General features: G+C 34.3%; 10 protein-coding genes across 16 annotated transcripts in view; 7 read left to right on the forward strand and 3 right to left on the reverse strand.

Moving 5' to 3' along the window:
- Positions 1–455, forward strand: part of LOC140980726 (polyadenylate-binding protein RBP45) — a 4,995-nt gene extending 4,540 nt beyond the window's left edge. The window contains exon 7 of the mRNA XM_073446756.1: positions 215–455. The gene's annotated coding sequence lies outside the window, so the exon portion shown is untranslated. The remainder of the gene's footprint in view (positions 1–214) is intronic.
- A 1,815-nt stretch (positions 456–2,270) lies between these two features.
- Positions 2,271–4,945, forward strand: LOC140980725 (iron-sulfur cluster assembly SufBD family protein ABCI8, chloroplastic-like). The gene is made up of 2 exons (XM_073446755.1): positions 2,271–3,788; positions 4,498–4,945. Exons 1-2 carry the CDS (start codon positions 2,364–2,366, stop codon positions 4,714–4,716), a joined length of 1,644 nt encoding a protein of 547 aa, XP_073302856.1. The 5' UTR covers positions 2,271–2,363; the 3' UTR covers positions 4,717–4,945.
- A 1,689-nt stretch (positions 4,946–6,634) lies between these two features.
- On the forward strand, positions 6,635–6,970 carry LOC140980777 (uncharacterized). Its single transcript, XM_073446817.1, has one exon. The coding sequence runs from the start codon at positions 6,635–6,637 to the stop codon at positions 6,968–6,970; it is 336 nt and encodes a 111-aa protein (XP_073302918.1).
- A 4,630-nt stretch (positions 6,971–11,600) lies between these two features.
- Positions 11,601–19,061, forward strand: LOC140980627 (heat shock 70 kDa protein 16). 5 transcript variants are annotated; one of them, XM_073446572.1, is made up of 10 exons: positions 11,606–11,869; positions 12,208–13,383; positions 13,834–14,043; positions 15,150–15,251; positions 15,344–15,454; positions 16,591–16,791; positions 17,238–17,384; positions 17,476–17,616; positions 17,721–17,894; positions 18,400–19,061. In XM_073446572.1, exons 2-9 carry the CDS (start codon positions 12,214–12,216, stop codon positions 17,853–17,855), a joined length of 2,217 nt encoding a protein of 738 aa, XP_073302673.1. In that variant the 5' UTR covers positions 11,606–11,869; positions 12,208–12,213; the 3' UTR covers positions 17,856–17,894; positions 18,400–19,061. The 5 variants fall into 5 exon arrangements, with proteins under 5 accessions (XP_073302676.1, XP_073302673.1, XP_073302672.1 ...); XM_073446571.1 differs by having other exon boundaries at positions 15,156–15,251; positions 17,721–17,851; XM_073446570.1 differs by having other exon boundaries at positions 11,609–11,869; positions 17,721–17,851.
- A 1,254-nt stretch (positions 19,062–20,315) lies between these two features.
- LOC140980990 (uncharacterized GPI-anchored protein At1g61900-like) lies at positions 20,316–25,199 on the reverse strand. Of its 2 annotated transcripts, XM_073447166.1 has the most exons (8): positions 24,746–25,199; positions 23,384–23,563; positions 22,695–23,300; positions 22,266–22,511; positions 22,127–22,138; positions 21,615–21,758; positions 21,444–21,491; positions 20,316–20,766 (listed from the first exon to the last, which is right to left on the reverse strand). In XM_073447166.1, the coding sequence occupies exons 1-8, from the start codon at positions 24,807–24,809 to the stop codon at positions 20,696–20,698; spliced, it is 1,371 nt and encodes a 456-aa protein (XP_073303267.1). In that variant the 5' UTR covers positions 24,810–25,199; the 3' UTR covers positions 20,316–20,695. The 2 variants fall into 2 exon arrangements, 1 of the variants encoding a protein (XP_073303267.1); XR_012176020.1 differs by lacking the exons at positions 20,316–20,766; positions 22,127–22,138 and having other exon boundaries at positions 21,438–21,491; positions 21,615–21,756; positions 22,252–22,511; positions 24,746–25,198.
- Positions 25,200–25,914: 715 nt separating this feature from the next.
- On the reverse strand, positions 25,915–31,634 carry LOC140980706 (tRNA wybutosine-synthesizing protein 2/3/4). The gene is made up of 9 exons (XM_073446723.1): positions 30,738–31,634; positions 29,817–30,201; positions 28,255–29,400; positions 28,011–28,140; positions 27,369–27,604; positions 27,103–27,238; positions 26,678–26,754; positions 26,423–26,529; positions 25,915–26,286 (listed from the first exon to the last, which is right to left on the reverse strand). Exons 1-9 carry the CDS (start codon positions 31,528–31,530, stop codon positions 26,180–26,182), a joined length of 3,117 nt encoding a protein of 1,038 aa, XP_073302824.1. The 5' UTR covers positions 31,531–31,634; the 3' UTR covers positions 25,915–26,179.
- Positions 31,635–32,313: 679 nt separating this feature from the next.
- Positions 32,314–33,767, forward strand: LOC140981022 (ATP synthase gamma chain, chloroplastic-like). The gene has a single exon (XM_073447233.1). It carries the CDS (start codon positions 32,516–32,518, stop codon positions 33,650–33,652), a length of 1,137 nt encoding a protein of 378 aa, XP_073303334.1. The 5' UTR covers positions 32,314–32,515; the 3' UTR covers positions 33,653–33,767.
- A 3,748-nt stretch (positions 33,768–37,515) lies between these two features.
- Positions 37,516–38,780, forward strand: LOC140981463 (protein S40-6-like). The gene has a single exon (XM_073447874.1). The coding sequence runs from the start codon at positions 38,054–38,056 to the stop codon at positions 38,702–38,704; it is 651 nt and encodes a 216-aa protein (XP_073303975.1). The 5' UTR covers positions 37,516–38,053; the 3' UTR covers positions 38,705–38,780.
- Positions 38,781–46,797: 8,017 nt separating this feature from the next.
- On the forward strand, positions 46,798–51,233 carry LOC140980503 (uncharacterized). Of its 2 annotated transcripts, XM_073446353.1 has the most exons (4): positions 46,798–48,736; positions 48,841–49,183; positions 49,271–49,387; positions 50,665–51,233. In XM_073446353.1, exon 1 carries the CDS (start codon positions 47,230–47,232, stop codon positions 48,679–48,681), a length of 1,452 nt encoding a protein of 483 aa, XP_073302454.1. In that variant the 5' UTR covers positions 46,798–47,229; the 3' UTR covers positions 48,682–48,736; positions 48,841–49,183; positions 49,271–49,387; positions 50,665–51,233. The 2 variants fall into 2 exon arrangements, with proteins under 2 accessions (XP_073302454.1, XP_073302453.1); XM_073446352.1 differs by having other exon boundaries at positions 46,798–49,183.
- Positions 51,234–52,379: 1,146 nt separating this feature from the next.
- Positions 52,380–54,550, reverse strand: LOC140980504 (uncharacterized). The gene is made up of 2 exons (XM_073446355.1): positions 53,154–54,550; positions 52,380–52,867 (listed from the first exon to the last, which is right to left on the reverse strand). The coding sequence occupies exons 1-2, from the start codon at positions 54,540–54,542 to the stop codon at positions 52,544–52,546; spliced, it is 1,713 nt and encodes a 570-aa protein (XP_073302456.1). The 5' UTR covers positions 54,543–54,550; the 3' UTR covers positions 52,380–52,543.
- Positions 54,551–59,948: the final 5,398 nt, after the last annotated feature.

Below are 59,948 nucleotides of genomic sequence, written 5' to 3' on the forward strand. Positions count from 1 at the left end.
ACCAAAATGAGATCCATTGTTCTTTGCAAGCCAAAGTTGAGTGAGTATTATTGCATAAACAACACATTTATTTTGTAAGAAGGCAATTTGATTCCTACGTATGGCCTTTGTAAGAAGGCAATTTGATTCCTATGTATGACCTCTGTTGTTGTTTAGCGTATGCAAGTGTTATCTTGTAACATGTATTAAAAATCTAGTTTTTCAACATCTCCAGGTTTTGAAGGGGAATTGACAGCTCCTTAAAGAGGTTGCTGATATGAAGATGGAGCTGTTTACTCTCAGTGAAATGCCGCTGTTGCATGCTCTTTAAACTATTGTTAGGTGCATAGCCGTTTTGGTTCCTCCTGTATTTCTGTTTTGAACTAAATTTATGTCGCCTTGAGCTCTTGCGTTGTCACTCACTAGAAACTGATGAAAGAGATTATAGAGATTTGTCTCTTATTTCGATGTTCTTATCTGTTTGGTCTTTTGTCCTTGTGATTGTTCTAAGCAATTCTGAATTCGATCACTATCTTATTGTAGTAGTTGAAACGGTATATTAGTAGCCTCTATTCTCATTAGGGGTGAGGCATTCGGTCAGAATCGATCAAATCAAATCGAATTTTTCAAAACCGAATAAACGGATATATTTTTCGACCAAACCGATCGGAATTAAAATCAATTATTTCCGTCACTCACCGGATTAGCCTTAGTTTTTTGAAAACTAAAAAATGCAAAATAACAAGAGAGATGCTTACGCTGGGCATCATTCTCCAAAGCCCTGTAATCCAATTCCAACTTAAACTTAAATTTTCATTTTTCTAAACAATTGCGATTCCATGAATTTAGTTTATTATATTAATTTAAGATGTACAAAATCACAATTTGCGAGCAATTGTAAAATATGATAAATTTTTTTTAAGAAAATAAATGTCAATTGTAACTTTTAACTGTTAACAAAAATAGAAGCAAAAAAAAATCATCTCAAAATTTCTTCTAATTTTTGGTTAAAAATCACAGAAGTTGAAGAAGAAACTGATATTCACAAACACCTTAAAACACTTTCAACCAACTAGAAACCAACAAATACATATTAGAAGTTCTCTCAAACACTCTCTTAGTATATTCTGGATGACTCGATTGTTCTTTTTCTGACTTGAAAGTGTTATTTTCGTCCTAAAAACAACAATTTAAAAAATATGTTCTGTAGTGAAAACAATACAATCGTATTTTTTTCAATACAATACTAGCTTAATTGTCATTATAACCATAGTAATGCGGGGTGATACTGAAAGTTTACATTTTTTTTTTTTTGTAACATACTAAAAGTTTACTTTAATGCTGAAATTTATAAATTATTTTTTATGATTATGTTATTTTTAATCATATAGTATTAAAACTCTAGGTTTGAATGGTTAACATCTAATCTAATCTAAACACAAAAAATATGTATGACAAACACTGAAATTCACTCTGGACTCGGATGAAAATAGGCGAGTAAATAGGTAGGGTTCAGGCAAGATTACATATTCTTTGTCTTAATTTTTTATTTTTATTTTTATTTTTATTTATCATATTTGTTTTCATTTTCGTCAAATATTCAACTTTATCGTCATCTCTTTATATATCCATAAAAAGATTAAGGCCATCTCCAACCACAAAATCTATTTTGGTGTAAATTTTACACTAAAATAGTGCGATTTCTGCACCAAATACAACATCCATCTCCAACTCATTTACTTCAAATCTTACACCAAAAAAATATTCTCGGAATATTCCATTTACTTTATATATATTAATTATTATATTTTATTTAATATATTCTAAATATATTTTTCTTTCGATTATTGTATTTGTATTTGTATTTGAATTATGTGTTTCAAATTTCATTTGTATTTCAAATATATTTTTCATTTTAGTTATGAATTGTATTGTTATAGAAATTTTTTGTATTTTTATTAAATTATATTAATTAAAAATCATTAAATCAAATTAGTTTTTAAATATTAATAATTAACATAAATAAATATTTTAAAAATCAACAATTATATTTTTAAAAATTTTTAGGATTAAATATCTAATTATTAAAATAAATATTATACTATTATTTTATAATATTTACAATTTTTAATACAAATATTTATAATAAATACACATTTAAAAAAATTAAAAAAAAAAATTAAAAAAAAAAAAATGACCCCTGTGTCAAATTGGCGCAACCATTTTGGCGCAGCGTTGGAGTTGCCCTTAACACACACGCACTAACACGGAACGATATATATAACAAGGCACGTGGTAATCACTCGAATTATTTTAGTTATCCTTTCGAACTTGGTGGCCTTGAACAATTTCGATTTGCAGTCTTCACCGCCACAACCCGCCGAATGGCTGCTCTTCTCTCCAACGGAATTTCACCCTTCTCTCCACAACCCATATCAGAACTGTCCAAAGGGTCTCTATTTCACTCCAGCCTCAGATCTCCCTTTATCAGAAACCCCAATTCAAGAGGTGTTCACAAGATTAGGGCCGACGTCAGCTATGATTCCCATACCACCGTCCATTCCCCGAGTAAGGATACATCGACTGCAGATGACGATGACCCACTTCACAAATTCTTGAAAAGAGACTATAAATGGGGTTTCACGCAGGAGATTGATTCATTTTCCATCCCCAAGGGGCTCTCTGAGGAAACTGTTAGGTTAATTTCTTCAAGAAAGGGTGAGCCCGATTGGATGTTGAAGTTTAGATTGAAATCTTATGAGAGATTTTGCAATATGAAAGAGCCTAAATGGTCTGATAATCAGTACCCTAGAATTGATTTTCAAGATATCTGTTATTATTCTGAGCCAATAAAGAAGCCAACTTTGGATAGTCTTGATGAGGCTGACCCGGAGCTTATCAGATACTTTGATAAGCTCGGGATTCCTTTGAATGAAAGGAATCGATTGGCTAACGTAGCGGTGGATGCGGTTCTTGACAGTGTTTCTATTGCCACTACACATAGGAAGACTTTAGAGAAGGCTGGCGTGATCTTCTGCTCTATTTCTGAAGCTGTCAAAGAGTATCCAGATTTGGTTAGAAAGTATTTGGGGAGAATTGTCCCTGCAGATGATAACTTTTATGCAGCTTTGAATTCAGCAGTGTTTAGTGATGGTTCGTTTGTTTACATACCTAAGAACACAAAGTGTCCTATGCAAATCTCGACATATTTTAGGATAAATGCCTTGGAAACTGGGCAGTTTGAGAGGACCTTGATAGTTGCAGATGAAGGAAGTTCAGTGGAGTACTTAGAGGGGTGCACTGCTCCTTCATATGATACTAATCAGTTACATGCAGCAGTGGTGGAGTTGTATTGCCATGCCGGTGCCGCGATTAAGTATTCCACGGTTCAGAATTGGTATGCGGGCGATGCTCAGGGGAGAGGAGGGATCTATAATTTTGTGACCAAGAGAGGTTTGTGTGCTGGAGCTCGATCCAGGATATCCTGGACTCAAGTTGAGACGGGGTCTGCTATTACTTGGAAGTACCCAAGTGTTGTCTTAGAGGGTGATGAATCTGTTGGTGAATTTTATTCTGTGGCATTGACCAATAACTATCAGCAGGCTGATACGGGGACAAAGATGATACATAAGGGGAAGAATACTAAGAGTAGAATCATTTCGAAAGGAATTTCTGCTGGGCATTCAAGGAATTGTTATAGAGGTCTAGTCCAAGTATTGTCCAATGCAGATAACGCTCGGAATTCCTCTCAATGCGACTCTATGCTTATCGGAAGTAATGCAGCTGCCAATACTTATCCATACATTCAGGTATTTATTTGAAATTCTCTGCATTTTGTTTGCTCTAGATGTCGCGTTCTTTTCTTTTGTATGGCTTTGTTGGTTTGATATGTGATTGTTCAAGCTGATCTACTTGGTTTTGTATTAAAGATTGGCACGTATTGATTGGACCCTTGCACCTCAGTTGGTTTTGTTTCATGATCTGAGCTCCATTTTGATGTTGGAACGATGTGGTCGAAATTGAAATTCAAAATTATAAGTTCCTACTGAATATGTTTATTCTTTTCCTTTACATTCTCACCTGGTATATCTTTGCTGTTTTAATTTGGATAGTTTGGGAATTTTGTGGAAATAAATAAATTTTATCTGACGCTCATATTGAGTGTGGTAAGGTGATAGTAGTAATCTCAACATCTCATATCTTGTCTCTGTTTGTTGAGGGTGCAATAGTCCTGGTGACAACGGGCAAGATACAGCTCTAAGCTTCCTGGATTTTAGTTGTCTTAGGTTTTCGGGTCTAGGGAAGGAGATTGAATTTGCTCGTATATTCTTGGTTTTTGAAGATATTGTAGGTATGGTGCTCGTTCATGTGTGTCCCAAAAGTTTGATAGTATAATTAGCTATTACGCCTGAAATGTAAAAGCTGGAACCATCACAAAACAAATCCAGAAGTTGTTGTGACATAAAATCTTTTTAGATTTCTAAGGTTGTCTATCAACTCAACTTGTTCTCTTAACAGGCGAAAAACCCTTCAGCTCGTGTGGAACATGAAGCCACCACCTCGAAGATTGGTGATGACCAGTTATTTTACTTCCAACAAAGAGGTATTGATTATGAGAGAGCGATGGCTTCCATGATCTCTGGGTTCTGCCGGGACGTCTTCAATGAACTTCCAGATGAATTTGGCGCCGAGGTTAACCAGCTCATGAGCTTGAAACTGGAAGGATCGGTTGGTTAAGCTGCAACAACTATAAAGAGACGACACTCATATGTTTCTTAAACTACTAGATATTTGTTTGATAATTAATTTTTATCTGTAAAAATGTGTCTGAGTCGAGTCCATTTGCAAAGAGCCTGCTTGTTCTTTGTACGTGATGTGGATGCATAATATATCACTTGTTTGTATCTGGTAAGAAAGAAGATGCCTCGAACGAGTTTTGGTGAATAAAATCGCTATTTCCTGTTAATGGCTTTTGTTTTCAGGGTTGCTGTTGCTCCTGTCAGACTCCTGAATCTTTCGGAGTCCACCCCAGCAAGAATGGGAAAACATGAAAACTGTAGAGCATCATGTAATAAAACCTAGGGTGTTCATCGTTTGTTCAGTTTTGACACATAAAATGTAGAGTTAACAAGTAATAATCAACCAAAACTACAAAAGTATACATAGGTTTTTTTGTTTTTTCCATTGTTTGACCACATTTATAAAAGACAACAAACCGTTACGCACTATGAAGACTAATGGGCACACGTTTGATTGATGTTTATTTATTTGCTAAAACATATCTCACAATATACATATAGAGCCATATTAGGAGTCAAGACTCCAAAAGCAAAGAGTGGCGAATGACTTGTGAACTCAATATCAGCTTCAAGTGTGTCTTTCAAAGTCTTTAATCTTATTGGAGTACAATGTCTTCCAGCAGAGCAGGTACACGACAGGCTACGAAAATTACAATAGGGCCCAAAATATTATTATCAAATTACAAAATATATTGTTTAAAGAGTTGCACATCGAGCAGAATGTGAGTTTTAATTATGCGTCGGTGTCTAGTCTAATATTTTTGGGGGGTCCTTTGTTTATCTTCCACAATGTTTTCAAAAAAGTTCAGCCGGTGTATTTATTTGACTGTGTGAAGAAAGAAAGAAAGAAAGAAAGAAAGAAAGAAAATGGTGGTGTGCCCCTTGGCCAGCACAATTCTGCTCAATAAATTCAATCGGATCTCACAATTTTCAACCACATGCACTGTTTCTTCACCAAACTGAAACACACACTTTAATAGAGATACTTATCTTTTGAATATAATATAATATCAAATTGATATGAAGAGAGCAGATCACCTTTTAATTATTTTTCTTAAAAAAATTCAATTTATGATGTCATGAAAATATAAATTATATTTAAGTGTTTAAATGATTATATCATTTTTATTTAATTTAGGTTAGGGTTTTGAGTTTTATGTTACTTTTATATGTGTAGTTCTCAATATTCTTTATTATATTATTAAGTAAAATATAATTTTTTTGTATAATATTTTATTTTCAAACTTTTTAGAAGAGTGTTAATCGTGAATTTTGGTATAATGATTGTATATAAATTGCTATTGTTATTAATAGTCTTAATCAGAACTTAATAGATAAAATAATATATGATTTTTTAGATTTTTTTTTGTATTAGTGACATTTTAATTAAGCCAAAATAAAGAAGTCAATTTAATTTCCTCATTTAAGAGTGATCTCAAATGATATAAATATTTTTATATAATAATATTTATAACAATATTTAAAGTTTAATTATATTCAATATATTAAATCAATAATTTTAATAGTTATTCAAATTAATACTAATATATATACATTTTAATTATTAATTACGTAGAATAAATGCATCAATTATAATATTCATGTATTTATATTAAATCAATAATTTTAATAGTTATTCAAATACTAATATATATACATTTTAATTATTAATTACATAGAATAAATGCATCAATTATAATATTCGTGTATTTTAATAAATTCATATAATATAATATAAAAGACTAAACTAAAACTACAGAGAAATAGAAATAAATATAACTATACAGCTACTCCCTATAAATCCTGCAGTCTTAAGACACCCTTTTCCCTGAGCGTTTCTCCATCTCCAAGTTAAAATGGCTGTTTCGAAGAGGCCATACTCTTACTCAAGGATTGAACACGAAGATCCCCAAGAAACACAGCACAGGCTGGCGCAGTTCTTGATTTACAAGACTTTGCAGAAAGCAGACAATACGAGGAGATCATCATCATGGCTCAGAATTAGAATAGTTCGATTAAAAATCAAGATTGGCAGGAGGCTGAAGAAGATGAAAAGGGGTTTCGTTTCCGCGGTTTCCTCTGCTAAATCTGATATCTGCAAGCAAGTTAACTGTGTGTTGAAATCTTGGAAGCAATTGCTGCGTGCCAAACGGGGCACGACAGTTGGTTCGATGATCCCTTCAGTGCTTTGAGTTTCTAACATATGCACTTTCTCGTCTTTTTAAGTACTTTTCTTTCTCGTTCTTGTTCTGTAAGTGAGACGAAAGGGAGGTGTTTGGCAGTTCAGTTCATTATACCGTGATTAAGCAGGTAGTCTGTTGGATCCCATTTTTACGCAGTGAAAAGGTTTGTTCCTGGTTATTATGCTTCTCATTTGTTCATCGTTTGATTAGGTATTTTGTGAGATAGTTTCACGAATCTTTATTTTTGAGACGAGTCAATCCTACCAATATTTAAAATAAAAAGTAATACTCTTAGCATAAAAAGTAATAATTTTTCATGGATGACCCAAATAAAAGTTTCGTCCCACAAAATAAAATACGACGTGAGACCGTCTTACTTAAGTTTTTGTCTCATCATTTTTAACATGCTGAATAAAAACATATTTAATTCCTCATTTATTACATAATTTAATTTGCTAATATGTTAAATAATCTAAATAAGTCGAAATATCTTTTGTTTTGATTGCATCCCATGATTTTGTATTATAGGAAAGGAAAGTCGTTTTGTTAACTTTGAAAGTGCTACGACATTCAACTTGATTTTTGAAGAATGTGCTAAATTGTGTTTTCAAGAGCCATTAAATAATAATTAGCAGCATTAGTTATCAAAATAAAAAATTTATACATTAAAAATAAACTACCGATAAAAAAATCGTAAATACATTAACGATTTACGATTCGAAGTTCGAACATGGTCGAAAAAATTGGGGGGCCAAAAAGCGTACTTGTTTGGCAATCTGAAATTATCAATTTATTTTAGAAACTATATACGAAATGGCATATATGGTAGACATGATTTGTAAAATTTTGGATTCAAAATTGATTGAATTTTGTGTATGTGTGTAATTTAGTAGCTACCTTAATTATATATCGATTATTAAAAAAATATGAATATAAAATCTCAAATCTCATCTTGTTATATTTTATATTAATAAAACCGTTAGGTTAATTGTGTGTGAGTGAGAGTGGTATTGGGATGGGTAACCTCGTGGGAAGTTTTTTTTACGTCAAACTGCTAACGTTGCGCCGTTTGATCTGACTGGCTAAGTGGACCATAAAATAGTGACATCAAATCTTAACAGATAATATTGTCTATATTGGGGTCATGACTGACGGTATAGAAATTGTATAAAAGACGGTAGAGAAATTTTATAAAATAAATTTATAAAAGAAATTGTATGCAGTATGATTATATCAATATTTTAAACAAATCATTTGAAGACATGTTAAGCATTTCAGAGCAAGGAAATAAATGCTAAGGGTATTTTAGAAAAAAAAGTGGAGTGTAAATAACATTTTTAAATGTTTGCAATTATCGTATCATTTCATTTAGTTTTGGTTACGATTTTTTATTTATGTTACTTTTATATATTTAATTGTCCATACTATTTAAAATATTAAATAAACTATAAAAATTTATATATTATTATGTTTTTCAATATTTTTGTGAACATGACATCGTGAATTTTTTGTACATTGACTGTCCATATATCGATATTATTATTATTATTATTATTATTATTATTATTATTTAATTAGAACTTCAATTTTACGGCTGAATTGTTATCTTTATTTGAATATGATTTCAAATGTATAAAATATTTTATATAGTAATTAAACATATTCATTATATTAATAATTTTAAGTAATTATTTAAACGCTCATACTTGCTAGTTTTAATACTTCGTGCACGATTGAATAATTAAAGGTATTTATTTTTTTGGACGGATGAGGTACTAATATATATATAAAAGTAGAGTTTTTGATATATTTGAAAAGTACCTGAAAAAAATATTTATTAATATTAATGTATTTATCCGCGGCATTAAATATTTTTAAATAAAATAAATAAATGAGTAACTAAATGTGAAATCTTTTCAATTTTTTTTAAAAAAATCAAATTTGAATTTGATTTCTCTTGAAAATATAAAATACATTTAATTTTCTATATTTTATATCATTTTATTTATTTTTAGTTATTGTATTAAGTTTTGTATTATTTTTAATATTTAGTTTTCGTTATTCTTTATTATAATAAATAAAATATAATTTTTTATATAATATTATGATTTCCAAGTTTCTTAAAAAAACGTCGTCATGAATTTTGGAACAATGATTTGATATTATTATGTATCTTAATTAAAACTTCAATATAAATATTCTTTTAGATGTTATAATTTTTAATCAAAATTTATTCATTTAATAAATGACAGATATTTTTATTTGCTGAAAAATATTCATTTATGGCTTAAAATTTTGATAGACAAAAAACAAATATTTTTCTATTGCTTAAGATTTATAAACAAAGTATTTGCCATATTTGAAAAGTTGTCGCAAAAAAAATTACGAGAAAAATAAATAAGTATTAATGTATTCACATACTATATTAAACATTTGAAAATAAATAGGAAATAAATGCATAATTGAAATAGAAGTCTTTTATTTTTTTAAAAAAAATAATTTGAATTTGAAGTCTTTTGAAAATGTAAAATACATTTAAATATCTATATTTATTATATCATTTCAATTATGATTTTAAGTTTTGTGTTATTTTTATATATTTAGTTATCATTACTCTCTAATATATTAAATAAAATATAATTTTTTATATAATATTACATTTTTCAAATTTTTAAAAGAGTTTCATGGTGGATTTTGGTAGATTAAGTATCCGTAAATTGTTATTGTTGTTGTTATTATTATTATTATTATTATTATTATTATTTATCTTAATTGAAATTTCAATATAAATATTTTTTAACATATTCTAAAAAATAATTAAATTTTTAATAAAAATTTATTCATCTAATAAATGAGAAAAATTTGACTTTTTGAAAAATATTTATTATTGTTTAAAATTTATATATATATATATATTAGTAACAGTTCCACTCAGTCAATATAAAGAAGTTAATTTAACGACAGAAAATTGTCATTCTCATTTAAGTGTTATCTCAAATGATATGAATTTTTTTCACGGCAAAAACTTGTGTGAGACGGTCTCACTGGTCGTATTTTGTGAGACAGATATCTTATTTGGGTCATCCATGACAAAGTATTATTTTTTATGCTAAGAATATTACTTTTTATTGTGAATATCGGTAGGGTTGATCCGTCTCACAGATAAAGATTCGTGAGATCGTCTCACAAGAGACCTAATCTTTTTTCACATAATAATTTTTTTATATTAATATTTAAATATATTCATTTTATTATAGCAATAATTTCAATAAATTTTCAAACATTAAGACTTATTATTTTTAATAATTAATTCCATGAAATAATACTATGTGTAAAATACTAGTTTTCATAATATATGAATTGTGGCAAGATATTAATAATATATGTATATCTGTTTTTAAATGATTGAAATATTAATTTTATTAAGTTATGCTATAGATTTTTATATTGTATATGTAAAATTAATATGTAGCAGACTTTATAATTACGGACGTGGATTCAACAAAGTGCCCCAGCCGCAGTTTGATAATTAGTGGCAAAAGATTCGAATTTACCGTCTAACTGGAGTTAGTTTCTGTTTTTCAAGCCTTATTAGATAATGTGAATTTCTCATGTTTTTTTTTTAATTGACATTATACCTTAATAATCTAATAACTAAAATTTATTATGTCATAGAAGAAGAAACTAATTGATATGGTTGAGTGTAAGATTTTCAAGAACTGACAAGAAGCTAAATACCAAAGTACTCAGTAATAGAGTATTATAAGACGTTAAGGAAAAAAAACTTAAAATAATCTCTATGATAGGCGAGGTACAAAAGATGGAAATAAAGATATTTTTAAAATAGTGAAAGCCAGAGATTGAAACACTAAATATTTGAACGATGTTAGATGTATCAACATGAAGATGGTGCAGTTTTAATGCAAGATCAAACTAGGTGGAGGTATTACTTTAAGAATTTTCTCAATTAGACAAGTATGTAGAAGTCAGATGTGGATAGATACATAAGATGCAGGAAGTAAGACATATTGTGTTTCTATCGTAGAGCTAGTAAATATTTTTATGCGATAGAATAATGTTTTCGAGATTGAAAAAAAATGTTATAAGACTATTGTTCGACCAACTATGTTTTATGTCTCGGAGTGTTGAGCTACTACTGGACTACATATGCATAAGATGATGTAACAAAGATGGATATGTTAAGATGAATGCGTAGCAAAACACGCAATAATGAAATTAGGAATTAAATGATTATATGTTATTTAGGTGTATCCTTGTAGAGAATAACATTAGAGAGAGATATATAACATGGTTTGGTCATCTGAAGAGGAAACTAAATACGACTCCAATTTGACATATCTTAGATTGACATGTTAAAAGAAGGAGTTGAAAAAGAGATAAAAAATTGGAAACTTGGATAAAGGTGGTTAAAGACGATATCTTAGATATTGGTTTAAGAGATGAAATACGAGAAAATCACTTAGTTTGAAGAACTAATATCTATATAGTCGATCTCGTAATTAGCGATAATGTGATATGTTAATGATTATTAACATGGTATTTAGTTGGTTGCACCATGGCAAGGCAATTTTAATTTTTTAATGTTTAAATTTTCTGGTATGAAAATTTATGGGTGTGATAGTAATTTTTTTAAAATCTGGAAATATATGGTTTATTCGAGTTTCAAAATTACTGATATTCTACGATGCAAGATGTTAATTTTTTTACAAATTTAATAATCTATACTCCGCGTCTTCTCTGTGTATGGAATGCAGCGTGATTAAGCATAACAAAATTTGTCAGCGCTGGAATTTCGGAGATTTTCTCTCTTATCCACTCCATATCTAATATTACTTTCCATTTTTGTTAGGGTTCCCGCCATCTTGGTCAACTTTTCGCAATCCAGAGGTACGTTTCAGTTTCTTTGATTCTTATGTACTCGTTGCAATTCACTTATGAAGTTGGGTTAGATCGTGCGTCTCGTATCTGTTACTAGCGCAGTTTATGTAATGCTTTAATTTTTATGTGAAGTCAATTTTTTGGTCTTTTCGATTTTTGTTTGTAATTTTCGATTTTCTGAAAAAAAATCAGAGTTCGTCGTGTTTAGGCAATCTCATGCAAGTAATAGTGCGTTTTCGTTTGGATATGTTTGATTTATTCGTAAAGATGGTTTGAGAACTCGTTTAAATGGAATAGAATTTTGCGTGTTTACTTGAAATTTGAGGATTCTGTGATCGGGCTTTCAGCTTCAGATGAGTGCGGTAGGGTTTGACATTGGAAACGAGAACAGTGTGATAGCTGCTGCTAAACAACGCGGGATTGATGTGTTGCTGAATGATGAGTCGAAAAGGGAAACTCCAACTGTGGTTTCATTTGGTGAAAAGCAGAGGTTTCTGGGCTCTGCTGGAGCTGCCTCCGCAACCATGCACCCAAAATCAACCATTTATCAAATCAAGAGATTGATTGGCCGGAAATTTAGTGAATCCACCGTGCAAAATGACTTGAGATTGTTTCCTTTCAAGGCATCTGAGGGCCCCGATGGTGGAATTTTGATTCACTTGCAATACATGAATGAAATACAAAGTTTCACACCAATTCAGATATTAGCAATGTTCCTTGCTCATTTAAAGCAGGTTACAGAGAAGAATCTTGAGACACACGTTACCGAATGTGTGATTGGTATACCAAGTTACTTCACAGATCTGCAGAGGCGTGCATATTTGCGTGCTGCAGAAATTGCCGGGTTGACATCGTTAAGGTTGATCCATGACTGCACCGCTACTGCGCTGGGCTATGGTATATATAAGACTGACTTTCAGAGCAACAGGACAACAAATGTTGTTTTCATTGATGTTGGTCATAGCGATACACAAGTTGCTGTCGTATCATTTTCGCCCGGGGTTATGAAGGTGCTATCACATGCTTTTGATGATAACTTAGGAGGAAGAGACTTTGATGAGATTCTGTTTAGATATTTCGCTACTCAGTTCCGGGAACAGGACAATATTGATGTATGTGCTAATGCCCGGGCTTCTTTGAGGTTGAGAGCGGCATGTGAGAAACTAAAGAAAGTGTTAAGTGCTAATCCCGAGGCACCACTGAATATCGAATGCTTGATGGAAGAGAAAGATGTAAGGGGATACATTACGAGAGATGATTTTGAGAAGCTATCATCTGATTTACTGGAAAGGATTAAGATTACCTGCCACAAGGCTTTACTTGATTCTGGTCTGACTGTGGAAATGGTTCATACTGTTGAAGTTGTTGGATCAGGTTCTCGAGTACCTGCCATTACAAAAATATTGAATTCACTTTTCAGAAAGGAGGCTCGCCGAACAATAAATGCCAGTGAATGTGTGGCTCTTGGCTGTGCCATGCAATGCGCGATGCTTAGCTCCACATTCCGTGCGAGAGAGTATGAGGTATATTTTCTGCTAAATTGAATCATTTCTTTTTATGCATTCCTGCTTTTTATTCACGTCTTTAAAGGACTTGTAGTCACTTGTTCTTAATAAGAGCCTGTTGGTTGAACCGGAGATCACATCTAATAAGTAAATATTGGAATAGGTTTTCTTCTAAACATGATAAAAAATATCGAGGTACATGATAAGGGTATGTATGTCGTCACATCCAACCATTGTCTTAAAGTACCTGCTTTTTAACCTTGCAATGAATTTTTTGACCGCAATGAGCAGAAATAAACTATCACTTGATAGAGTGGTATGTAGGCCTGATTTCATTTCCGGATAGTGGCTCGCTTTGAGGCCCTTTAGTCAAGAGTTCAGATAGAGCAGAACATGTTTAGCATCATTTCTATACCACTTTTCCCATGCGTTGACAGCACAATAAAGATTGGCACATTACATTTTCAGGTGGAAGATTGCTTCCCATTCTCGATCGGATTGGCATCTAATGAAAGACTACTCAAATTGACGAACAAAGCATTGTTTCCCAAGAGAAATCCTTTTCCCAGTACAAAGATGTTTACTTTGCACAGAAATGATGTATTTGACATAGAAACATTATATACAAATCAGGAAGAGCTACCTCCTGGCGTACCCACCAGAATCAGTTCTTTTAAGGTATATATGTTATTAAGTTGTGTCAAGTATGGCTAAATGTTTTTGCGTATTAAATTATCAGCATGTGGGCTGCTTGAGGTTTCTGTTGTTTCGGCTAGGTAAACTCATGCTGCTGGTAATTTGTCTTTTGAGAGGTAATGTGCACTAGTGTCATATTCCACACCTCTGTGAAATGAAGAACTTCGAAGGTTTTAAGCCACCTCCATCAATTTAGGGCCTTTGAACTGCAAGTAAGAGAGAAGGATCTATTAGTGACTTGATAGCTTGATTAGAAAAAAGTTCTAGAGCATTGAATTATTATTTGAGCAGTAATATTCTCCTCAACGAAGCAAATAGAATTCTGACGATTGATTTATCAAATTATGTGTTTGACTGAAGAATCTAATATACTCCATGACTATATCTGAATTAACTATTCCTAATGTTTGTTAATCATTGTCTGCTTCTGCTCCTAGAATGCTACTTTCCCTTGAAAGTTGAAAGTGGGAAATGTAACCTTTATTCTCCACAGTTGAACCATTAGATGATTTTTCCTAACATTTATGCCATGAATTTATGTTGAAAGATAAAAAAAATGTACAAGCACATCTTGCATATGTATAAACTTCTTCAAGTTTGATATATTCTCATGCACTGTTTTTTAATTATATTCTTAAAACTGTATTAGTGGATTGCAGCAGTGCTAAACTTATTCACTTATGCTAAACTTTTAAAACTTGTTCTTGTACACAATGTTTGGGACTTCAAATGGTTGACCTGTACCAATCATAAATGAAAGATTAAACAGTGATAGGAAAGCAATTCTAGCTTTCTTCTGCATATTATGCGCCCTGAGAATCTTGCCTCTTCTACTAGTCATTGATTTGAAACATCCTAAATGCTGTATCTGCAGGCAAGGAAACACTTGAAAAACCGTTTTAAAACGTTAGCTGGTCATTGAATTCCAAATTAGCTGAAAACTTTGCAAAACCGCTGTGGATTCCCTTTTCGTGATACTGTTTCCATCTTATCATGATTCTATGCAAGACTGAAGTTCTTCGTTTTCTTAGCCTATTTAAATTTATTTCAGCAATATATCTTTTTTTTTTTGCATAATTTTCCTTCAGTTTCAGATTGCACCTGTCAAAGTCTCTCACTCAGAGAAAGCAAAGATCAAAATTGAAGTTCTGCTAAACCTACATGGAATTGTTACCATAAATTCTGCTTTTGTAAGTGGTGGTGTGTTATTCCAATGAGTGTATGAAGCTAGAACTTTAGAAGATCTGATGCCAATTTATTGGAAACTTTGTTTCTTCTGCAGCTGATCGAGCATCATTTGGATGGTTCTACTCTAAATAACTGTCATCCTGTAGTTTTTGAAAATGTGGATCCACACAATCAAGACAATTTTGGAAAAGCAGATGGCCTAGCTGTAAGTCCAACTGGGAAAAATTAAAGTGGAAATACTTGATGAATGATCTTTTACTGAATTGAAAATGTTTTCACTTTTTAAGCTCTGAAAGTGGTGCCGGATATGACCACTGATATATAAACTCTCAATCACAAGAAAAAACTTTAAATAATTCAACTCTTGAGTCCTGATCACACACATTGCAAATAAAAAGAGAATTGCACTGTATTGAACTTTGTTGAAGTGACAAATAAAATGAAAAATGACAAGAGGCACATGTGTAGCGTAACTAACTATGTGCTCCCCTGACTTAGGTCTTGGATCTTTTTTTAGTAAACTTGTAATCTGGGTTTCTTTCCTGGGCTGTTAGTGTTTCCCCAGCTGTTTCATGACTTGGTCTTACCTATACTACTCTTCCTCTAACATTACCGGTTTTATGGTTTATATCTGCCACCTGTTCTGTTTGTTTAGCTAACGGTTGACAACTAAGCAATGGAACTTTGTGATATTACCTAAATAGTATGACCAACCTTTATTCTTGCTACTTGTGTGGATATTATTAACTATACTCAAATTGGCCATTATTATATTTATTTAGAAAAGCTTTTTACACATTACCTCAAATTTTTTGAAGTCGAATGTACTTAACGTTCCTAGTCTTTTAGATATATCTCATTCTTATTTTTTGGTTTATCTTTACTACATCAATTAGATCAATAATTGAGCTTGTTTTGATGGAATACTTTGTGGATGCTTGATTTGTGGTTAAATTAAAGCAGATACAAGCCGACATAAATCCTCATCATAATCACCATTCTTAAGCTAAAGCTGTTTTTCCTTGAGGTGAGGCTGATTGCACATAATCATTGATTTCAGACTCCAAATCTGGGTCAAACCCACGATACCTTTGTTTTGAAAGCCTGCAAGCATTGGTGAACCATCTTTTGATGCCACTGGTTAACCATTTTAAGCAAATTAATATCTGATAAGATACAACTTGATTGTGCAATTTTGCTGGTGCAAAGTTGTTCAATGTGTGTTAAAAACTGTTGTGAGTAAGCAAAGAATCTTGACAACCTTAGTTTAAGCATGTTGGTCATTCCAGTTTTTGTAATTGTAATACTAGAAAGTTAAATAAGTGTTCCACTGCCATGCAGGATCATGCAACGCAGATGCTAAAGGTTACTAATAGACATAATTTATTCATTGTGGAGAATGTGTATGGTGGATTGATGTTGGGTGAGCTCTCGCAAGCTCAACAAAAAGAGTTTCAGTTAACCCAGCAAGACATTATAATGGAGCGTACGAAAGATAAGAAAAACACGCTGGAGTCATATGTTTATGAAACACGAAATAAGGTATTTCCTTGTGCTCTAAGATTAACTTTTGCATCCTCTGCTTTTATTACATGCCTGCTTGATTGATGAAGTTGCTTGCAAAAGGTCATGATCAAATTGGTCAGTACAAACATAGGTTAAATTCAACATGGTCGGCTCATGAAATCAGTCTGGTTCTGCATAAATACGGAGATCTTTTTTTGTGGGAATTTGAGCCAATATCTGATGCCATTTTTGTTTGTCAGATGTTTGCCAATGTATTTTTCCGTGTTGTTTGAAAAATGATATGACTCACTGTAATAGTCAAGATGTGAGGCTCTACCACATTTTGTCAAAGAACCATGAAGTTTCAAAACTGTTCTATTCTCATGTGTTGACTGAATGTTGTTTTACTTGATTGTGATAAGTGTTGCGCACCTTATTCTCAATTGAATTCATCAATGTGGGGCTCATAAGTATCTAAACAGCTTTTGAATAAATTCCGGAGTTTTGCCACTGATCCTGAAAAGGAAGAGATCTCCAGTAAGTTGCAGCAAACAGAAGAATGGCTTTATGATGAAGGAGATGATGAGTCTGAATATGTTTATACTAGAGAATTAGAGGATTTGAAAAAGGTTAATTTAGTTTATTTGCTTTAATTCTTGAAAACCTTACTTCCAACAGGTGACAGTTGATAATCGATTTACTTTTTAATGTTTTCATTAGATGGTGAATCCAATTGAAAATCGATATAATGATGAAGAGGCCAGGGCACTGGCATCCCGGGGCCTAACAAATTGCATAGTGGAGTGTCGGGAGGCTATAGATTCACTTCCATCTGGTGAAAGAGATGCCGAAAAAGATGCCGTATGGTTCACTCTGATGAATGAATTTTTCTTTTAATGCTAAACTATGCTGTTTGGATGATTCTCAAGAAAAGGTGATTGATTGGCTTGTCTTTTATTTAAAAGGTATGGGCAGAATGCTGGAAAGCACATCAGTGGCTTCGAGAAAAAACCCAACAGCAGGCTTCGCTACCCAAGAGTGCTGATCCTATACTTTGGTCTAGTCACATCATGGAGAAAACCGAGGCCCTTACCGAGTAAGGAAAACAGTCATGGGAAATCAATTTTGAAGCATGAAGGGCAGCTTATTAAGTTGACTTAGATTTTTAGTTATTTTCCTACCTGAATTTAATTCCATCATTTTTTCTTTCTAATATAGCTGTAGATCTACCCTCCAGAAATCCACTGAATCCAGGAAATTTCACGCCTATCTTGGTTAACAAGTAACTTGAATTTTGATCTATTCACTGTAGGATTCAGCCTGCAACTATGCTAAAACTAAGCCAGCTATACTGTTGTAGGTTTGTGGTTTTAATTATACCTATCATGGGGATTTAGCACAATTGCACCACAACAATCTGCATCTAATAATAGCGAGAGTCATAGCTAATGATGCACTAACTCCTGTGTTTGCCAACAGTTCTGCTTCTCTAGTCAAGTTAGCGTTGACAAAAACTGTTTAGCACTTTTCCAAATTGATGCTGCACACAGGAGACCAATGTCTCTAAAAATGCTTCTTGTAATTCACCTTCATTCCTTTAGTAATTTTCCCTGTTTATTCTTTTCATTTATCCATTTTTTTTAGGATGTGCAAACAATTGATACCACCCAGGCCTTCATTCTCGAACCAAGAGGATGTCAAAGAATCAGAGACAAGAGGACAAAAGGATGAATATATGGATGTTGATTAGTGTGCATTTGAGCACGATCGTGATAGATCATATACCAAGTACAAGAAGAAAATTGATAACCTGTAACTCAGATGGATGTCGACTTGTGTCTATAGTTCCTCCTTTCATAGCTTAATATAATATATTATATTACATAGATCTCCAGGTGATGATACAGCAATTTCTTGTGCCCTCCTTTGGGGTATTTGGTTCCTTATTTAGGGCACTATTCTCCAACTTCATCATTTTTATTCTCTCAAGGGTTGAAACTTTGAAGAAAGTATCATTAATAAAACGCTTCGCTGGTCTACAGATTGAACTTTTTGGGGAGACACCGATACTAGAAATACCAAGGCTCCTTGAGTGCCTTTTTGTATCAATGCCATATTTATCTTGATTGCTCAATTTTGCATGTATATTCTGTAAACTCTGCAAGTTTTCACCAACATCAAGATTCAAGTTTTTTTTTCTGGTGAATTTTGTGATATCAAACTCGTATAGAAGTTTTTGTTTGAAAGGGATATTTTTCAGTTTTATGTCGTGATGTATTATGATTTATGTAAGCATTATTCATAAATACTGAATATCTCATCCAGCATGCATTTGTTCAAATTTCGTATATTTCAATATTTGCCTGGACAGACAAGTTTCAGCTGCAAAGTCCAAATGTATTTCATCCTAATACAAATAAACAACTTAATCCTTCCTAGATTAGTTGATCAAACACTTTCTATTGTTAGCCAAAACTTGTGCATTTATTTTGCTGATAACTTGTATTATTAGCATTGTAGCCATCAAATGAATTTGAATATTATATTAAAAGAGGTTATATTTTATATACATTAAAAGTTGTGGCTGGTCTTTTTCCAAAAAAAAAAAGTGTGGCTAGTCTTTAAAGATTAAAACAAGATTCTAAAATATAGAAACTATAACATTGTCTATTTGTAGATTGTTATCGAAGTGTGGAAAGTATACAACTTGTCCTATATTTGACTGATTAATTTTATTGAATTTTTTGATAGTAAGGCTTTACTGAATTATTTTGTTTAATTTTGTTATAAATATACTAGTTAAAAATTAGATATGTCAAAGACTTCTATGAATATAAATATTTAATGAGTTTGATAGGTTAAACTCGTTAAACTTCGGATATAGATCATGTCAAGTATGAGTTTAAATTTTAACATGTCGATAAGGATATAGATTCTTTAAAATTTTAACGAGCCGAGTCTCGAATCCTAGTGAACCAGACCCATCATCTTCTCTAAATTGACGCTTAACTATGCCGAACAAGGTCATGTATTGTACAAATTTTTTTTTTTTTTACTTTTTTTGAGAAATGTACCTATGCAATTTTTCATGAGTCATATAAATATTTAGATTAAACTCAATCGACCCAATAACACATGGGTTTGACTGAATTTAAAATTATGTTAAAAACTGGAAATAAAAAATAAGAAAAATCACAGAAAACCAAAAAAAAATCTAAACAATATAATTCAGGGAGATCAAAACTTGTGAAACAACAGCTTTTGATTTGTACAACCAACTATCGATATTAATATTTCCATTAACTACCAAAAGAGTTTCTTGGTATGACATTTCCATGATACCTTTTTTATAAATCATTGATCCTTTCCAATTCAAGCATGAGCTGCGTTTTGATGGGTCATTTTGGATATGAGATTTTACTTTTTATGTTAGTTTAGCAAAAAAAATATTATTTTTGAGATGATGAATAAAATTTTACATAATTGTGTAAGCTTATCCCGAGGTCTTAGACTTAGTGCCAGACATGCTATAAGTTTATCGGCAATTTTACAAACAAATATAAGATTAAATAACTTGGTGAATTATTTGAAGGTCAGAAACAACATTCCCTTTTCACACCCAAATTTACAAGGTAATGATCAAGTAGGAATTTTACATGAATTTTATCACCTTCCTTTACAAAATTTCTTATTTCACAATCACACAAGAATGGGTAAAATAACATTATATATATAGAAGTTAAACTAGACAACACATCACCACATCACCTTCAAGTCAATTTTCTACTGGGGAATGGGTGGAATCCTCTTTTCGACTCCAGACTCTCTCGATGCATCCTCGCTCGAACTTTACACAATATTCTTAACCTCAAGAACTAATGCTAAACAAAAGCCTAGCTTCCTTTATCAAACCAAATTGTGAAGATGGTTTCGCCAAGTTTTACATAACAATCAAAAGAGCAGCAGAAACCATTAAAAGCTGTAATGAATTCATGTCTGTGCATCGAAGACCTGAAATACATGACGTTTCCTAGTCAAAAAGCATAATAATACCATAATAGTATAATACTAATAGTAAACACATGAGAAAAACGGCCACAGAACATGACGCGAAGAGCCGGTATTATTCATTCTAAGCATAGCCATTCATCTAATAACTAACTCATCACATAAATCCGAATGCAAGACAATGCTGGAGAAAGTTTCAGGGATCTTTTGAAGCCGTACTGACAAAAACAGTAAGTGGACTTCTACTGCCAAGTATCCGTATTTGCCGGGATACAGAAGTTTATTCAGTAGGGAGCTGGGGGGAGAGGGGATAACGTAAAAAAATTCGAAACGGTATATGTAATATTTCTAAAAATGAAAGACTCCCTCCCAAAAAAATCTACTGACGCTCCCCACCTCCCCCTTTTCATGTCCCATTCCCCTCTCCGAAATTCCTGGAACAATCCCTGAATAAATTCTCCATATAAAGATCTTTTTTTCTTCAGAGAAGAGGAGCAGTGGATTGTGATAGACAACTGATATCAAGAACACAAGAAGTATTGGCTACTTGAATCTATAGATCACTAAGATCTTTTTTGTCATTTATCCAGATTTATCAAACTTGAAAAGCCGACCTTCAATACCAAGCATTACTAATAAAAAGTTACAACCACAAACATATTGATGGAATGAGAACTTACTGGTTTGCCCAGACGATGCAGCAGCAGGCAGTGCTGGAATCTTGATGGCTGTGTTTAGAAACAGTTGTGGTATTTGTGAGAGAGAATTTTAAAGAGGAGTTATCTTTTTGGTGTGAAAAAATCTACCACTTATGAAGAAATTGCAGTAATAAAATTATCTAGGTGACATACTTTTATTGCATGAAGAAGCTGGTAACTGGGATGTAGATGGCCAAGGAGCTGGAATGTTGTCGTTCAAGTCGCATAGGAAGCTGACCCCTGCAGTTACGTCGAAAACCACGTCTGATGGCAAGCTCGGTAAAAGGCATCCAGACTCTATTTTCAAATCAGAGAATAAATCAAATGAGATGTAGAGGATGCAAAGGTAATTTACTAATTTAAGAGTGACTAGATGGCTTGTCAAAAGATGTTTCGACTTAACAAAGTCCAAGTCATTACACGATTGAATTTGCATGGTATTGAAATCTAAAACTGTCTTTTCAAAAGATAAGATGCTAGTATTATTGGCACCAGTCGTTGATGATCATAACATCTCAATTTTCTAAAGTCAACAGTAAAATAAGATTGATTAATAACCATAACTAAATAGATGACAGGTGAATGGTTTATAAAAAGTCTAAAAAAAATTCACTTCTTTCACAAGGATCAGAACAAAAGGTGAAAGCAATAAATGAGAAAATTACCCTGTGTACCAACTGGAGCACACAAATGATGATTCCAGAGAGATCAGCATGGAAGAATGAGAAACTTTTCACCATTAGCATCAGCAGAACTTTATTTTATAATAAATAACACGTAATTAAATAACAGAAAAGAGTTAACCTTGCAGGGAGAAATCTTTGAGGCTAATATGACACTGGTTATAAACATCATTTGTAATGTTCGCTTTTCGTAATTTTACTCCAAGTGAAGCCGCACAATTCAAAGCTTGCAAGTTTGTGACAAAACTCTGCCTTTGCAGGTGAGAAACATAGCTCTCGACAGCATTGCAACATGCAGTCTGGTTATTTGTTACGGCACTGCAGCCTTCTACAACATGGCTCATGTTTGGAAAATTCAGAGGACACACTGTAGAGCAATATATAAAGGGTGTCAAAAAATTAATGATGTCAATTGAAGACATTGAACGTGAAATCATCAAAACACGTAAAAAAATCCAAATTCATGATCTTGATGGAAAAAAGGATATAAATTAATAAATGGTGGAGTTATAAGGTTGAATACATGATAACATCTTCATTCACATCTCACCTTTATTAATCCTGCAGTTTGATAGTCCTCGAAGAACATCTTTTGCACGTAAAGGATCGAGTTTACTCGCAAGCCACCTTAGAACGATACCTTTGCAGTCATTAACCCTAGTTGTATGGTCAGAAAGCACATGGGATCCATTCAGGCTCAGCATATTATAAGCTTTTTGAGCAAGCTTTCTGGCGGCATCCAAAATAGCATTCTGGCAAACTTGCTCGCAGCATTCATTCACAATATCAATCTTCCCACACGAAGCAAGAAGGTTAGATGAATCCACCGTGCTCTCAAACTCGGAAACATCACTAACCGGGCAAGAGCCTTCTGTAAGATTTGATGAATGAATAAAGCATATCTTAGATAAACCGACATTGGCACCCTGACCCACCAAAATTTGCTCAAAATCTGAAAGGCAATGGGAGGCAAGTGTTCCATTTAAAGCAAGTCTGTTGGTTACATTACTAGATTGACCAATGAGAACGACCAGAGTGGCTTCTAATTGAGGGCAGCACACTACATTGGCCAACAATGGTGCAAATGCAGCCATGCAATCTGTTGACGTCAATTGCATCATGCTTGAGAGGGAAGTAAAGTTCAGAGTACATAACCCTGTGCCGAAGGAGAGTGAAATAATTTCAAATTTTAACTTCCATAACTTAAATGATTTTAAATTTTCTGATGCGGGAACAAACCTGATAATTTGGGGATAGTATTGTTTGTGAATGGTGTCAAGGGAGAAGGTGCAAGAAGAGGAAGAAAGGGCTGAGGAGAGGCAGTAGGAGAAGTATCAGGCAAAAATACATCAGCTCGTCTTTCCGTTAGCACAAAACTTCCATGATATTTCGACAAGGAGCAGTAAGATTTTCCAATCCCTGTATGACACAATGTTTATAAGAAATACGACAGTTTAAAAGAACTCAAAGATAGAAACATGTTATGCTATTCTTCTGGGGTTTGCAAGAAATTTTAGACTAGATACATCACTGGGAACATGCTGATTGCAAGAAATAAAATGAATAGATAAACTTGTGGCCAAGTTAACAGAACTAAGCGACAGTATCATACACTATTTCAAAGAAAATCATGTATAGCAGCTCGAAGTTCATTTATTGGTAGGTATGCCCATACGGTGTCCATGTGCTTGCTAGAATTTTTTCTTTCTTGGAACGAGTAAAACATGTTCTAGTGCTAGTAGCACTATAATTCCAGAACAATGACCAATTATAAGTTTACTGGTTGAGCTTATCAGTTGGATCAGGTTGCCACTAATTGACTACATTTGCAAAGCTCCAAGCTAAAGTATCTTATACAGGTATCAAAAAGTTATCCACAGAACTTTATCAGACACTCGTTCTATTGAAATCAGCCCAACTTGCAGGCTGCTGCTGAAATCTTTCCGCCACTCTCTATTATTGAAAAAAAATGAAAAATGCTATACAGGTTACGAAAGTTAAACGGTGAAAACATCACCACGTTTTAAAGGCATAATGACTCAAGCTAGAAGGATGCAAGAGCAAGGATAAGGAAACTTAGGTTGAAATTTAAGCACCGACTAGTATAAGATGCGTCAACCAGATGCACCTGCGAGAAAATGGTCCAGTAATTTTTTTCCGAAAGACAAAAAGATTACAATAAAATAAAAAGCTTAAATCACCAAATTACCAACTTAAAACCCTAGAAGTTGACTGGCTAAAAGAAATTCAGGTCAAATCATCCTACAGTAGATACCAACTAGAGAAACCATAGGAAAAATAGAGAAGCAACCCAGTAAAACAACTACAGTAAAGATCATTTATTTAGCCAATGCAGCAAAATTCAGAGATTCAAGCAAAAGCAACTAATGGCAGAGAAGAACTCTGAGGGTGTTATACTGCAAATCAAATATTTAAAAGCCCAATTTCCACAAACCACCAGAGATCGCAAAGGAAATTATACCCATTTGGTTTCTTGAAAAGCCGATCATTTCCAAAAGACAGAGGTGAAACAACCCACAGATCACGCTAAATTGAAGCAAAACCCGTTCAGAAACTTAAATGTAAGGTGTAATTGCTCACCGGGAAGAATCAAAAGCACAACTAAAGGATAAAGACTGAAACTTCGAGCTACCCCTCTTCTCATTTCTCTTTGCTGTACTTACTGCAAACAAAATGGCGGACAATACAAGATGAACGTGCAAAGAGTTCAAGTTTTTTAAACAAGAAAATAATTTCAGCTCAGGGAAGCACAAAAAAAAAAGAGAAAAATTCAGAGTTTGAAAATGAGAGAGTGAAGATAGGCATCTGGGTATAGCGGAAGGGGGGTTGGGGCAGCCATGAATGAGCTGCTCAAGTTGAGTGGGGACAGAAGCAGTAATTAACGCAAGCTGTACATATTTTGTGAGAAAGGGCCCACTTTTTCAAGAAAAATATAGAGGAAATTCTTGATTCTAATCTTCTTGGTGTGGAAACTCAGACAACAGACAGCAGTACGAATCGATCCACCTAAGAACCGAGCCTCGCATTAAAGTCCATGGACAACCTTTTTCTTCACAATTTGTTTGTGTGCCTTTAAGACTCACGTGCATGGCACGTGATGCATGGATTTCAGGGTTTTCATTTTTTTTTAAATAGAAAAAATAATCCTTGTCCGAAATCCTGGTTTTGTTTCACAGGGGACAGTGAAATTCTACACAAAGAGAACAAAACACGAGAGAAATTGGCCAAAAAATAAAATAGATTTACTTTATTTCTTGATTATATAAAATATAATATTTTATTTTTCATTGAATCAGCGAAGTCACAATCATTCGACTGAGAATGAATATGTTATTTAAATGGATATGGAAGGATTATTTTTTAGATGAAAATTACAAACAGATATGGAGAAGATGAATTGCAAGCAAAAAGAATAATTTATTATTTCCTTAAAATGTACATATTATATTAATCTTTTCTTGGCCATCCAAGGATGACGAGATTTTTTCAAATTCTATTTTAATAATAATAATAATAATAATAATAATAATAATAATAATAATATTTTCGCTATATCGCAAAAACATATCATACATGAAAAAAACTCATTATTCGTTTGTTGTGTGCATANAATGCTACAATATTACCGGCAAATTATTTAGGTCTTAAATGAGCTTCAATGTGGGTAATTAGTGGGGAACTTTGGCCATTAATAATTTGAATTCCCTATGGAGTAAAGTAGCAATAATTGCCTGACATTTTAAAAATAATTTACATAACAACAATTTTTCAGGCTTCGGGTACGTCTCAACCCATTGTGACAAAAGTCGAGTCGTATAAATTTTGCTTTGAGTACATTTCAAATCCAATACTACAGCATAAGAGCGCCCCAACACAACGGCCAACATGAAAGCTTTCCACTATTGACATTTTGCTCAACCTGTAAACCTTGAATCAGTAGAGGGCCTCCAAATGTTACAAGTTCAAGAACTCCCAAGGGAACAACCTTCTTCTAGAATCCGTGCGACGATTTTTTCATTTCTGTCTTAGTCTGCACCTCACATCGACAACTAGATGCCTGATATGTGGAGCATACCACTTCACTTTCTCGAGGTGATCAACCGAAACCTCCCAGCAAAGGCCTGGCAAGCAACGATTTTTATCTCATCAGATTCACAAAATTTGACTTTTGACAGTATCATGCTCTATTTTTCAAGATCAATTTTTCTAGAACGTAACACGATTTGGTAATTGGTTGAAGATAAAGATAGATGATGCCTTGCGATTTAGCTATGTCAGAAATGGAGTGCACAACATGATTCGTCCACGAACTCTCCCCTGTGTCCTTCACGTTCCCATGGATATGTAAAATTCCCCCCTCGTCTCTGCAGATTTTAAGTCACATGAAACTTGGAAAAAGAAACGGTAAACATGACCCAAGTATGGACCAGCAAGAATCCATAAAGATGATGAATAAAGCACTATATTTTTGAATTCGTGACATGCTAAAATACGTGGACTGATGTTATTTACCTTAGCGCTTCAACGGCGGTAACCCAACTACATTCACTGGATGGAAGGAGGCCTAGGCAGACTCGATCAGCAACTCCCTGCATAAAAAGATATTCCATGTAAGCTTTCGAGAATAATCAGAACAAACGTGGAATATGATAATTAATTAAGATGGTTAGTCTCCTTACTATGCACATTAACGTGCAAGTCGATTCTTTCAATTTTTTTTTCTGTCGTTTATAGTTTTTTTTCTTTCCAGACGCACCTACCTTGTTCCCTTAAATAAAATTTATTTTCGAAATTACCTTTTCATGTTATCTAAAAGATATCACTTACTCGCAACCACTATTTTTCAGGGTAAAATGGTAGACACAACAGAGTGTTCAATTTTTTGACTCTCGTATAAAGACAAGTAAACATTTAAATCCAGTGAGGCAATATCATACTTTAGGAGCTGTAACTCTATTATCTCCTTCCAGGACAACACAACGGTCAGCCACAGAATTGGCAAGGAGATTACGATGGAGTGCTTCAATGGCATGGGGATTCCACTCACAGGCATACACCATTTTTGCGTTGGCCCTAATTTACCATCGCATATAAAAATAGAAGCGTTAGTGGAAAATACACTCATATCAAGCATCATTCCACATAATTGTTAGCAGCCAGAATTCAGAAAATTTGAAATTTTCTAGAGATAATAGGAATAGACCTCAGAAGGAAAGGAAGAGTAAAGTATCCTATGCCTGCGAACAAATCTACAATAACTTGATCTTTACATTCTAGTCGGGCCATCCGAAGCTTCTCGGAAAGATTACCCCAAGAGAACATGCACTTGGTGGTATCAAAAGAGTAGAGAATGCCGTTTTCACGGTGATCAACCCAACCGCCATCTCCAACAAGAATCTCCAACTTACTGTCCCTCGTTCCATTTTGCGCAATTCGATTCTACAAAATATCAACACAATCCATCAGCAAAGAAATGTTAACATTACAAATAAAAACTGAACCACGGGTTTATCATAACATTAATTCTCATGACTTTTATGTATCTAGCAAGGAATAGTTTAAGGGCATATTTGATCAACAGGAGAAATGCAATTTAATTTGGTAAAAAACCTAATATCATACAAGTGTGATTCGAGCAAAGGCTTTGCAAAACAGAGAAACTCAAGTCATTAAAATCAGGTAACTGAATTAACATTTATACATGTTCACTTCAGCATTGAACAAGCAGAACCAAGATTCTATAATCTGGTATTGTATTATTTTAATCATAAACTAGAATACATATTTTAAAAAAAGCATGATAGAGAAGTGGCCTGTTAGATGAAGGGCTATGTCTCCAACATACTTGTCGCGCGAGACGTCCAGTCCCAAGCGATTTTGCAACTATCGGCCAAAGCTCCTTTCCAATCGAGTCCCACATTGGATCCTTGAAGGATGTTGTAGGGAGAACAATCATATCTCCTACTCGTTCCCATCTGAAGCAAAGAATAAATTCATAACAAGCAGAATAATGCGTATTCCAGTTAAAAGGGTCTAAGTAATTGAAATAAAATATTACTATATTAATATTTAATTTAAAAAATTTGGACCTCAAAGGCAGCTGTTCTATAAGCTCTGATGGAAGTCTGTGATGATTCAACAAAGGTGCTACAGCTTCCTTCATCACTTTGAAAGGAGTAGTAGGAGTTTTTTTAATGTTTGCAACTTCATCAACGATCTTAGTTGCACCACAAGCTTTTAGAAGATTCAAAGCTGATGGAGTCGAGATACCTTTCGACATGTCGAAAGAACATGCCGTCCAGGATTGTTGATCATTGGATACTTCAACATTGTTTTCAACCTTTGACATATCTTCAAAGACAGCGCTAAATTTTTCAGTCACGGGGAAACAGATAAGCATTTTACCGTCCAGAGTGTAAACTTTTCTTCCAAGATCCAACCACCCAAAATTTTTCAATACATCTTTTCCCAATTTTGCATACTTTTTATCAAGCCGAAGAACCCAAGGTTTGGTTATGACCAAGCCTCCATTGTTTCCCCTTAGTTCTTCAAATGTAGAGTCTTGGAGAGCAGATTGATTCACCTTGAGTTCGGTTTTATGCGAATACAAAAAAGAACGATTATTTTCCTCTTTTTGTCCCATAAATTCTGAATCATGACATATCGACGGCAAATGACGTAAATCAACCTTCATAGGCTGACTGAACTTAGTCCCAAATGCATAACAAGATGCCCCACCACCAACTATCACTAGATTATCACCAATAACACTTACTGTGCTACGAACAAAAAGGCTTTCTTCAATAGACTGCATCCTTATAGTCTTCCAAGAGTAGGACAGAAGATTCAGTAAAGATAATTCTTGATACCCACTGACAGGACATCCACCCAACACGCCAAGATAATTTGAATAAATGAACATCGAGTGTGAAAACCTAGCATTCGGTGCAACCCCATATGTCTTCATCTTATTCCACAGGCTTGTTTCAACATCAAAACTGTAAAGATCCCCAAGTGCTTTCTCCCCGTTGTATCCACCAAACATATACAACTTAGAACAATTTGATTCCATAGAATGCGAATGAAGGGGACCAGGCCAGTTTCCCCGAGTTTCTATCTCTGTCCATTCAGAGGTCAATGTGTCAAGGACATAAAGTGACGATAATATTTTATCATTATAAATTCCACCAAATACATATATCTTAGAACCAACCACGGCTGCTGCATGTCGATGCCTGCGGAAAAAGTATACAAAAACACATGACAAAAGGACAAACTTCAGTGGTTGGACAACTAAGTTCAAGATTCAGAAAGCACGTCAAGCAAATAGACTTTCTTTAAGGAGAATTGATGAAATCATACCCCTTGCATGGAGAATGTTACTATCTGAAGTAAAAAGAATACCAATAAAAAAATACACAGATTATGCTTTCTCATGAGTGCTAACATGGGACATATGGATTTTTTTTTTTGGAATAGGAATCAATGGGACATAAGGATTTAATCATGTCCATACTAAAAAAATGCAAAAGCATCTTATATTAAAATATGTGGTTAATACAGGATTACATATTTAAGCAAGGGTTACATGATTGTACAACAGTTCTTACAAACTGAAAATACATAAAAGGTTGTAGACTTAAAAACTCACCTTGGGGGGAATAAACTGCCAGAACATTGTAAAAACTTCCATTCATTATTGGCCATGTCAAAGACCCAAACATCATTCAGAATATTCAGAGGATCAGCCCTACCTCCAATTACATACATGAAATCCCCAACAACAGAACAAGTATGTCCTAATCGAGCAGAAGGTGTTCCCATTACAGCAACTATCTCTACCATTCCAGATTGTGCATCCAGAAGCACCAGATCATTTTTACGTTCATGTCGTCCAATTCCTCCAAAACCACCAAAAATAAGAATTTTCTTTTGGTCAACTGAACATGCAGAATGACCCCACAAGAAAAGTCTTTCAACAGGTTCACCATCTACCTCAACCGTAGATAGATTGAAGGAAATAACTTTACATGATCCTGCCAATGATTTTTAAATATTTAAACTTCCGGTCACATTAATTGAAAGAAGTCCTGCAATTAAATATATATTAGAATGCGACACTAAACAATTTCTCAGTCAGCTGTGACCATTCATCAAAAAGGTTTGTAAAAGTGCAAAACAAAAGACAGTCCAGGTTTATGAAATTACATCAATTTCAGATGACATTTAAACGCATAGAAAAATCCACACACAAAGGTTTATCATATCAACTGCAAGCTAATATGGGGTGATTAAGTGTTTCCCATGGATAACCAGTAATAAACTGACCAAAAAATTATGGAGTGTCATCAGATAATACTTAATAAATTACCCTTTAATCAATGTTATGAATAAGGCAGATAATATAGCAAACAAAAGAAACAGCAAATGGTATACCGCTTAAAATCTAGAAAGTAGAAGCCTGCTACAACACTGGGTAAGTAAATACCATTTGTATTCTTACAAGTGACAGTTCAAATTTCATCCAATCATTTTAAAAGGCAATAACAGACAATGTCAATGTGATGACTACCATTGGTTTCAGAACTCAACTTCCCCTCCTGTCCAGCGACAACATTCCCTACAGAATTCCCCAAAGTTTCAATCCTTTTGACCTCGCTATACTTCTCAGAACCACAACCAAGCACTTCACCTTCCAATGGAATTGGACTACTGGAAAATCCATTCTTTATCAAAGTACTCAGAAAAAGATCGGTTCTTTTTCTGTTAGCCTCCATTTTTTCATTAGCAACACCAACAAGGTACTCAACATACTCCTGAGAAACCACGAGCTTGATGGAATCCCCCAGCGGAACCTCCAACCGGATGGAGCAGCGTATCGCGATGATAACTCTCTTACTGACGCTGGTAATGCCACTCTCTCTGAACCCAGAAGAAATAGCCAGAGAAACCAAACACTGAGCCGCCTCCAAGTCTCTGCACTCAACCGCAATAATCAAAGGCTCAAACCTGAACACTATGCTGTGAGACTCCAGGTGATCTGACTCGCTTGTGACACGGGAAGGAGGTGGATCCGATGAAGCAGGGTAAAGGAGGGGAAGGAGGGAAGATGGGTGAACTGGGTCGTGGGAGATGAAGATCCAGGTGCCTCCCTTGGCCTTTTTCTTGAGGGCGGAGTGGTTGGTGGGATGGGAGAAAACGGAAATACGGCCGGAGCAAGAGCTGGTGGTGAAGAAAGAGGGATGTGAGTTGATGGCGTTGAGGAGAGGAACTATGGGTAAGTCCAACGTGCCTTTGGGGGAATTATCGGGCTCCGGCGAGTTCATAGCAATCATGGCAGCGGCTTTCCTCTTGTCAAACACCATCGGTATTGCCTAAACCCTATTCGATGAGTTCGCGGGGTTTTAGATGTGACTCAAACACAAGTCAGAATTTGATGTAATCACATTAGGAGCAGAAAAGTTACTTAACAGCATGATCATGGGCCGTTAGACATGAACTACCCACTTACAAATCCAAAAATCCAACCCCATTAAGTATAATTTTCTCAAAAATCTATTGATTGCAGAGCAAAATTCCATTGACGAAATCGTTGATATGCCAGTCAAGATATTCGTGAATAGTTAGTGAGCAAGTGATATTATTTGAAAAACTTCTCTTTTTCTATCAATTTTTCACTACAATTTTTATTTTGTATGTCTAATATTTAAATATTTGCAAGTTAAATGTATGAAGATATTTATTTTAGTTTCTTACTTCTAAACTTTTTTCCCGAAATATTATGGTAAAATATTGGACTATTAGCCATTCGACTTTGCTTCAATCTTATTATTTGTGAAAATATCATTCCAAGAAACCAAAACTTCGTGAATAATATTATAATACCTATAAAACTCACATTAAAAAGTACAAGTTTAGATTATCATCTTGCTAAAAAATTATATTTGAATTAAAATTTTGACATATTTGACATGATAAGTTCCTCACTTTGATGCAAGTTAATGGTTCTCCTAACAATCGTTGCCACATAAAAGATTTAAGATTAAAAAAAAACCACCATTGAAGGTTTCAAAATCTTGCTCTCAAACCCGAGGTTTGTTTCACAACCTGGTCCTACACTAAGCATTCTCCATCTTTCAAAATCCTTATCCTAAAATCTCATCCAAATACTCCCTCCACCTCTCATTCCATCCCACCATTCATCACCAAGAAATCATACCACAATGCAAACACCAACAACAAATACAGATAAGATTCAAAATCATTAGCTAACAAAATCAGAATCCCACATTCTCTTCTCTTCCGCCATTGCCAACTTGTGTTGCATCTCCAAGAAAAGGTGACAAAATTATGTCTTGCTCGAGTATCACTATGTGGGTGTCCTCAAAACCCTCCATTTCCGACCCTTCCGCTCTCTCCTCGCGCTCCTTTATCACCCCTTTTCAGCTTCCGAGTTCAAACACTTCCAGCTCCATTTCCACATCATCTAGACCACCATCTTCCACCCAAGTTCAATGTGGTTTACGCGATCTGCGTGATCGTATCGAATCGGTGAAAAACACCCAGAAAATAACTGAGGCAATGAAGCTTGTGGCTGCAGCCAAAGTGAGAAGAGCGCAGGAAGCTGTGGTCAATTCCAGGCCTTTCTCTGAAACGCTAGTTGAAGTCCTTTACAACATCAACGAACAGCTTCAAACGGATGACATCGACGTTCCACTCACCAAGGTTAGGCCAGTCAAGAAAGTCGCCCTCGTCGTGGTAACCGGCGATCGTGGCCTGTGCGGCGGATTCAACAACGCCATACTGAAAAAAGCCGAGTCCCGTATCAAAGATTTGAAGAATCTTGGCCTCGATTACACAGTCATAAGTGTTGGTAAAAAGGGTAACATGTATTTTATCCGCAGACCTTTTATTCCCGTGGATAGGTTTCTCGAAGGCACCAACCTTCCGACTGCCAAAGAAGCTCAGGCCATCGCCGACGATGTATTTTCACTATTTGTTAGCGAGGAAGTCGACAAAGTGGAGCTTCTGTACACCAAGTTCGTGTCATTGATTAAGTCTGATCCTGTAATCCATACTTTGCTTCCATTATCACCGAAAGGAGAAATCTGTGATATCAATGGCGTCTGCGTCGATGCGGCAGAAGATGAATTCTTCAGGTTAACGACAAAAGAAGGGAAATTAACAGTGGAGAGAGATGTAGTAAGGGCTAAAACTCCAGAATTTTCGCCAATCTTGCAGTTCGAGCAGGACCCAGTTCAGATTCTTGATGCCCTTCTTCCTCTGTATTTGAACAGTCAAATCTTGAGGGCGTTGCAAGAATCGCTAGCCAGTGAACTTGCTGCTAGGATGACGGCGATGAGCAATGCTACAGATAATGCGGTGGAATTGAAGAAAAATTTGTCTTTATTGTACAACAGACAAAGGCAGGCGAAGATCACGGGGGAGATTTTGGAGATTGTTGCTGGCGCCGATGCCTTGAAATAAATGATCTTCTTCTTCCGGCCTGTAATTGTGATTCTACTTCCTTCTGGAGTATTTTTGTGGGAATTCAAATACGTCATTCTGTAACATAATGGCAATTTCATGACATTTTTATTCACACCTACGTATCAATTACTACCTAATCCATTTTATCTAGTGCTCGCGGATCAATATATCCACCCGGCCCTTATATAAAATAAATAAAATATCAACGAAGCAAGTCGAATGAATTGAGCTCACTCGGAGATAAGCTGAGTTTGAGATTATAAAAGTTGATGAACTTCACGCAAGCTTGTAATTTATGCTACGCTTTAATATCATCTTGTGTTCTTGCATGAAAAGCAGTACTAGTTACGTTGTCCAGTGTGTTATTAATGGGCTAAAAGTCGAAAAGAAACAACTTGGGTCTGAGGCCCTGTCCCTTTATTATTTGTGGATTCATCACCATATCCTTCTCCAAACCGACGTTCGTAATAATTAAGAAATACATCGTTCTACCCATCACCCTACCAATGGTTTACCGGTACTGGCTAGTTTCGACAACAAATTGAATTCAAACTAAATCTTAATTTTGTAGTTGTTTTCATTTGAAGTCAGCTTAACCAAATTTGAAAATATCAGAAAATAAAGATTTATTCTATTTATTTATTATACTTCTCACTAATTAGTAGATTGCATATGCACGTAACACGTGCAGTGCAGAGATCGAAGTAATTTAAAAAATTAGAATTATTTTATGTATTAGACTGTACATGCATGTGTTCTAATAACTCATGATAAAAATAAGGGTTTTTGGTCCAAAAATCTTGGTCAAACTTGAATTTTAAAAATTACATCTATCTGTTTGATTAAAAGTACGTGATATTAAATTTCAAAAAAAAAAAAAAAAAAAAAANCGTGATATTAATAATGAGAACGGGAATATTTTTGTGAAAAATATTTAAATTTAAACAATTGGGGGCAGCCCTGCTCAATGCATGGATCGGAGAGTGATGGTAACGGTCGGGTCTTTTTCCAATGAAACAAAATTTAAATCCGACCTATTGACATCTGTATGATTTCCTAGATTTGGATCATCTACTGTGTATTTTTTACACGAGATGATCAGTTGATCATCTGATAGACTTTACACAGTGTCAGATAAATTTGAAAAATTTTCAGACGAAATGAGATGATCATCAAGTGTAAAAAGAGCACAACATCAAATACTGTGTTTTCAACCATCCAAATCCTTTGTATCCTCCCGTTTAACAAATATCAAAGGTTAAATTTTTTTTTTTATATTCAAGATTCATTTTGGCCCTTCCTTTTATTTCATTTTTCGTATGTAATCAATTCCTTGCTTTCATCAATCAACATCGGCGACCCATTTAAAAATACAGGAAATTGGCCTTCAGTCCTCAGCCGTCATTTTTTTTTTGTTCAGTCTCTAGGTACTTTTTTAGTACCACATTTCCACATGAAGTGTACCACATTTTCACATGAAGTGTACCACAATTTATATGACATAGTACCACAATTTTGTGGGTAGGGAGTGAACCCAAAAAAATGTTTTGATTGGAGATTTTTCACCAACTTCTCCTTAAAAATAATGTCAAAAAAAATTAAATACTCCTGTTTTTTATTTTAGTTAATGAATTCAGATATAGTATTTCAAAACTCGACTTTAGTTTGATCTGACTGTTTTCGAGCGGATATCCGGTTTTAATTCTTTCTGCTTGAGTAGGTTTATGGAATATTTGTTCTCGAAAGTAGGTTGATGGGATTGTACATTATAACATAGTTCAATTTTATTTTTCTAGCCGAAGTCGAGTTCGAAATCTATTATGTTACAAAAATTTTCGAACTTTATCAAACAAGAAGAAATTTTAAAAATAGAGCGAAGAGGTAATTTCAAACAATTTTAAAAAGTATATTTAAAATGTTCATTAGTTCGAGAACTACTATAGCCGCTCTCTGTCCTTAATTTACCCTTTAATTTGTCATAAGTTCAACCAACAACTTTAGGACAATATCGAAGGACCGTGTTTTATCATCAAGTTCATGAAAGCGACTAAACATGATCAAATTGTAAGGGTTTTATTACTTTATTATATCCATCCTTAATTAATTTGGAATTATTGATAAATGATTAAATAGTTTATTTAATGTTTTAATAGAATACAAAATTTAAGCAAATTTAGCAATTTGAATTAAAATAATATTCATGTTAGGAGATTAAAAACACAATTGTATAAATTATTATGAGAAAATGTGTGGGACCGAGCGCTTGACGTTTTACACTTTTACTAAAAGCTATAACTGATAGTAACGGTACAACTCAAATCTTTTAAATCGCACAGCAACTCGAACACCACAGTTCGATCGCTATTCCAACTGAGACAATTACTGCACTCAACAAAATATCTCATTTGCAAGTTGCTCATCAGTCAGCTAAAAGATTATTACAACCTAGATGTAATTCAGATTTTCAGGATATTATTTCTTTTTTTATTTTTTGAAAAAATTATAACCTTTGATAGATTTTTTTTTTCAGGATATTATTTCTTATTTTTTTTAATGATTTGATACCCGTTTACATGAATAACTTTGTATAAATTAATTTATAGTATAACATTTATTATTTTTTTTGAGAGAAGTATAACATTTATTGTTAATAATAAGAAAACTATATTTTGTGTACATGACTAGACATTATAATAAAATTTTAAATAAACATTGAATTCAGTGAGGTGATTCGATTGTGTAAATTGATAAAAGGTTCACCCGCTAAAAAAAAACTGTCGTACAATTAATAATTTATTTAACAAATACATATATAAATAGAATTTTACCTCCTTCATGTTTATTGCATCAAGCCTTTCGTGAAAAATCTAAAACCCTTAGAAAATAGGTAAAAATTTGTATGAGATGGTCTCACAGGCCGTATTTTGTGAGACGGATCTCTTATTTGGATCATCCATAAAAAAATATTACTTTTTATGCTAAGAGTATTACTTTTTATTGTGAATATCGTTAGGGTTGACCCGTCTCACAAATAAAGATTCGTGAGATCGTCTCACAAGAGACCTACTATAAAAATATTAATAAGCTAATGTATCTCTCATTTTTTTTTAAAAAAAATCAAGGATATTAAATCAATCAATTATCCATAGAAAAAAGGTTTTATGCCTTGGTTTTTTAAATTATGTTTTTGAATTTTTATATGGAGTGTTGATGTAATTCGTCCATATCTATAGTAGTAATTAAAGTTAGGAAAAAACACAGGCTAGATATATCGTCTTACATATTAATTTAATAAGACGGATTTGTGACCTGAATCATGAAAATTTATTATTTTTTATGTCAAAATATTACTTTTTAATACATATATACATCGGATCGAAGCGTCTTACAGATAAGAGACGTGAAATCGTTTCATAAGTGACATAGTCTTAAAATTAAATATTTTAATGATATGTTGGTGGAGATTTTATTGAAATTTCATAAATATCCATGTAACTTGTCTACTCACACTCATTAATTTTCTCTCCATGACATATTTCGCTTTCTAATTTTTTTAATTAACCAACCAAATAATACAAATATTATATAATTAAAAAATTTATACCGCTAGTTGCAGGAAACAACACTGATATATTAAAACAATTTCAATATAATTATGAATTCAAATATTAAAAGTCTATCTGATTCTAATCTTTTACCTGTATGTTTTTAACAGAAGTGGGAAAAAATGGGAATCCTCGTTGATAGGTTTTTTTGGGTAATGGGTTATTCTATCAGAGGTCCTCTAAGAAAGTAACCTAACTAGCTCCTCTCTCATTCCTTTTCTTTTTAATTTTCTTCACGTTTTTCTATGGGTGGCGTTCTCGGAATTTTCCGCGCGTACCAGAAAAAACCAACCTTTCATATTCCAGCTCATTTTTTTTTGTGGCGGATAAGAATAAATAAACGCAGTACTTGCCACTGCAAACACAAAGTGAACATTGATGCAAATTTGAGCGTTGAAGTGTGTGTTATACTGATCTATATAGTATATCTTACTGAAGTGTTCTGTTTCAAGGGGCTCAAAGGGGAGAGGGAGTTAGTTGTATCCATATTTTTTGTCCTTTTCCAACTCTCTTACTCGAAGAGATTGATTCACGTGATTTTCTTTGGAAGTTTGCAGTAAAAGGGATTTCTGAGTGTAAAAACATGAGTGCCATTTTACTGAAGAATTGAGGTCAGAAAAGGCTAGCTTTTGGAAGAGGATAACGTAGCTTCTTTGTATTATTCTCTTCTACCCACTTCCTTTCTCTCCTCGTTTTTTGCCTTGAGAAGATTCAATAATTTTTATATTTCACGCCGATTAATTAACAGCCCTTTCCGTATTGACATCTGTCTATACATATAGATACCGGGTTTATGAATTTAGGGCATTTCAAGCTTCAGTTCTCATTTTCAGCACTAGGTTTCGCAACTCGTAATGTCTTCCACGGAGGATTTTCATCGTGGCTCGGAAACTACAGCGGTGGAAGAATGATAAAGGCTGCGTTGGACGAAGGAGATCTTCAAGAAGATGAAGTGTGGTCAGTAATGAAGACAACTGAAGGTTCGAAGTCAAACTCGAACTCGAAAACAAGAAAGAAAGTTTCACCAGCATCTGCATGGCGTTCAGCGGTTGCCATTTCTTCAAGAGGGGGAGACCAGACGGAGGACTTGGCCGCAGATTTTGTTACTCAACATTCATCAGCTCTTATAGATATTCCAGATTGGTCCAAGACTTTGAAGATGAAATCCAAAGAGAACTTGTGGGATGATGATGATGATGCATGTTATTATCCAAATGATCATGAATCTGACGATGGAGATCAGAGTAAAACCCATCATGTTAAAAATGACGATGATGTGGATGATGATCAGATGGTCCCACCGCATGAATATTTAGCAAGAAAGCTTGCAAGCACACAAATCGCTTCATTTTCAATGTGTGAAGGAGTTGGTAGAACTCTGAAAGGAAGAGACCTTAGCAAGATGAGGAATGCCATTTTAACCAAGACTGGTTTTCTTGGATGATATTTTTTTTTATACAAACTGAAACAGAATCAAGATCAGCGGAAGAAGATATGTATTTATGATATAAAGTGGCACAGGAGTTGGTTTTTCATATATATATATATATATATATATATAAGTATATGGTAAATTGTGAGTTAGAGAGAGTTGTAAGAACAAGATGTTTTGGGCATTTAATTTTATTTCTTAGGTCCATATTAGTAGCAGTATGATTTATGAGGAACGCGAAATCAATGGTTGCAGGCTCTGATATTATGATTGTGTTAAATATGTTTCTCTCTTGGAAAATTATGGAATACTTCATGTTTTGTTTAACATTGTTTCAGCTGTCTGTACTGCAGGTCTCTTTGAATTTTTGGCTATATTTACTTCTTTTTCTCGCTGATTGATCTTATTGTACACGCTTTAAGAACCGTCGTTTCAGTAGTGCATTAAACAAGTTGATCAATGCTTTGCGTAGAAATTACAGACAACCTTTGGAGATGGTGCAGACGACTATAGACACATATAATTAGCTGATTAAAGAACAATCTTCTGCTGGTATTGGTAATTGGCACTGTTCCCTTTTCCCACGCACTACAAAGTTTTAGCACTGTTCCCTTGTCCCTTCTTCCCTTGATCCAATGATACACCGAGAGTAAAATTTATAGCATAGAATCAACCGCAACTGTCCGCAAGAACCAAGTGGTGCTGTAATGACTTGGGAGCTGTTCGTGTCTTAATTACGGGTTGGAGATACATATAATTCGATTCACACAGTGCAGATGAATTTATAATTTGTCACCAACTTCGTGGATTTGTTGTCAAAATTTAAAGGACATGTCGCATGTGGGCAAGTGTGCTTGAAGGATGTCTATAATTGAGGATGAAATGTTTTTCTTGCATGCTAAAGTAATATTATTTTGTTTTGTTTTAATCATGAAACTTATTCATTAACAATTTACATTTTGTGAAAATAACATTTTAGTTCAAAACATTGGAAAATAGTGAACGGAAATGAGATTTTCTGAAGGAAAAATAGTTTTCATAATAACAAAATCATATCGAAATAGTTGTGATCTTAATGTAATTTATCATATTAAAGTCATATTTTTTTCCCTCTACCCTCTAAAGTGAAATTTACCCACATGTATAATATTAACAATAAAAAAGATAATTAAATTCAATGGATCATTCTATGTCTGCATTCATAGAATGATCCATTAAAACGCTAACATATATCATTCTTTTGCTTTTTTGATATATATTTGATTTTTATATTTCTTAAAATAATAATTATTTTCAATTTACCTTTTACAAATATCAAAAAATATTTTATTTTGACAAATTATAATCTAACAACCTATATTTCTAAATTAACTCAAGATATTCCTATATGACATTATATATATGATAAAAATATATCTGATAGCTAGAAAATAAAGTCTAACATATCCACATGTATTATTAAATATCCACCCTTAATATTATATCATATCAAATGTTTAAAAAATGACAAAATGTAATTAAAACACCAATAAAGTTTGTACTCATCGTGTCTATCAATGAAGTGTCACTACCCAACATTAATTCAAGGGTATGTTTGCCGCATTTTATGAACTTGGGAATGATATATATCCCGACTCATGAAATCTAGGGATAAAACTGAATTAGCTCCGACATTAACAAACGTCGCTAAAAGAATAGAAACGGCTAGTTTGGCAACAACATTAACACATCAAGTCTATGTCTCATGCTCAGACGCTGCTTCTATTTTTCGCTACTGTTTGTCCTGATCATCATGGTGATCGTTAATAACGCACAAATCGATTGTAATTTCAATTTCTTATATAATAAAATTTACCATGCCTCCTATATTATCTAGCTACATATCAATATATACACATACATTATTATATCTTTAGTAGCCAAACGAGTTAAAACTAAAACTGAATGCCGAGAGAAGTTATCATTTAATTTTGAAATAAAGCACTGTGATCTAGGTACTCATCAGGTCACAACGCAAAATGGTCTTTGCAATGAGAATAGATTGTGGTTATTGTAGTTGTTGTCAATTCATTCTACCTTTCTCTGTGTTTAGTAATATTTTGGAGTTGAAAAGAGCCGGGAGGTGTAATGACAACCCAAGGGTTGTCTAAAAGTAGGAAGCATGTAGGTTGAGATTAATAAATGCAATTATACAAATGTATTAAAGATTTCATTTAATCATCATCTAGTTAATCCTTTTATTAAGCTCACATAATCCAGTTCACACTCCAACTTATCCTTTTATCTAAATCATTGCCAAGATTAAGGATGATAATTGACCGGATCGAAACCCAGATCAGTATTAAACCCCCCCAACGGGGCGGGTTTAGACTTACCTAAACGAGTCTCAAACAGTTCTGGGAAGAGTCGTACGTTTACCCGGATCCGACCCATACATTTTGCATCAAAATATTAATTAAATAAAATTGATAGATTTTAAATTGTTATAATAATAATAATTTTTTTCTTAAATATTTTAAATATACATTTTGCAAATAACTTTAATGATTAATTAATTTTTCAGGTTTTAAATTTTGTATTTGCAAAAAATATTTTAAAAAATAAATTGATGAGTTCACGGGTTCAACCCAAATTGGACCTACCCGAACACGATCCGTTGTCATCCCTAACCAAGATCACTCTTGCTAAATGTTAGTTAATTTCGAAACTTACGAGCACATTGTTTTCTCATTAACTATTTTAATAATTATATTTTAAGATTTAATAATAATTTTTGTCTTATATAATAATAACAATAATAAACTCATTCTTTAATTAATATAATTTAAAATACAGAAGGGAAGTCCGTATGATTTGGAGAACCGTTTCAAAATTTTGGTACAATTTGAATTTACAGATACATATCCCCGTATGTGATACAATTTTGGTGCATATATTTCCTCTAATCTCTTGTGAGATTGTCTCACGGATCCATGAGATATATCAACCATGCTCATATTTATTTTAATAAATATTATATTGTATAAAAAATAAATGTTTTTTTATAAGTTATCCAAATAAAAGATTCGTCTCACAAAATTGATTCGTGAAACCGTCTCACAAAAGTTATTGTATACCCTAACATGTAACTTAGTAAGATGATACCCTCAAAAGTATTGATAGAGATTTAAACGATATATATTTTTATATATATATACTCCCGTGTGTGTATATATATGTCATGTAGAGAATATATTTTTTAATCGACTTTTCACCCTGTTAATATTTAAAAAACTTTTAAGAATGTTTGTCATTTGTTGTGCCAACAAAACCATTACGCTGAATATAAAATACTAAATTAGATATTACATAAATTATAAATTGTCTCATTTTTTGAAAAAGTTTATTAGTGACCAAAAATATTTGAGCTACCGGATCTGGTCGGTCGTGAGATATTGATCGCTTCCGCTGCCTCTTTCATATTTTCACCAGAAAAACTGAAAAAGCCAGGACACAAGTATCGGTAAACTGCGGAAATTTAGTCGAAACATCGAAATGGTCAGACCGAAAACATAAAAAGTTGTCCAAAGAATTATACATACAACTTTTAATATATTCATGCCAGACGGACAACAACAACAACAACAATGCAGATAGAAGGACGAAATAACTCTAGAAATTAAACAAATCAAATACCTGTTTCCGGTTTGCGAGGGGATCAAAAGGATGAGTAAGTAACAAGGCTGTATTAGCATCACCACATATATCCAGTATTACGTGATATTGGCACGGCTCAATCAAATAACCGAGCTCTACACAATTAAAGCAAGGGTGTTCTGATTGAACTGCACCAATATCTCGTACCATCGGTAAAGAAAGAACGTTCGTTCCCCCTTTGTTGACGAGCCTCTATTAAAAGTATTCTGGATCTCATTTAACAAAAAACCTTCTTTTCTTTTAGTTTCCTCCAGAAAAAAAACATACGAAACCTGAAAAAAAAAAAAAGAAAAAGAAGAAGAAGAATGCATATTGAATAAGATGAACTTTAAACTCTGTGAATAGTACTTGAAGAACAAGCAGACGGTTTATATTAATGGTTTGCTGTATTGAACAATACTCCTGNAACCCAACAACAAAAAGGGAAGTAAATTAACTCAAAAGCAACGTAACGATGAAAAAGCTCACTGCAGCAAATCTGGAGCCTTTCAGTATGCATTTATGAGGTTAGTGAGAAGATACGGCAACACCATTTACACCCTAGCTAGCTCCCTTTGAATTTCGAACCGTTTCAATATTCTTGAAAATTTTGTTTCTACGTCATACTTAAATTCCTCATTTCCCGGCTAATTTTTATCGTAAATATTGCATTCAAGATGAACTGAAAAGCAGATACTGGAATTGTTTAGAAGTGATTTTTCTATGCTATATCGGAAAGTGTTTTTCTGCTGATGATACAGCGAACCTGGATCATAAAGACATAATGTCAAGTTTCATAATATACGAAGAGACCATGTTTTCTAACAATGTTAAGTACGGAACATAGAGTGAATCGTTTAGATGGGAGGGAATCAAATCAAATTTTGTTTTTGTTTTTTTTTATATATTTTATACATATAAAAATATATAAATATAAAAAAAGATTTAAGATGGATGAGGGAACGATTCTCTTGCCGGCCTCCTATGTCGACGACAGACAAATTGTAAACGTACTTTAATATATTTAATTTAATCAATTAAAATTCTTTTTTATAATTGTTCAAATTATAAATTGACCAATTTTTTTCTTCATACACGACACGAAATGTAATCCCTGGAAACAAACGTCTGAACTTGTGGACTGTCCTTACTTAAAAGCATACTAAATGTTTTCACGTGAAACTGCTGAACCACCTTTTGTCTCTCACCCTCTTCGCAGCTTTCTTTCCCACATTTAAATCTTTCATTAATTAATGAAGCATTTAATATACATGTGCCCAATGTTCACCAAATAAAAGATGCGTTTATGCATGTATATTAAGTTTTGTATGTAATCTTAATTTAGCATCTTTCAATTTTTTACACTTCCATTTTTCTCCATTCGGAGTGTTGATAGGACACTACTAAGCATCAATGTCAGGCCAGAAAAGACTAAAATTGTAAATAATAAAGATAACAGACTAAGACTAAAGTTTGACAAAATAAAAATTTAAAATCACACATACAAATATACTCGACTAATAATATTTTCATTTGCCAGTAATATTTTTTCAAAACAATTATTATGTATCCAATCGTGGCTTGTCCTTAATGACATTAGGAGGAGGAGATGGAGCAGAATTAATATAAGAGTGACCCATCGGTTTGAATTGAATGGAGTGCCTAATAATTTTGTAACCTGCAGTTGCTTGGGACCTTTGTCATAAAAGTATATAGCATGCAGAACAAGGTGGTATAATGGAGGCACTGCGATGGGTTGGGGGATGGGGTGGGGGTTGGGGTTGGGGTTGGGGATGGGTCTTATAAAACAAGGACAGGATCCAGTAACTATATTGATCGGGATGGCTACTTTTAATAAACAAAATTCAAAAGTTCCATGCATACTTTCTAAAATTGCACGTTTTCCAATTTTCCCATCATATAATTAATTAGTGGCATAATCCTAGTTGCTTGCTATATATTGTGGCATGTTGGTCGCGACTTATAGGAAATTTTCGTGCTGCTCTTATGACGATACTCAAAGGTGTATCGAAATAAAGATAAACCCCACATATAAAAATAAATGTTTGATATACGTTATTCAGTGGTTGATTATTGCAATTTTGGTTTTGGATAAATTTATATGTCAACTTGTATTGCTTAATCTATATAAGTTTAAATCTAGCTAAAAGAGCTCCGTCATTAACATTTTACATGTATCCTGTAGAAAATATCATTTTATTATATTACAAACTAAGTTGAACAAAAATCATGAACTTTTATATGAGAAAGTTCATTTATAAGAAAATTAAGAATTCAAGAATACATTAAAAAAAACCCAAAATATCATAATGAATGATACTTAAACTAAATACACAAACAAAAAATTCCAAAGAATAATACGCATAAAGGCAATGTAAACATAACCAGAAAATACTTGGTTTAGTTATAGACCAGTTTCTTTTTTTTTTTTTTTGTGTTTTAAAACCAAATAGTGAAATGTTATTTTCCTATTTTTTTTCAACTCCAGATATAAATTGAATCAATATTATTCTTCAGCATATATCTGCAGTAAAAAGTAACAATTTAGACATAAAAAAATAATATTTTTCACCCAATTAAATTTTTATAAAATCACTACTTCTCTATATTATTTAATAAAATTACCCTTCAAACGAAAACAAAGACAACTTTAGGAAACAAAGCTGTGAAAATGCATAAAATAAGAAAAAAGTATTGGCATCAAATAAATTTCCCAACTACCCCTTCCCTACTGCTTATATTATTTAAAACAAAAATTTGTGTGAAACGGTTTTACGGATCGTATTTTGTGAAACAGATCTCTTATTTGGGTCATCCATGAAAAAGTATTATTTTTTATGCTAATAGTATTACTTTTTATTGTAAATATCGGTAGGGTTGACCCGTCTCACAGATAATGATTCGTGATACCGTATCACAAAAAACCGATTTCTTATTTAATTTTGGGTATTTCTGATCGTTTAATATTTGATGCAGTAAAGAGTGAAAATACCAATGAATAATAATTACGGGATATATCAACACCGTTAAATAGACGAGTTGACTTAGCAATTAACACAACCCATCTAAATGATGGATGACCCGTACCGCTAGCTCATTTTAACTGTTCTAGAAAGAAGTTGGGGAGTATGCTATGGATTTGGACTTGTATAGATATTGTACCAACTCTTTTCGAAGACAGTGTTCTATCGTAATAAATAAAAATCTTACATAAACATTGATGTGATCTCGTTGAAATGGGATGAGTCGGGTCGAGAGCTCCAATAGATCAAATCAACAATTTATAATGTTTTGGGGAATTTGAATGATGTGATCTCGCTGAAATGGGATGAGCCGGGTTGGGAGCTCCAACAGATCAAATCAACAATTTATAATGTTTTGGGGAATTTGATTGAAGGTAATGGCTTCAGCAGCACCTGCAAACAAGAAAGGAACTCGTGAATGGGCGCCGGAGAAGTGTCCGACGTAGCCACTCCGATGCTTAAGTCGCTTAAGTCAGCAGGTTGAAGATGAACACGAGCAATATTTGAGAGAAAATATGTATAATGCTTAAGAGTTCAAAGATTTCAGAGTCCGTAAATGAGATTAATATCTGCTATTTATAGTAGAAAATGAAGTAAGTACCTCGATTCTAGTGTCACCTACTAAGTATGGCAAGTCGGTTGCCCATACTCTAACTTCTGATGACTTCAAGGACACTCCAAGCCCAAGTTGTTCTGACAGATTAGACGGCATGTATCAATCATACTCGAGTGTGGTTCAATTCTCGAGGTGGCTCGGGTGGTCGGTTACCCGGGTGCTTGTATAAGAGCCCGGGCTATAATGACTGCTCGGGGAGAGGAGAAGTGCTCGGGTGATTGCGTGAGAGATCGGACTGTTCGGAGAATGCTCGAGAAATGTAGTGCTCGGGTTCTTGATGGTACCCAGGTCACCAACGATCCGGATCCTTATGGGGTATCAAACATGAAAGGAACTTCGATTAGAGAATAACATTTTTCATAACTTTAACAAAGTTTTCCTGTAAATAAAAAAGTTTACTTTACTTTTTATTAATTGATAACAGAGTAGGTCTCTTGTGAGACGATCTCACGAATCTTTATCTATAAGACTGGTCAACCCTACTGATATTCAATATGAAAAGTAATACTCTTAACATAAAAATTAATACTTATTACTTTTTATGGACGACCCAAATAAGAGATCCGTCTTACAAAATACGACCTGTAAGACCGTCTCACACAAATTTTTACCTATCACATTAGCATTCTCATGCAATTGATTTTTCTTATTAGAGCCTTGATTTGTTAGGTATCAGTGGTAACTTTAAATAATAATTTAGTATTATGCTAAACTTATTTTTCTCCGTGAGATCTTGGTCTTATATAATCTAATTATTAATTAATAATAAATCGTTTTCTTTAACCATGGCAGACATGAAATGATCGCTGCTTCGTGTTTCTTATTTCGTTCTGATTTTCACACATCAAAACCCTAGATAAACCTTTTCTTTTTCTTTTTTCTTTTGTTAATGACTATATATTTGTTGCTGTCTAGTGGGTAATCGGTTTTCACCCGTTCTATATGTATTTTGGTTATCTGGGAATAGTTATTTGATTCGAAGTGTGCGCCTCTGAGTTTGAAGTTTGAACTGGTGACCTCTGTATTTAGTTCATGACGGAATTTTATTTCATCGGTTGCTGTTGTTGCATTCTGATGCAGGGTTTTAATTTAAAGTGGTCATAGCTCGCTTAGTGTATTTTGCTCGAGTTTTATTTGTTAATCGCCTTAATGTATCTTTGATTCTTCAATTTATAGTTTCATGTGGTGGAAAAGGTAATTTTATGAACTGGGTTTTCTGTTCCATGTCTCTGAAGTCTCTTCCAGCAAAAAAGAGGGATATTTTTGTAAGAGGCTTTCACTTGGGCAACCATTTCACAAGCCCAGTTGCTGAAGATATTATTTTCAAAGCTGTTTGTGTGAATGTAAAGCGGAAGAAATGGAATTTTGTGGACCAGCTGTCTTCGACACTCACAAATTCCTTGATTTGCCGTGTTTTCCGAGAGTTTCAGAGATCTCCAAATCTAGTTTTAGAGTTCCACCAGAGAACAAGAGTACGTGAAGGCCTTTTGGATTCATTAGAGTCTTGTTGTATTCTGATTTATGCGATGGTGAATCATAGGAACTTTGATGATGCATTATGTTTGATGAAAAAATTGATAATATCAAAAGGTTATTTTCCTTTGGAGATTTCAGAAGCTCTGGTCAATAGTTACGATGCATGTTTTTCAAGCAGTGCAGTTTTTGATGCGTTGATTAGGACTTGTACAGAACTTGGGGCGACAGAGGATGCATATGTTGTGATCGAGAAACTGAGATCAAGAGGCTTTTGGATTTCAATTCATGCATGGAACAATTTTTTGAACCATCTCTTGAAGATAGACGAAGTTGGTATATTTTGGATAGCGTACAATGAAATGATATCATATGGATATTGTGAAAATTTGAATTCACTGAATCTTATAATTTATGCTCATTGTATAGAAGGTGAACTTTCTAAAGCATTCGCAGTGTTATCTAGGATGTTGAAAGGTGGGATTTCGACAAATGTCATCAGTTTTAATATGCTAATTGATGGCGCGTGTAGGGCTTTTGACCTCACTTTAGCTCATGAACTTGTAAAGAAAATGGAAGATATGTCCAGAGGTTGTGCTTCCCCTAATGTAGTTAGTTACAATTGTCTCATCAACGGTTATTGTAAGGTGGGTAAGATGGATTGCGCCAAAGAAATTCTAGTTGAAATGGTCATGATGGAAGTGGTGCCTAATGTTAGGACCTATGCTACCATGGTTGATGGATATGTGAGGCACGGGTATCTGGAGGAGGCTTTCAGACTATGTGATATAATGGTCGAAAAAGGTCTGATGCTTGATTCAGTGACATATAATTCGCTCATTCATTGGATATATGTACAAGGTTATACCAGTGTAGCTTCTCTTTTGTTATCCAATATGATGGAAAATTACATATCTCCTGATCATTTCACTCATTCTATCGTTGCAAAAGAACTATGCCGGAATGATCATGTTACCGAGGCTCTAAAATTCCATAGCTGGGCTCTAGACAATAACCTTGTGAAAGATAGCTTCCCTTACAATATTCTCATCAATTATCTTTGCAGAAGCAACAATATATCAGGAGCCAAACAGCTTCTATGCTCCATGTTTGTTAGGGGATTCGTCCCGAACTTTGTGACATATGCTACCATGATTGATGGATACTGTAAGGCAGGTTGAATGGAAATCGCTGTTAACAAGTATCCTGACATGGTAGAAATGGAGAAGGATTCAGGTGATTTATGTTAAGAAGGATTGTAGATGTTGCAAGTTTTTTGGTTGATAAATGTTGGGGGATGAATAAGTTTGATGTAATGAGTTTAATTGTTTGTTGAACAGATACTACAACATTCAGAAAGTCGTTGAGACGTTTAATGTGCCTGAAAGCATGATAAAAAGAGACCTCTTTCATTGACAAGATCACTTTTAACATAAGGTTAGGCTTCATGTGCAAAATTGGGTTAACGTCATCAATCAACGGAACTTCGGAGAATTATGGTTGCCGAGGTTATGAATCCAGATCTTGTCACCTACACAAACCTTGCTGCCAAACCTTGATGAGGTCGTCAGTACTGAGGAAATTACCAAATTTTGTGAGTACATGGGGCCTGAGGGAGTAATCCTGGCTGGCTAAACTTACGGCATCATTTTAAATCTACTCATTGAAGAGGCACTGACTGAGGTGAGGATAATTCTGCTAAGCACAATAAAGCTTGGTTTGGGATACTGTTAATTGTTGATGGAGTTGTAAATTCTGCTTGACTTGCAGGATGAATCGTCTCTGTAATCAATCAGTCGAGCTCATGGTGATTCCGAGTTCCTTTGTTGGGACTCAGGAGCATCTGCAGCATTGCACTTAAGTTCTTAATGGATAGAATGATGAAAGGTGCCGGCAGTAACTTTACCTGTACTGAGAATTCAGTTTAACGAACCCAATAAAAATATAGGGCCGTGTAATTCAATCCGGGTTGTTGTTTGTATTTATATTCGATTGCTAAATTATTCCCGACATCATGTGATTTGCCTGTCTACATAGATAATTTGGTTTGGTTGATTGCAAACTCAGCAATGATTTCAATATTTAATTCGTACTGGTTAATAGGACACATTCTTGCTGGTGATTAATTTTCATAGGACATATCACACATCTTAAAGGAAAGGAAGCTCTGTAGACTATTTGTATGTTGATGAATTATCAATGATATGGCTCATTCTCTGTCTGGGGATTATCAAAATCCTACCACATGGTTTTTGTATCCTGATGTTGTGAATATTACCACCTTATAAATTATGGAATTGTAGAACCCTACCTCACATGACCAAGGCTTTGTTTCTTTATCTTTTAGGCCGTCTCTATGTGAAATGCATGTGATATCCAGATTCATGAATTATGTATTTACCAAATTTCTTAAGAGACTTTATGTAATATCTAAGAGGGGCATGTGTTATCGATGAGCTTATCATGTGCCAGCATGTAGTCCATTGATAGTTATCGATTGTCAGATAACTTTTAGAACATCTAACTTAACAAAATATCTTCTGTGAAAGATTAAAGGCTTATGTTATGGATCGTGATTTCATTTCTGTGATTTCCATGTACCTAGTTCCTGTTGATTTGACTGTGGGTATCTCGTCCTAAAGAGGATCAAGCTTGGGTTCCGTTAAGGCTTTCTTTTTTACGTTGAAATAGAATATTGTCTTAATCCTATGATATATTCCACGTCGTTACAGCTGCATTTTATGTGGAATCCAAGGGTGAAGATGGTTTTCTCTACGTCCTAGATTGACAAAAACTTATTTGCCTTAATATGAAATTGATTCGTAAACATCATCTGTTTAAGTTGCTACTATCTTGTGAACTGCAATTTGTTGAAGCATGTTCGATTTCTCACTATGATGAATGTTTATTTATTATTTTTTCGGTTTGTCTGTGTTTTTCCCAAGATTGATGATGATGACTTTGTCACCATCTCTATTGTAACTTTCGAAATTTATAAAAAAAATAATTGTTCCGTTTAAACAATAGACAGATCTTTTCTATGGATATCTGAACAGTAGTTATCTATATGTTCTAGAACATATTAAACATTCTCACAAAATTTATAGAATAGGAATCAATAATAATACAGTATCTTCTTTGTGCTAAATCTCTTTGTTGTTCAGGTGGAAGGCTTCTTTTGGAACTTGGTTTTGACCCACTTCAAACTCGTGGAAGTTCCATTCTTGACCTTCTGGGCACCTGCCATGGCTGCTGCTTTGGCTTTACCTAATCCGTTGGATGAGGCCACTTTTTTCTCTTTCTCAGGGTCTTTCTTTGATTTGTTGTCATCTCCCATGGCACCAATTCCGCCCTCTCCCCAATGGTCTGCCCAGCTTGGCCCGTCAGTAGCCATTTCTGTTAGCTGGTTTAAACTGTTGTGCATATGAAGTCAGTCAATACCTCTTGTGACTTACGTCTACACACCTTATACATTTTCCTTCTTGGTTAATATTGATTCGAAGTTAACAAATGTGCCCTGATGAGCAAAATCTCGGCTAAGCTAAACAGAAACAACCGTTAATCCATATTCATTCCGGTTTGTTCAGTAAGTTGTTTTATTTTTTTGGTTGAAAATAACGTTTTAATTGGTCTGTTTTCATTTTGAAAAACAATCAAACCAAACTGATCAAACTTGTAAATAGAGAATATTTCATGTTTGTCTATTTTGAGATCAAATAGTCATAATGATTATAATTTTTTTTTTAATTTTATTCTGTCAATGATATTTTAAACATGGTGTTAGAGCATGGTGAGAATGATCAAAACCGGAAGAAATACGTTGGAAAATAGCGAAATCACATTAAACTCAAAGCATCGATAACTTGAAAACACACAAGATGAAGAGGAGAGGGAGGAGAGGAATGTACCTTGTTCTTGTTACGAAGAGATATTTGAGGTTGTCAATGAAGAAACAGAGGATTATTTGATATTTCTGCCGAATTAAGAATGGGTTGCTTCATGTGGATAGGCTGTCCCTTTAACTATAATCCCCTTGTAATAAACGACACATGCCGAGTCATTGCCGTCGCTGGAAGCAATGTCTTGTTCTCGATTCTTTCCTTCTTTTTTAAAAAATTGAAATTGATATTTGACCAGCCAGCTTACATAATCAACTTTATTGTGCAGCTACTGACTCGGGACTCTTTTCATTTAAGTGGTTTTTTTGGGCTTTGATTTTTAATAAATTTGTTTTAGCTATCATTGATTAATGCTCAGTCTCTTGACTCTTGTAATCCATTTTCTTAAATCAGTCAATATGGTAGAGATTTTCTCTATTGAAATAGATGATGTACACTCGTGAACTTACAAATATTATCCATAAGATTTTAATATTTTTATTGTGTTGTGGTAGTTTTACTCAGGTTGGTTCCTTTATTTTGCAAGTTATTGTAATAAATTTTCAAGTACAAACACTGAATAATAATATGTACAACCTCCCGATATAAGTTTTTAACTCAGCAATTACTGGTATTCGTTCCCGAGGGCCAACTCAACTCTTTTGTTTGTTTATTTATAACAAACCAGAATGTCGTTGAGGTTGTTGAAAGAAGTGTTGAAGATTATCCATTATTATTGACTAAAAGATTGGGCAAGCCTCCAATTTCTACCTGCTCCTTCCCAACTTCAACGTCCCAACCCACTACTTAAATGGTTGGAGACACGTGTATTGCGACAAATAATTAAATATTAGCAGACCAACGAATGAACCATGTTCTTATTTACAAGTTTTTGTTTCTGTTTCTTTAAATTACAAATGGTTAATGTCTGAATTTGGATTAATCAGACCATCCATTATTCATAACTTTAGTAGCTGATTCAAGGTAAAAAAAAAAAGATAGAGATTCAATTTTGAGTAAAAACAAGAACTTGGATAGATCTAACCATGGCACCATATAGCTTTAAACTAGTTGGAGGGGTCCGAAACTGACCTCCAAAATTAGTAGTATACAATAAAACCAATCTCATCATAAAGGTCTCTTTGAAACGCATTACTTCACATACTCACTTAGTTCTCCTACTGGACTTTGACTTCTTCATTTTCCTATTCTTCTCATCAAAACTACTCCAACTGTATCCACTCGGAATAGCAAACGGATCGATAATGTGCTCGCCCCCGCTGCAACCCTGCTGGCGGCTCCCGCTCCTCGATAGCCATGATGAGAAGTAGCTGCTTGTTCTCTCAGCCTCACCGCCTTCTCCGCGACTACCACTAGAAAACTGCTTGGGACTTGACAGAGGAGTGTAAAAATGCTCAATTGGCTGTAGCTCAACAAATTTTGTGAATGTGATCACCACCTTCACTGTAGGAACCACAGGGATTGCTATCTGTCCATTTGACAATGCTTAATTAGTATTAAATAAATAATATTATTTTTTATGGTGTGGATAATCAAGATTCACGCTTGGGGCCTAAAACCAATAACCTAGGATTACAAGGGCCCCACGGGAAACTTCCACGTCAAAGCAACAAGCCTTGCACAAAGTAAAGAACGTTACTTGTAAATTTGAATGCATTAAAAGATGGATTAAAGCTAAGCAAAACAAACATCGATCAAACAAAAGCGTTTCACGGAATTTGAAAAGGCGAATTACCCATTTTGCCCCCCATTACCTTTACAGGAAATGTCCCAGGAGGAAACGTCGTCGTCAGGATCTCCCTCATCCGCCGTACGGCCTTCACTTTATGCACCAAGATGTCCAGCAACGGCAGCAGCTCCTCCGTCTTCAGTGGAAACTGCTCCGTTAACCATAACGTCGGCCGCAAATTCTTGGCGTACTCCTTCTCCTTGGTATCTGGCGGCGCCACCACCCTGTCCACCGATGAAGGTGGAGCTCTTCTCCTGGAATCAATGGGGATTATGTCCACGCTCTTTCTTGACACCGTTACAAATTCTCTTTCCTCTCTCACGAAACTGCTGTGTCTCCGCTGCCTGTCGTTCGACACACTGAATCTTGGATTTTCAGCAACGATGAATCCATCGTCGGACTCCTCGTCGATCTCCAATGGCAAAACGCATGTGGGCCCAAACGGGTCTTCTCGACTTTCTCCCGGATATACTTTACGTGACCGGAAAGTGAAAATTACGTTGTGCATTTCGTAAACCCTTGCCTTCCACTCTCCTACATTTTCAGTCTTTTCTTGGCGTCTCCAATTTGTACGGGCGATTAATTCGGCTTTCGTAACGTCCATTCCGGGACGATAGACACTGGTCTGATTACAGAAATTTGAAATGTCAGAGTCAGATAATGGGTTCCCGGCGTTCTCGAAGGCGTCGTAGATTTTTTTCTCGTCGTGATTGAGGATGAATAGGGAACCCAGTGGGATATCGAGAGCACTGTCGTAAATATCGTTGAGGAAAAGAAAGCTTTGATTAGCGCGTTGGATTTTCAGACCGTCGTACCCCGCGAGTGAGGTATCGGCCCGTAAATTTCCTTCCCGCTTCCAGATTTTGTACGTGTCGGATGGAGCAATTTTCCCGACGAAGGGAACGATGGAACTCTCGAAATGGAACGAAATTTCCATGTAGAAATCACGCATGCGGCGGAGAGCGGCGACGACACTGGGAAGACGACGGCGCCACTTGGACCAGGCGGCGAGGTGGTGCCGCTGTACTAGAACCGAGACAATCTCTGTAGATCGGTGGAGGAGAGCCTCCTGAAGAGGGTTCCACCCCGCCGCATTCTGAAGTGAAATGTCAGCTCCGGCAGTCGCCAGGGCTCGAGCAGCGATGACGTCGTTTAAGCGTACGGCAAGATGGAGTGGGGTTTCTCTTAAGCGGTTGTCCCGGCGGTCGAGGGAGGAAGATACTTTATCAGCAAGACGTTCTTGGGAAACGGAATCGGACTCGGTCCGGATACTGGTTGGATCTGGCAGCCGGGGAATCAAAGAGAGGAGTTTGTTAAGAGTGGCGTGATCGCCGACTGCCACGGCATAATGAACGGGGCTGCCGGCGTAGTCTTGAGGCCGTATGACGGCGGCCGTCGCCGAAGACTTGGACATCGAAAGATTTTCCCTCTACTAATTCCTGCCCTTTTGTTTTATCTTCTTCTACACTTGTTAAGTGAAAATTTGTTGTGCTCGCTTTGCTTCGAATGAGGTTTACTTAAATGGAGATTAATGAGTAAATTCACCTTTGACCATTCTTTATTTCCTACTTTCTCATTTTGCCTTAATTTTGAATAGCCACAGCCATTTTCATTGTGTGTATGGTATATAAAAATTGATTTGCAAGGTATCTAGAATATAAATACAAGTTTTTTGTTAAGATAATTAGATTCTTGTGATATTATTATTGTGACAAAACGATCTTTAGAATATATGCGATTTATCAATAAATTCCAAGATATCTAAAATTATGGGTGTGAAAGTGAAACCTTCAATTTCAAACACTGACTCGTAAACAAAACAAACAAATTTTAAACTAAAAGGAGGAAAGTACTAAATAGAGGAGGGGGGAGCGTTACGAAAGGAATGTGAAGTCATACAGTTTAAAAATGTTGGGGGCAAATTGGTCACAAAATAAACATACAGGATACTCTGTAGTGGGTGTAATACTGTCCTCCCAATGAGTTGCCCAAAGTCCTTTTTTCACTATTTCTTCTGCTCTCCTATTCCCTTTTGTCATTTTCTTGTTTAATTATCTTTGAAAAAAATTTCCCATCTCGATGTTGATTGTTCTGTGCAATATAATACGATACTTTAATTATATTATGTGATTGATTATATGCAAGAAAGTAGAAATTTAGAAGCATGTAATGTTTGTGTGTCCGATATTAGAATTACTGTGCCACGCTAAAGAGATAAAGTTTGGGCATGTCCGAATGTGTGTAGTCCTAAAGCAAAAGGTGAAATTGAAGTAACCTTTGCTTTGGACAGTCGTTTGGGAGATGCATTGGGCCCACTTTTGGCCCATCGTTCCTGGGTCAACCCGGACAAAATCCAAGAATATCATTTTTAATAAATCAAAAGCTTAGAGTAGAATGATTCTTTTTCACTACATTTCAACAATGATGACTAATAAAGTTCACCTATGTATGTTTTGGGCAATCATAGAGACACTGGTAAGAAGTATCGAAGATCTCAGCACAATTTCTATAGAATCGTTTTAGATCCCGGTTCGAAATCCCTCGTTATCTTTTACAATCATAAAATATTATCATTTCAAATTATAACACGGTTTTTATTATTTTTCTATTTGAATATAAATCGAATTATTTTACAAGTAGGAAAATGAAGTTTGGAATTAGGTCGGGGCAAAATACCAAGTCACTCAACCAATCATCAAGCATCGAGCATTCAATGATAGGAGGTCGATCCGCGGGATATGTTGCCGAAACTGGCTAGGCAGCGGGATTGTCTCATTTATGTCAAATATTCTACAGAAGATCTTTTTCTAATCCCAGTAAAACTAAAAAAGGTACGGGATTTTCAAATTTATAGAGAATTAAGAGATATATATATAACAGCGATTCTTGAAATGCAATAATAAAATGAGAATGGCTTCGTTTGCTGGTTTGCCTCTGTGCGTGATGCTGTTGTCGATCGCCATATTTGTTGGTAGTTCGGAATGTTACAATGTGAAGAGGCTGGTTCCATCTGGTCCAAATGCAATGAAATCCCCAGAAAGTCCACCAAAGCATCACACGGTCTCGTTCGAACCAAATCCTCAGAGACTCGTTCCGCGTGGCCCAGACCCTATTGTTTCGCCCCCATCTTCTCCTGTGAAACTCGACACCAACATCATCATGTCTCCCTGAGGATTTTTCAAATAAATTATCTGAGGATGTTTTCTCATTTTCTTGTTGGTGATTAATTCACTGTTTCGTATTTGTGTTTATGGACGTCTCTCTATCTAAATATTTTCGTTCTTGAAATACATCAAAATAATTAAATAAATAATATTAATATTATATTTTCAATGTTTTGTATCGAATTTTTCAGCAAAAAAAAAACATGTGATTAATACAAAAATTTGTTATATATGTTTGGATATTCAGAAATCATATATTAGTGTCAGATCTGAAATCTTTTATATTCAAATATTATATATTAATAACATGTTTTGAATGTTTTGTATCACATTTTCATCTGAGAAGACATGTTTTTAATATCAAAATTTGTTATAAATATTTGGATACTCAAAAATTATATATTACTGTCAAATATAAAATATTTAGTTCTAAATTATCATATATTTGTTTTCGATTTTCAATATTTTTTATTGAATTTCATCTGGAAAAACAAACGTGAGCTCAAAAAATATAAACCTTTTTTTGTATTAGTTAGAAACCGTAGAAAAAAACCTCTTACAAAGATTGAACAAATTTATAACCATTAAGATGAAGATTTATTAATATCAATTCGGATCAGTCCGGTTCAATTCGAATTGGATTGAATTTCCAATCGGATGATTGATCTTGTAATTTTATGTACGTAATTCTTGTAATTCTTGTACATAAAATTAGATTTTTGTTATACGTACAACATATTCCTAAATTTAATGCTCATTCATTCTGATTATTTATTAATTAACTGAACTTTTTTTTTTTTGAAAAAATATATAATCAATGATAGTTAATACATTTTATAATGATTTAATAACATGGAAAACACAATAAATGTTAAGATTTGAAAATTTGAAAATTAGAAATACTTTCTACTCATGGCATTTATTTATTTTCTTTATTCTAATATATATCAAGGAGGAAAACTTGAACGGGGGCAGTTCATGTGTGCAAGAAACAGTCCTTTTCAACACTAACTGTGTTGTGAATTTGAGCAGGCCCGGAATTGAGAACTTGTTGAAACTGAAACGTAGGAATGAGCCTTGGCTAGTTGTTCTTTACGCACGTTAATGGTGCCAGTTTTGCCAGGGGATGGAGCAATCCTACGTTGAATTGGCAGATAAACTGACAGGATCCGGTGTTAAGATTGCGAAGTTCGGGAGTTAGGGATCTTCTCTACCATACTTTTCCTCACCAAGAATTCTTCATTACCCATTAAATATCCATATGAAAATAGAGATGTTGCGTCTTTGATGACTTTTGTCAATGCCCTGCGATGAAGATGATGCGTTATTGGATGCTTTGGAAGTGCTAGAATGGAGACTTGGAGCTTGGTTTATCGGTTTTGGACCAAGTCTCGCGGCCTTCTTTGCTTTCGTGTATCATAATTTGTTCTTCTACAGTTGCCTTTTCCCCCCTTGGTTTTGTTTGGTACGAGCAAATGCCCATGTATTATAATTAATTTGAGGCAACTCTTGGTAAATAGAGCCATCAGGGTCTCGACGCTTAACTCACGCCGCTAGAAAATTCCAAGACATAAAAAAGGTGCTTAGGCGCCTGCCTCCCCTGCAGCCTGGATTGTTCCAGGCCGCATGTGATGCGCTGAGACACCTCGTCCAAGCGTCTCAGTGCCTCCCGGGTGATGGAACAATTTCCTTCATTAAGCTTTAAATTACAAGTTTCATAGCCACAAAATGAAACAAACTCCATTTTAAGAAAAAATAAGAAGTTTAAAATGAATGCAAATGCTCTACTTTTGTTTGATTCTCTGAAAGTTGATATTATGTTGTTTTTCATTGTGTTAATTTGTTCAGAGAGATTGATATTTAAGTTACAAATCTCGAAAATATGACCAAAGACACTTTTTGGTGACAAAGATTCATGAAAACTCGCAACTCTTGGTAAATAGCACCACCAAACACATAAGCACTACTTCATGGCCTTGAAAAATTCAACTACATAGAGGGGCGCTTAGGCACCAATCCTACGGTCTGGATTGTTCTACGCCGCATATAGGACGTTGAAGTGCCCTGTCCAGGCGTCTCACCTGACACATAGAACAATTTGTTTCGAATTTCTTATATTTTTTAACTCAATTTCTATTCATTAAGCTTTAAATATATCCAACACACGATACTATCAAACATCGCTTCATTGCCATTGGGAATTCGTTTGATTTCATCGCGATCAACCGGCCACAAAGTATTATGAATCCATAAAGACCCCGAACATTGTTCCCGGATGCTATTCTCCAACGAATTCCAAATGCTAAAAGATCTCTCCCCGGAAGGAGGCGGCTTCTCCATGCATAAGAGGGGTTATGTCCCAACCATATTTTCCTCTGTTATATCAGTAACTTTCATATTTAATTCATTTACGTTTACATTGTACCATTGCAGCAATTTATCATATATATTTGTTGTGTTTTGAAGAACCTCACGTACTATTCCAAAATTAAAAAAATGGCCAACAGTAAAATATTTAATTTTGGAGGCTGCATTTCAATGCTCAATATAATATGAACATTTATAGTCAAATTGGTTGGTATTACTCCCACTTTCATTTTTAATATATATATATATATACAAATAAATGAACCAGCTAGGATTTTTTTACGATTTGAAATCCGAATGATAAAATAGTTTTATTTGAAATAAATTTGACTAGTGTCCGAATGGTTTTTTTATGAGTAGGTTTCTTGTGAGACGGTCTCACAAATCTTTATATGTGAGACGAGCCAACTTTACATATATTCACAATAAAAAGTAATACTCTTAGCATAAAAAATAATACTTTCCCATTGATGACCCAAATAAGAGATCCGTCTCACAAAATACGATCCGTGAGACCTTCTCACACAAGTTTTTGTTTTTTTTTATTGTCTCGAAAATCTTTATTTCCTCGGAAATTTTTAGCCGCTTTTCGCTTGGAATGAAATCAATTTGCAGGAATATTATATAAAAATTTATTCTACATTTATATAAAAGATAATAAAATATTAGTCATGTTAGCCTTAAGTTATGGGTGTACAGCATCATTAATCACTAATAGAAATTTAATGTAATGATTAATTACTTTTTTAAAGAGATTAATTACTTATTTTGAAATTTGGACGAATTGAATTTCCACCGACGATGCTCATTAATTATAGACATGTTCTTCAGATCTGTGAGTTTTAAAATATTAGTAATAATAATTATCACAGGCTATCAGATAAAGCGCTTGACATTATCCATGTGCACACCATCAATATTATGATAAAAAAAAATTACAAGTCACAAAAAATTTATATCTTGAGAAAAGCGATTGATTTTTTAAAATATTAAAGTCTAGCACATCCGTCAAGATCATTAAGAATTAAATAATTATACTACATATATATAGATTTTTGATACATTGAGAATTCACTCACCATAAACACTTATGTGAACAACGACTCAAGTGAATAAGTATCATATCAGAATTCTATATATATATTCATCATATCAAAACTCTAATCATACAAAGTTTTGATGCGATGAATATTCAACATAAACATTTATATAAGGATCAATTGAGGTGTCGTCCATTTATTGAATATATGTTTACGTGAATCTTTAGCATTAAAAATAGCTCTTGAGAT

Source organism: Primulina huaijiensis, chromosome 7, assembly GCF_012295235.1.
Source record: "Primulina huaijiensis isolate GDHJ02 chromosome 7, ASM1229523v2, whole genome shotgun sequence".
In the NCBI taxonomy this organism is placed as follows: Eukaryota; Viridiplantae; Streptophyta; class Magnoliopsida; order Lamiales; family Gesneriaceae; genus Primulina; species Primulina huaijiensis.

Excerpts from the sequence above, each read along its gene's own strand:
- LOC140980725 (XM_073446755.1), top strand. The coding sequence starts at position 2,364 with ATGGCTGCTCTTCTCTCCAACGGAATTTCACCCTTCTCTCCACAACCC. Across the intron at positions 3,789-4,497 it reads ATACTTATCCATACATTCAG|GCGAAAAACCCTTCAGCTCG; the intron begins GTATTTATTTGA and ends TTCTCTTAACAG.
- LOC140980777 (XM_073446817.1), top strand. The coding sequence starts at position 6,635 with ATGGCTGTTTCGAAGAGGCCATACTCTTACTCAAGGATTGAACACGAA.
- LOC140980627 (XM_073446570.1), top strand. The coding sequence starts at position 12,214 with ATGAGTGCGGTAGGGTTTGACATTGGAAACGAGAACAGTGTGATAGCT. Across the intron at positions 14,044-15,149 it reads CCAGAATCAGTTCTTTTAAG|TTTCAGATTGCACCTGTCAA; the intron begins GTATATATGTTA and ends ATTTTCCTTCAG. Across the intron at positions 17,385-17,475 it reads AATTAGAGGATTTGAAAAAG|ATGGTGAATCCAATTGAAAA; the intron begins GTTAATTTAGTT and ends TGTTTTCATTAG.
- LOC140980990 (XM_073447166.1), bottom strand. The coding sequence starts at position 24,809 with ATGAGAAGAGGGGTAGCTCGAAGTTTCAGTCTTTATCCTTTAGTTGTG. Across the intron at positions 23,564-24,745 it reads TGTGCTTTTGATTCTTCCCG|GGATTGGAAAATCTTACTGC; the intron begins GTGAGCAATTAC and ends TGTGTCATACAG. Across the intron at positions 22,512-22,694 it reads AAACTGCAGGATTAATAAAG|TGTGTCCTCTGAATTTTCCA; the intron begins GTGAGATGTGAA and ends ATTGCTCTACAG.
- LOC140980706 (XM_073446723.1), bottom strand. The coding sequence starts at position 31,530 with ATGGTGTTTGACAAGAGGAAAGCCGCTGCCATGATTGCTATGAACTCG. Across the intron at positions 29,401-29,816 it reads GGCAGTTTATTCCCCCCAAG|GCATCGACATGCAGCAGCCG; the intron begins GTGAGTTTTTAA and ends CTTTTTCCGCAG. Across the intron at positions 27,605-28,010 it reads CTGGACGTCTCGCGCGACAA|AATCGAATTGCGCAAAATGG; the intron begins GTATGTTGGAGA and ends GATATTTTGTAG.
- LOC140981022 (XM_073447233.1), top strand. The coding sequence starts at position 32,516 with ATGTCTTGCTCGAGTATCACTATGTGGGTGTCCTCAAAACCCTCCATT.
- LOC140981463 (XM_073447874.1), top strand. The coding sequence starts at position 38,054 with ATGAATTTAGGGCATTTCAAGCTTCAGTTCTCATTTTCAGCACTAGGT.
- LOC140980503 (XM_073446352.1), top strand. The coding sequence starts at position 47,230 with ATGAACTGGGTTTTCTGTTCCATGTCTCTGAAGTCTCTTCCAGCAAAA.
- LOC140980504 (XM_073446355.1), bottom strand. The coding sequence starts at position 54,542 with ATGTCCAAGTCTTCGGCGACGGCCGCCGTCATACGGCCTCAAGACTAC. Across the intron at positions 52,868-53,153 it reads CTGGGACATTTCCTGTAAAG|ATAGCAATCCCTGTGGTTCC; the intron begins GTAATGGGGGGC and ends TCAAATGGACAG.